The sequence below is a fragment of the Oncorhynchus clarkii genome, chromosome 20 (genome assembly GCF_045791955.1).
Source record: "Oncorhynchus clarkii lewisi isolate Uvic-CL-2024 chromosome 20, UVic_Ocla_1.0, whole genome shotgun sequence".
NCBI classification, from domain to species: domain Eukaryota; kingdom Metazoa; phylum Chordata; class Actinopteri; order Salmoniformes; family Salmonidae; genus Oncorhynchus; species Oncorhynchus clarkii.
In genome coordinates, this window is record NC_092166.1 from 85,477,591 (window position 1) to 85,529,947 (window position 52,357).

Genomic DNA, 52,357 nt, shown 5'->3' on the forward strand with positions numbered 1-52,357 from the left:
ACCGGTACAGAGTCAATGTGGAGGCTATATACAGGGGGTACCGGTACAGAGTCAATGTGGAGGCTATATACAGGGGGTACCGGTACAGAGTCAATGTGGAGGCTATATACAGGGGGTACCGGTACAGAGTCAATGTGGAGGCTATATACAGGGGGTACCGGTACAGAGTCAATGTGGAGTCTATTACAGGGGGTACCGGTACAGAGTCAATGTGGAGGCTATATACAGGGGGTACCGGTACAGAGTCAATGTGGAGGCTATATACAGGGGGTACCGGTACAGAGTCAATGTGGAGGCTATATACAGGGGGTACCGGTACAGAGTCAATGTGGAGGCTATATACAGGGTATTGTGGTACAGAGTCAATGTGGAGACTATATACAGGGGGTACCGGTACAGAGTCAATGTGGAGGCTATATACAGGGGGTACCGGTACAAAGTCAATGTGGAGGCTATATACAGGGGGTACCGGTACAGAGTCAATGTGGAGGCTATATACAGGGGGTACCGGTACAAAGTCAATGTGGAGGCTATATACAGGGGGTACCGGTACAGAGTCAATGTGGAGGCTATATACAGGGGGTACCGGTACAGAGTCAATGTGGAGACTATATACAGGGGGTACCGGTACAGAGTCAATGTGGAGGCTATATACAGGGGGTACCGGTACAGAGTCAATGTGGAGGCTATATACAGGGGATACCGGTACAGAGTCAATGTGGAGGCTATATACAGGGTGTTACGGTACAGAGTCAATGTGGAGGCTATATACAGGTTGTTACGGTACAGAGTCAATGTCAAAATCAAATCAAATTTTATTTGTCACATACACATGGTTAGCAGATGTTAATGCGAGTGTAGCGAAATGCTTGTGCTTCTAGTTCCGACAATGCAGTAATAACAAGTAATCTAACTAACAATTCCAAACTACTGTCTTGTACACAGTGTAAGGGGATAAAGAATATGTACATAAGGATATATGAATGAGTGATGGTACAGAGCAGCATAGGCAAGATACAGTAGATGGTATCGGGTACAGTATGTACAAATGAGATGAGTATGTAAACAAAGTGGCATAGTATAGTATAAAGTGGCTAGTGATACATGTATTACATAAGGATACCGTCGATGATATAGAGTACAGTATATACGTATGCGTATGAGATGAATAATGTAGGGTAAGTAACATTTATATAAGGTAGCATTGTTTAAAGTGGCTAGTGATATATTTACATCATTTCCCATCAATTCCCATTATTAAAGTGGCTGGAGTTGAGTCAGTGTCAGTGTGTTGGCAGCAGCCACTCAGTGTTAGTGGTGGCTGTTTAACAGTCTGATGGCCTTGAGATAGAAGCTGTTTTTCAGTCTCTCGGTCCCAGCTTTGATGCACCTGTACTGACCTCGCCTTCTGGATGATAGCGGGGTGAACAGGCAGTGGCTCGGGTGGTTGATGTCCTTGATGATCTTTATGGCCTTCCTGTGACATCGGGTGGTGTAGGTGTCCTGGAGGGCAGGTAGTTTGCCCCCGGTGATGCGTTGTGCAGACCTCACTACCCTCTGGAGAGCCTTACGGTTGAGGGCGGTGCAGTTGCCATACCAGGTGGTGATACAGCCCGCCAGGATGCTCTCGATTGTGCATCTGTAGAAGTTTGTGAGTGCTTTTGGTGACAAGCCGAATTTCTTCAGCCTCCTGAGGTTAAAGAGGCGCTGCTGCGCCTTCTTCACGATGCTGTCTGTGTGAGTGGACCAATTCAGTTTGTCTGTGATGTGTATGCCGAGGAACTTAAAACTTGCTACCCTCTCCACTACTGTTCCATCGATGTGGATAGGGGGGTGTTCCCTCTGCTGTTTCCTGAAGTCCACAATCATCTCCTTAGTTTTGTTGACGTTGAGTGTGAGGTTGTTTTCCTGACACATGTGGAGGCTATATACAGGGGGTACCGTTACAGAGTCAATGTGGAGGCTATATACAGGGGGTACCGGTAGAGAGTCAATGTGGAGGCTATATACAGGGGGTACCGGTACAGAGTCAATGTGGAGGCTATATACAGGGGGTACCGGTAGAGAGTCAATGTGGAGGCTATATACAGGGGGTACCGGTACAGAGTCAATGTGGAGGCTATATACAGGGGGTACCGGTACAGGGTCAATGTGGAGGCTATATACAGGGGGTACCGGTACAGGGTCAATGTGGAGGCTATATACAGGGGGTACCGGTACAGGGTCAATGTGGAGGCTATATACAGGGGGTACCGGTACAGAGTCAATGTGGAGGCTATATACAGGGGGTACCGGTACAGAGTCAATGTGGAGGCTATATACAGGGGGTACCGGTACAGAGTCAATGTGGAGGCTATATACAGGGGGTACCGGTACAGAGTCAATGTGGAGGCTATATACAGGGGGTACCGGTACAGAGTCAATGTGGAGGCTATATACAGGGGGTACCGGTAGAGAGTCAATGTGGAGGCTATATACAGGGGGTACCGGTACAGAGTCAATGTGGAGGCTATATACAGGGGGTACCGGTACAGAGTCAATGTGGAGGCTATATACAGGGGGTACCGGTACAGAGTCAATGTGGAGGCTATATACAAGGGATACCGGTACAGAGTCAATGTGGAGGCTATATACAGGGTGTTACGGTACAGAGTCAATGTGGAGGCTATATACAGGTTGTTACGGTACAGAGTCAATGTGGAGGCTATATATACAGGGTGTTACGGTACAGAGTCAATGTGGAGGCTATATATACAGGGTGTTACGGTACAGAGTCAATGTGGAGGCTATATACAGGGGGTACCGGTACAGAGTCAATGTGGAGGCTATATACAGGGGGTACCGGTACAGAGTCAATGTGGAGGCTATTACAGGGGGTACCGGTACAGAGTCAATGTGGAGGCTATATACAGGGGGTACCGGTACAGAGTCAATGTGGAGGCTATATACAGGGGGTACCTGTACAGAGTCAATGTGGAGGCTATATACAGGGGGTACCGGTACAGAGTCAATGTGGAGACTATATACAGGGGGTACCGGTACAGAGTCAATGTGGAGGCTATATACAGGGGGTACCGGTACAGAGTCAATGTGGAGGCTATATACAGGGTGTTACGGTACAGAGTCAATGTGGAGGCTATATACAGGGTGTTACGGTACAGAGTCAATGTGGAGGCTATATACAGGGGGTACCGGTACAGAGTCAATGTGGAGGCTATATACAGGGTATTACGGTACAGAGTCAATGTGGAGGCTATATACAGGGTATTACGGTACAGAGTCAATGTGGAGGCTATATACAGGGTATTACGGTACAAAGTCAATGTGGAGGCTATATACAGGGTATTACGGTACAGAGTCAATGTGGAGGCTATATACAGGGGGTACCGGTACAGAGTCAATGTGGAGGCTATATACAGGGGGTACCGGTACAGATTCAATGTGGAGGCTATATACAGGGGGTACCGGTACAGAGTCAATGTGGAGGCTATATACAGGGGGTACCGGTACAGAGTCAATGTGGAGGCTATATACAGGGGGTACCGGTACAGAGTCAATGTGGAGGCTATATACAGGGGGTACCGGTACAGAGTCAATGTGGAGGCTATATACAGGGGGTACCGGTACAGAGTCAATGTGGAGGCTATATACAGGGGGTACCGGTACAGAGTCAATGTGGAGGCTATATACAGGGTGTTACGGTACAGAGTCAATGTGGAGGCTATATACAGGGTGTTACGGTACAGAGTCAATGTGGAGGCTATATACAGGGTATTACGGTACAGAGTCAATGTGGAGGCTATATACAGGGGGTACCGGTACAGAGTCAATGTGGAGGCTATATACAGGGGGTACCGGTACAGAGTCAATGTGGAGGCTATATACAGGGTGTTACGGTACAGAGTCAATGTGGAGGCTATATACATGGTGTTACGGTACAGAGTCAATGTGGAGGCTATATACATGGTGTTACGGTACAGAGTCAATGTGGAGGCTATATACAGGGGGTACCGGTACAGAGTCAATGTGGAGGCTATATACAGGGGGTACCGGTACAGAGTCAATGTGGAGGCTATTACAGGGGGTACCGGTACAGAGTCAATGTGGAGGCTATATACAGGGGGTACCGGTACAGAGTCAATGTGGAGGCTATATACAGGGGGTACCGGTACAGAGTCAATGTGGAGGCTATATACAGGGGGTACCGGTACAGAGTCAATGTGGAGGCTATATACAGGGGGTACCGGTACAGAGTCAATGTGGAGGCTATATACAGGGTGTTACGGTACAGAGTCAATGTGGAGGCTATATACAGGGTATTACGGCAGAGTCAATGTGGAGGCTATATACAGGGGGTACCTGTACAGAGTCAATGTGGAGGCTATATACAGGGGGTACCGGTACAGAGTCAATGTGGAGGCTATATACAGGGTGTTACGGTACAGAGTCAATGTGGAGGCTATATACAGGGTGTTACGGTACAGAGTCAATGTGGAGGCTATATACAGGGGGTACCGGTACAGAGTCAATGTGGAGGCTATATACAGGGGGTACCGGTACAGAGTCAATGTGGAGGCTATTACAGGGGGTACCGGTACAGAGTCAATGTGGAGGCTATATACAGGGGGTACCGGTACAGAGTCAATGTGGAGGCTATATACAGGGGGTACCGGTACAGAGTCAATGTGGAGGCTATATACAGGGGGTACCGGTACAGAGTCAATGTGGAGGCTATATACAGGGGGTACCGGTACAGAGTCAATGTGGAGTCTATTACAGGGGGTACCGGTACAGAGTCAATGTGGAGGCTATATACAGGGGGTACCGGTACAGAGTCAATGTGGAGGCTATATACAGGGGGTACCGGTACAGAGTCAATGTGGAGGCTATATACAGGGGGTACCGGTACAGGGTCAATGTGGAGGCTATATACAGGGGGTACCGGTACAGAGTCAATGTGGAGGCTATATACAGGGGGTACCGGTACAGAGTCAATGTGGAGGCTATATACAGGGGGTACCGGTACAGAGTCAATGTGGAGGCTATATACAGGGGGTACCGGTACAGAGTCAATGTGGAGGCTATATACAGGGGGTACCGGTAGAGAGTCAATGTGGAGGCTATATACAGGGGGTACCGGTACAGAGTCAATGTGGAGGCTATATACAGGGGGTACCGGTACAGAGTCAATGTGGAGGCTATATACAAGGGATACCGGTACAGAGTCAATGTGGAGGCTATATACAGGGTGTTACGGTACAGAGTCAATGTGGAGGCTATATACAGGGTGTTACGGTACAGAGTCAATGTGGAGGCTATATATACAGGGTGTTACGGTACAGAGTCAATGTGGAGGCTATATATACAGGGTGTTACGGTACAGAGTCAATGTGGAGGCTATATACAGGGGGTACCGGTACAGAGTCAATGTGGAGGCTATATACAGGGGGTACCGGTACAGAGTCAATGTGGAGGCTATTATAGGGGGTACCGGTACAGAGTCAATGTGGAGGCTATATACAGGGGGTACCGGTACAGAGTCAATGTGGAGGCTATATACAGGGGGTACCGGTAGAGAGTCAATGTGGAGGCTATATACAGGGGGTACCGGTACAGAGTCAATGTGGAGGCTATATACAGGGGGTACCGGTACAGAGTCAATGTGGAGGCTATATACAGGGGGTACCGGTACAGAGTCAATGTGGAGGCTATATACAGGGGGTACCGGTACAGAGTCAATGTGGAGGCTATTACAGGGGGTACCGGTACAGAGTCAATGTGGAGGCTATATACAGGGGGTACCGGTACAGAGTCAATGTGGAGGCTATATACAGGGGGTACCGGTACAGAGTCAATGTGGAGGCTATATACAGGGGGTACCGGTACAGAGTCAATGTGGAGGCTATATACAGGGGGTACCGGTACAGAGTCAATGTGGAGGCTATATACAGGGGGTACCGGTACAGAGTCAATGTGGAGGCTATATACAGGGGGTACCGGTAGAGAGTCAATGTGGAGGCTATATACAGGGGGTACCGGTACAGAGTCAATGTGGAGGCTATATACAGGGGGTACCGGTACAGAGTCAATGTGGAGGCTATATACAAGGGATACCGGTACAGAGTCAATGTGGAGGCTATATACAGGGTGTTACGGTACAGAGTCAATGTGGAGGCTATATACAGGGGGTACCGTTACAGAGTCAATGTGGAGGCTATATACAGGGGGTACCGGTAGAGAGTCAATGTGGAGGCTATATACAGGGGGTACCGGTACAGAGTCAATGTGGAGGCTATATACAGGGGGTACCGGTACAGAGTCAATGTGGAGGCTATATACAGGGGGTACCGGTACAGAGTCAATGTGGAGGCTATATACCGGGGGTACCGGTACAGGGTCAATGTGGAGGCTATATACAGGGGGTACCAGTACAGGGTCAATGTGGAGGCTATATACAGGGGGTACCGGTACAGGGTCAATGTGGAGGCTATATACAGGGGGTACCGGTACAGAGTCAATGTGGAGGCTATATACAGGGGGTACCGGTACAGAGTCAATGTGGAGGCTATATACAGGGGGTACCGGTACAGAGTCAATGTGGAGGCTATATACAGGGGGTACCGGTACAGAGTCAATGTGGAGGCTATATACAGGGGGTACCGGTACAGAGTCAATGTGGAGGCTATATACAGGGGGTACCGGTACAGAGTCAATGTGGAGGCTATATACAGGGGGTACCGGTACAGAGTCAATGTGGAGGCTATATACAGGGGGTACCGGTACAGAGTCAATGTGGAGGCTATATACAGGGGGTACCGGTAGAGAGTCAATGTGGAGGCTATATACAGGGGGTACCGGTACAGAGTCAATGTGGAGGCTATATACAGGGGGTACCGGTACAGAGTCAATGTGGAGGCTATATACAAGGGATACCGGTACAGAGTCAATGTGGAGGCTATATACAGGGTGTTACGGTACAGAGTCAATGTGGAGGCTATATACAGGGTGTTACGGTACAGAGTCAATGTGGAGGCTATATATACAGGGTGTTACGGTACAGAGTCAATGTGGAGGCTATATATACAGGGTGTTACGGTACAGAGTCAATGTGGAGGCTATATACAGGGGGTACCGGTACAGAGTCAATGTGGAGGCTATATACAGGGGGTACCGGTACAGAGTCAATGTGGAGGCTATTACAGGGGGTACCGGTACAGAGTCAATGTGGAGGCTATATACAGGGGGTACCGGTACAGAGTCAATGTGGAGGCTATATACAGGGGGTACCGGTACAGAGTCAATGTGGAGGCTATATACAGGGGGTACCGGTACAGAGTCAATGTGGAGGCTATATACAGGGGGTACCGGTACAGAGTCAATGTGGAGGCTATATACAGGGGGTACCGGTACAGAGTCAATGTGGAGGCTATATACAGGGGGTACCGGTACAGAGTCAATGTGGAGGCTATATACAGGGGGTACCGGTAGAGAGTCAATGTGGAGGCTATATACAGGGGGTACCGGTACAGAGTCAATGTGGAGGCTATATACAGGGGGTACCGGTACAGAGTCAATGTGGAGGCTATATACAGGGGGTACCGGTACAGAGTCAATGTGGAGGCTATATACAAGGGATACCGGTACAGAGTCAATGTGGAGGCTATATACAGGGTGTTACGGTACAGAGTCAATGTGGAGGCTATATACAGGGTGTTACGGTACAGAGTCAATGTGGAGGCTATATATACAGGGTGTTACGGTACAGAGTCAATGTGGAGGCTATATATACAGGGTGTTACGGTACAGAGTCAATGTGGAGGCTATATATACAGGGTGTTACGGTACAGAGTCAATGTGGAGGCTATATACAGGGGGTACCGGTACAGAGTCAATGTGGAGGCTATTACAGGGGGTACCGGTACAGAGTCAATGTGGAGGCTATATACAGGGGGTACCGGTACAGAGTCAATGTGGAGGCTATATACAGGGGGTACCGGTACAAAGTCAATGTGGAGGCTATATATGTGATCGTATGAAACCATAGGTCTGATACCATGTGATCGTATGAAACCATAGGTCTGATACCATGTGATCGTACCTTTCAATGTGGAGGCTATATACAGGGTATTACGGTACAGAGTCAATGTGGAGGCTATATACAGAGGGGGTACCGGTACAGAGTCAATGTGGAGGCTATATACAGGGGGTACCGGTACAGAGTCAATGTGGAGACTATATACAGGGGGTACCGGTACAGAGTCAATGTGGAGACTATATACAGGGGGTACCGGTACAGAGTCAATGTGGAGACTATATACAGGGGGTACCGGTACAGAGTCAATGTGGAGGCTATATACAGGGGGTACCGGTACAGAGTCAATGTGGAGACTATATACAGGGGGTATCAGGTACAGAGTCAATGTGGAGACTATATACAGGGGGTATCAGGTACAGAGTCAATGTGGAGGCTATATACAGGGGGTACCGGTACAGAGTCAATGTGGAGGCTATATACAGGGGGTACTGGTACAGAGTCAATGTGGAGGCTATATACAGGGGGTACTGGTACAGAGTCAATGTGGAGGCTATATACAGGGGGTACCGGTACAGAGTCAATGTGGAGGCTATATACAGGGGGTACCAGTACAGAGTCAATGTGGAGGCTATATACAGGGGGTACCGGTACAGAGTCAATGTGGAGACTATATACAGGGGGTACCGGTACAGAGTCAATGTGGAGGCTATATACAGGGGGTACCGGTACAGAGTCAATGTGGAGACTATATACAGGGGGTATCAGGTACAGAGTCAATGTGGAGACTATATACAGGGGGTATCAGGTACAGAGTCAATGTGGAGGCTATATACAGGGGGTACCGGTACAGAGTCAATGTGGAGGCTATATACAGGGGGTACTGGTACAGAGTCAATGTGGAGGCTATATACAGGGGGTACTGGTACAGAGTCAATGTGGAGGCTATATACAGGGGGTACCGGTACAGAGTCAATGTGGAGGCTATATACAGGGGGTACCAGTACAGAGTCAATGTGGAGGCTATATACAGGGGGTACCGGTACAGAGTCAATGTGGAGACTATATACAGGGGGTACCGGTACAGAGTCAATGTGGAGGCTATATACAGGGTGTTACGGTACAGAGTCAATGTGGAGGCTATATACAGGGGGTACCGGTACAGAGTCAATGTGGAGGCTATATACAGGGGGTACCGGTACAAAGTCAATGTGGAGGCTATATATGTGATCGTATGAAACCATAGGTCTGATACCATGTGATCGTATGAAACCATAGGTCTGATACCATGTGATCGTACCTTTCAATGTGGAGGCTATATACAGGGTATTACGGTACAGAGTCAATGTGGAGGCTATATACAGAGGGGGTACCGGTACAGAGTCAATGTGGAGGCTATATACAGGGGGTACCGGTACAGAGTCAATGTGGAGACTATATACAGGGGGTACCGGTACAGAGTCAATGTGGAGACTATATACAGGGGGTACCGGTACAGAGTCAATGTGGAGGCTATATACAGGGGGTACCGGTACAGAGTCAATGTGGAGACCATATACAGGGGGTATCAGGTACAGAGTCAATGTGGAGACTATATACAGGGGGTATCAGGTACAGAGTCAATGTGGAGGCTATATACAGGGGGTACCGGTACAGAGTCAATGTGGAGGCTATATACAGGGGGTACCGGTACAGAGTCAATGTGGAGGCTATATACAGGGGGTACTGGTACAGAGTCAATGTGGAGGCTATATACAGGGGGTACCGGTACAGAGTCAATGTGGAGGCTATATACAGGGGGTACCAGTACAGAGTCAATGTGGAGGCTATATACAGGGGGTACCGGTACAGAGTCAATGTGGAGACTATATACAGGGGGTACCGGTACAGAGTCAATGTGGAGGCTATATACAGGGGGTACCGGTACAGAGTCAATGTGGAAACTATATACAGGGGGTATCAGGTACAGAGTCAATGTGGAGGCTATATATACAGGGTGTTACGGTACAGAGTCAATGTGGAGGCTATATAAAGGGGGTACCGGTACAGAGTCAATGTGGAGGCTATATACAGGGGGTACCGGTAGAGAGTCAATGTGGAGGCTATATACAGGGGGTACCGGTACAGAGTCAATGTGGAGGCTATATACAGGGGGTACCGGTACAGAGTCAATGTGGAGGCTATATACAGGGGGTACCGGTACAGGGTCAATGTGGAGGCTATATACAGGGGGTACCGGTACAGAGTCAATGTGGAGGCTATATACAGGGGGTACCGGTACAGAGTCAATGTGGAGGCTATATACAGGGGGTACCGGTACAGGGTCAATGTGGAGGCTATATACAGGGGGTACCGGTACAGAGTCAATGTGGAGGCTATATACAGGGGGTACCGGTACAGAGTCAATGTGGAGGCTATATACATTTGTACCGGTACAGAGTCAATGTGGAGGCTATATACAGGGGGTACCGGTACAGAGTCAATGTGGAGGCTATATACAGGGGGTACCGGTACAGAGTCAATGTGGAGGCTATATACAGGGGGTACCGGTACAGAGTCAATGTGGAGGCTATATACAGGGGGTACCGGTACAGAGTCAATGTGGAGGCTATATACAGGGGGTACCGGTAGAGAGTCAATGTGGAGGCTATATACAGGGGGTACCGGTACAGAGTCAATGTGGAGGCTATATACAAGGGATACCGGTACAGAGTCAATGTGGAGGCTATATACAGGGTGTTACGGTACAGAGTCAATGTGGAGGCTATATACAGGGGGTACCGGTACAGAGTCAATGTGGAGGCTATATACAGGGGGTAACGGTACAGAGTCAATGTGGAGGCTATATTCAGGGGGTACCGTTACAGAGTCAATGTGGAGGCTATATACAGGGGGTACCGGTAGAGAGTCAATGTGGAGGCTATATACAGGGGGTACCGGTACAGAGTCAATGTGGAGGCTATATACAGGGGGTACCGGTACAGAGTCAATGTGGAGGCTATATACAGGGGGTACCGGTAGAGAGTCAATGTGGAGGCTATATACAGGGGGTACCGGTACAGAGTCAATGTGGAGGCTATATACAGGGGGTACCGGTACAGAGTCAATGTGGAGGCTATATACAGGGTGTACCGGTACAGGGTCAATGTGGAGGCTATATACAGGGGGTACCGGTACAGAGTCAATGTGGAGGCTATATACAGGGGGTACCGGTACAGAGTCAATGTGGAGGCTATATACAGGGGGTACCGGTACAGGGTCAATGTGGAGGCTATATACAGGGGGTACCGGTACAGAGTCAATGTGGAGGCTATATACAGGGGGTACCGGTACAGAGTCAATGTGGAGGCTATATACAGGGGGTACCGGTACAGAGTCAATGTGGAGGCTATATACAGGGGGTACCGGTACAGAGTCAATGTGGAGGCTATATACAGGGGGTACCGGTACAGAGTCAATGTGGAGGCTATATACAGGGGGTACCGGTACAGAGTCAATGTGGAGGCTATATACAGGGGGTACCGGTACAGAGTCAATGTGGAGGCTATATACAGGGGGTACCGGTAGAGAGTCAATGTGGAGGCTATATACAGGGGGTACCGGTACAGAGTCAATGTGGAGGCTATATACAGGGGGTACCGGTACAGAGTCAATGTGGAGGCTATATACAGGGGGTACCGGTACAGAGTCAATGTGGAGGCTATATACAAGGGATACCGGTACAGAGTCAATGTGGAGGCTATATACAGGGTGTTACGGTACAGAGTCAATGTGGAGGCTATATATACAGGGTGTTACGGTACAGAGTCAATGTGGAGGCTATATATACAGGGTGTTACGGTACAGAGTCAATGTGGAGGCTATATATACAGGGTGTTACGGTACAGAGTCAATGTGGAGGCTATATACAGGGGGTACCGGTACAGAGTCAATGTGGAGGCTATTACAGGGGGTACTGGTACAGAGTCAATGTGGAGGCTATATACAGGGGGTACCGGTACAGAGTCAATGTGGAGGCTATTACAGGGGGTACCGGTACAGAGTCAATGTGGAGGCTATATACAGGGGGTACCGGTACAGAGTCAATGTGGAGGCTATATACAGGGGGTACCGGTACAGAGTCAATGTGGAGGCTATATACAGGGGGTACTGGTACAGAGTCAATGTGGAGGCTATATACAGGGGGTACTGGTACAGAGTCAATGTGGAGGCTATATACAGGGGGTATGCATTTGATAGTCTTCCATATTGGCATTACCAGAGAAGGTAAAAACATAGGATATGGTATTGAATGTGGCTTAATTAATTAGATTAATATTATGGTGTGTCTATTCCGATAAAAACGGGTTCAAGGACTGACCATCGATGATATCAACAATATTACAGTGTTTGTTTACATTTACTTTGTTTACAAACGTTGGAGTAAAACAAGCTTATATGTTGGGTTCTGCTGATGGGGAACAACAGTTGAACAAAGTTTTATTTTTCAAGAATCAATGGGCATATATAAATAATTTCTAAGTTAAAAAAAATGTATCTAGCAACTAAGGAGTCTAGCTTTAAAAAATGCCGCTATAAATTGAAGGTCCTGTACTTGTACACGTCAGAACGCTCCCGTGAATAAACATTTAACTTTGGTAGACTGGGCCTCTTGTCTGTTTTCGTTTCTATCAGTATCTTACAAATCCTGATATAACAGACTGAGGGTAACCTAATTTAATTGGTAAATGAACAGGAGTATAGAATTCTCCTGACACACACAGACCACCTTATAAGGATAATGTCGTTTCTAATGGCAGCTCGCAGGACCCCGGTCGGCCTTCAACTTGAGCTACCCAATGAGAGGGCAGCACCGAGCTAGCCTGCAGCGTCACGACACGCATAGACAGCACTTCCTGATCTTCGAGCCACTGGGACTTCACATAGGAAACAACAGGGGGGGGGGATGGCTTCATCCATATTTTTTTTTTTACAGGTTTATGATTTTAGCCCATCTTATCATTGCTCGATTTCAACAACTAGTTTGAATTGGCTGAAGGTAGATCCAATAATTCATTTTCACACACAATGTCTGTGCTCATGGTCACAGGTGTGCTTCACGTTGTGACAATGTGGTAGGAGCCACGGGACCAAGACAGCGGAGAAGTCGAGCGCTTCAACGCTCTTAGTGGAAATTGACCGCCTATGCTGTTTACTGTCTGCATCAGACTGCTGAGTCTAACTTTAATAAACCAATGCTAAGTTATCCTGATTTGCTTCCTTTGGCTAAAGGGCGAACGTGATTGTTGACTTAATAAGGACATCCCGCCTTACATTGACTCCTAGGACATCCCGCCTTACATTGACTCATAGGATATCCCGCCTTACATTGACTCCTAGGACTTAATATTGACATCCCACCTTACATTAACACCTAGGACTTAATATATGACACCCCACCTAACACAGACTCCTAGGACATCCCACCTTACATTGACTCCTAGAACATCCCACCATACATTGACTCCTAAGGACATTCCACCTTACATTAACACCTAGGACTTAATATTGACACCCCACCTAACACAGACTCCTAGGACATCCCACCTTACATTGACTCCTAGGACATCCCACCTTACATTGACTCCTAGGACATCCCACCTTACATTGACTCCTAGGACATCCCACCTTACATTGACTCCTAAGGACATCCCACCTTACATTAACACCTAGGACTTAATATTGACACCCCACCTAACACAGACTCCTAGGACATCCCACCTTACATTGACTCCTAGGACATCCCACCTTACATTGACTCCTAGGACTTAATATTGACAACCCACCTTACATTAACACCTAGGACTTAATATTGACACCCCACCTTACATTAACACCTAGGACATCCCACCTTACATTGACTACTAGGACTTAATATTGACATCCCACCTTACATTAACACCTAGGAGTTAATATGACACCCCACCTAACACAGACTCCGAGGACATCCCACCTTACATTGACTCCTAGGACATCCCACCTTACATTGACTCCTAGGACATCCCAACTTACATTGACTCCTAGGACATCCACCTTACATTGACTCCTAGGACATCCCACCTTACATTGACTCCTAGGACTTAATATTGACACCCCACCTAACACAGACTCCTAGGACATCCCACCTTACATTGACTCCTAAGGACATCCCACCTTACATTAACACCTAGGACTTAATATTGACACCCCACCTAACACAGACTCCTAGGACATCCCACCTTACATTGACTCCTAGGACATCCCACCTTACATTGACTCCTAGGACATCCCACCTTACATTGACTCCTAGGACATCCCACCTTACATTGACTCCTAGGACATCCCACCTTACATTGACTCCTAGGACATCCCACCTTACACAGACTCCTAGGACATCCTTCCCTTACATTAACTCCTAGTCAGTCGGGGCTGTCTTGTCTGTCTAAGCCTTGTAGTTGGAGGTACCAACCCATGACTTGGTCGGTGACCGTCTGAAAGTGTTCTGTTAAGAGCTACAATAGACTGGATTCACATAAGTTGTTTTCATTTAATTTCTTACACATCCAAGCAGGACTCAATATATTTTTTCTACCTAATCTAGTGATTGTCATGAATTTTTGGGTTGACAACTATAATTGGTTGCATTTTACTGTCAAAATAGGACTCTAGAATTTCCAGACGTTTTGTTTCGTTTTGTTCCAACAAATATTAATTACATGTTTATGTGCACTAACTAATATCATAGAACAATTAAATTTGGGGTTTAACAGGAAGTGGAAACTCAAAAACACATTAACTAGCAATACTACCCACGACTAGTAGAATTCATCCCACAAAAAACAAACATTGCATTTGAAGACGACTACCGGTGAAATCTACGGCGTCACAACGGCCGGCGTGCCGCGCGGTATCGCAAAGCCATATCAAATATCTTCGTAGTAAAATAGTTGCTATTGAGCTGAATATTGAGAAATAAAAACCCACTCCTCTTCAACGGCTGTGTGAAGTTGCTGGTTATTGGCGGGAACTGAAACACGCTGTCGTACACATCGATCCAGAGCATCCCAAACATGCTCAATTAGTGACAGGTCTGGTGAATATGCAGGTCATGGAAGAACTGGGACATGTTCAGCTTCCAGGAATTGTGTACAGATCCTTGTGACATGGGGCTGTTCATTATCATGCTGAAACATGAGGTGATGGCGGAGGATGAATGGCACGACAATGGACCTCAGGATCTCATCACGGTATCTTTGTGCATTCATATTCCCACTGATAAAATCCAATTGTGTTCGTTGTCCGTAGCTTATGCCTGCCCATAGCATAACCCCACCACCACCTTGGGGCTCCATGTTCACAACGTTGACATCAGCAAACCGTTCACCCACACGACGCCATACACGCGGTCTGCCATCTGCCAGGTACAGTTGAAACCAGGATTCATCCGTGAAGAGCAGACTTCTCCAGCGTGTCAGTGGCCATAGAAGGTGAGCGTTTGCCCACTGAAATCAGTTACGATGCCAAACTGCGGTCAGGTCAAGACCCTGATGAGGACGACGGGCACGCAGACGAGCTTCCCTCAGACGGTTTCTGAGTTTGTGCAGATATTCTTTGGTTGTGCAAACCCAGTTTCCTCAGCTGTCCGGGTATCTGGTCTCAGATGATCCCGCAGGTGAAGAAGCCAGATGTGGAGGTCCTGGGTTGGCGTGGTTACACTGGTTACCCGAGGGCTGCGGTTGTGACAAATTCTCAAACAACGTTGGAGGCAGCTGCAGGACATCCCTGCAGTCAGCTCCCTCAACTTGAAACATCTGTGATATTGTGTCGTTTGACAAAACTGCCCATTTTTAGAGAGGACTTGTCCCCAGCACAAGGTGCACCTGCGTAATGATCATGCTGTTTAATCAGCTTCTTGATGTGTTTTTTTTGCACGCTTCCTCAACTTGAAACATCTGTGTTGTTTGACAAAACTGCCCATTTTAGAGTGGACTTTTGTCCCCAAGTTATGGTCCTGGTCAAACGTTGAGGGTGGATTCACTGCCGCTACCTCGCTCTCCAACCAAGGTGCAGGGAACAGAGGCAGAGAACAGAGAACAGAGAATATAGAACAGAGGCAGAGAACAGAACAGAGAACAGAACAGAGAATATAGAACAGAACAGAGAATATAGAACAGAACAGAGAACAGAGAATATAGAACAGAGAACAGAGACAGAACAAAAGCAGAGAACAGAGAATATAGAACAGAACAGAACAGAGAATATAGAACAGAACAGAGAACAGAACATAGAACAGAACAGAGAACAGAGAATATAGAACAGAGGCAGAGAACAGAACAGAGGCAGAGAACAGACACAGAACAGAGGCAGAGAACAGAACAGAACAGAGACAGAGAACAGAACAGAGGCAGAGAACAGAACAGAACAGAGGCAGAGAACAGAACAGAGGCAGAGAACAGACACAGAACAGAACAGAGACAGCTCTCAGGGTTATTTACATGTTGGTTGTATTCTTAAACAAACCTTTTATTGAATTTCATTGAGCTCCAAAGAGTTGCTCAACTTCACAGGTCAAAAGGAAATGACAGCTAAATGTGCAGGGAGGAAGGAAATTGGGACACAAACGGACTTTATTCCAATAATAAACAAGACTCAATAAGAAAGGGGTTACATTCGAGTAGAAACAGGAAATTTAAATTCACAAAATTATAACCTCGAGGTTAGCTGTTCCGGCTGTCAATCAAGCTGCTGGGCCAAGAGAAGTACCTCAGCTGCCAATGATGAACCACCTACCAGACCGACGGGGGGCAGTCTACCAGACCGACAGGGGGCAGTCTACCAGACCGACAGGGGGCAGTCTACCAGACCGACAGGGGGCAGTCTACCAGACCGACAGGGGGCAGTCTACCAGACCGACAGGGGGCAGTCTCACATCAGCAGGAATTAACCCCAGGATGACGCCCGAAATGGCACCCTATTCCCTATATAGTGCACTACTTTAGACCAGAGCCCTATAGAACCCTATTCCCTATATAGTGCACTACTTTAGACCAGAGCCCTATGGTGCACTACTTTAGACCAGAGCCCTATGGAACCCTATTCCCTATATAGTGCACTACTTTAGACCAGAGCCCTATAGTGCACTACTTTAGACCAGAGCCCTATGGAACCCTATATAGTGCACTACTTTAGACCAGAGCCCTATAGAACCCTATTCCCTATATAGTGCACTACTTTAGACCAGAGCCCTATAGTGCACTACTATAGACCAGAGCCCTATGGAACCCTATTCCCTATATAGTGCACTACTATAGACCAGAGCCCTATTCCCTATATAGTGCACTACTTTAGGGTGCCATTTCAGATACACCCAGATCCTGTTCAGTAGAGGGGGGGGGGGGGATGTTTTATAATTGAGTGAGAAAGGTACTGCATGGACTTGTACAACAAGTGTGTTCTCCTGTTTCCAAACGTTTTGTATACTGAACATGACCCAGGGAGTTCCTTCAACACTATAGAGCTCGTAACAACAGTTGGATGATCCCCGGCTTACAACAAGTTAAACACGTACATAAAACCTTCATATCTAAACCGTGATGGGTCTCCGTGAGACTGCAGAGGATGTTAAAGGACGGACAAGTTCCAGACCGTTCACATGGCAGTGGCTGAACGCTTATCCAGGTGTTGTGAGATCTGGTAGGGGACGGCAACATCTGGTAGACGACGGCATCATTCAAAAGGCCTTGTCTGCATTAAAAATCAAGTAACCCTCCTCCTCCAAACCGCAAGAACAGAGCATTTCAAAATGTTGATACTGAAAAGACACTGGACAGAAGGGGGAAGATACCGCGCTGACAATACTACAACAAGCAACAGATTAATGGCTGAGAGAAAAAGCAAAAAAATAAAAAATTGAGAACAGTTTACACTTTTAAATGGATATTTAACAGAATTGGTGGCTTACTACCGCCACCCGGTGGCTATATGTTGTAAATGCAGCCTAAGGACATTAACCCTTTAGTAATCTGTACAACGTTTAAAGCACAGAGACAGACCACTCCCCCTGCAGCCTTGACCCACGAGACAGCATCCTAAATAGCACACTACTACCTATGTAGTGCACTGCTCTAGATCAGATCAACAGCACTATAAAGCAAATAAGGTGCCATTTCAGGACCACTTGTGTCGTCTTCTACCCCATAAAAAAGCCTTTAAAAAAAGGTTTAACACAGACTTATGAACTAAAATCACTAGGTAGCCAGCTGTCAGTGTGGCCGTCTTGTCAACACAGCTGTAGGTAGTTCAGTTGATGTTTCGGCTCAATCAGGTCGGAGGGGGGTGATGATGATGATGACTAGGTTCTCAGTCGCTGTCGAACCTGATGGAGTTGACGGACTGGGAGATGGCTCCTCCGCGGTAGCTTCCCCTCTTCTTCTTGGTCTTCTCGTGACGGAAGGACTTCCCCTTGGTGAAGCGGAGCACGTCATTGGCCCTCTGGCCCCAGTCTCCATCCGACCCGCGCTGAGGTGAACAGAGAGAGACGAGTCAAAACACGAAGAGCACCATGATGACATGATCACATCCCTGGATCAACACAATACCCATGATGACATGATGACATCCCTGGATCAATACAATACCCATAATGACATGATCACATCCCTGGATCAATACAATACCCATAATGACATGATCACATCCCTGGATCAACACAATACCCATGATGACATCCCTGGATCAATACAATACCCATAATGACATGATCACATCCCTGGATCAATACAATACCCATAATGACATGATCACATCCCTGGATCAATACAATACCCATAATGACATGATCACATCCCTGGATCAATACAATACCCATAATGACATGATCACATCCCTGGATCAATACAATACCCATAATGACATGATCACATCCCTGGATCAATACAATACTCAAGATGACATGATCACATCCCTGGATCAATACAATACCCATGATGACATGATGACATCCCTGGATCAACACAATACCCATGATGACATGATCACATCCCTGGATCAACACAATACCCATGATGACATGATCACATCCCTGGATCAATACAATACCCATAATGACATGATGACATCCCTGGATCAACACAATACCCATAATGACATGATCACATCCCTGGATCAATACAATACCCATGATGACATCCCTGGATCAACACAATACCCATGATGACATGATCACATCCCTGGATCAGTACAATACCCATAATGACATGATCACATCCCTGGATCAGTACAATACCCATAATGACATGATCACATCCCTGGATCAATACAATACCCATGATGACATCCCTGGATCAACACAATACCCATGATGACATGATCACATCCCTGGATCAGTACAATACCCATAATGACATGATCACATCCCTGGATCAATACAATACCCATGATGACATCCCTGGATCAATACAATACCCATAATGACATGATCACATCCCTGGATCAATACAATACCCATGATCACATCCCTGGATCAATACAATACCCATGATGACATCCCTGGATCAACACAATACCCATGATGACATGATCACATCCCTGGATCAATACAATACCCATGATGACATGATCACATCCCTGGATCAATACAATACCCATGATGACATGATCACATCCCTGGATCAATACAATACCCATGATGACATGATCACATCCCTGGATCAATACAATACCCATGATGACATGATCACATCCCTGGATCAATACAATACCCATGATGACATGATCACATCCCTGGATCAATACAATACCCATGATGACATGATCACATCCCTGGATCAATACAATACCCATGATGACATGATCACATCCCTGGATCAATACAATACCCATGATGACATGATCACATCCCTGGATCAATACAATACCCATGATGACATGATCACATCCCTGGATCAATACAATACCCATGATGACATGATCACATCCCTGGATCAATACAATACCCATGATGACATGATCACATCCCTGGATCAATACAATACCCATAATGACATGATGACATCCCTGGATCAATACAATACCCATAATGACATGATCACATCCCTGGATCAATACAATACCCATAATGACATGATCACATCCCTGGATCAATACAATACCCATAATGACATGATCACATCCCTGGATCAACACAATACCCATAATGACATGATGACATCCCTGGATCAATACAATACCCATGATGACATCCCTGGATCAACACAATACCCATAATGCCATGATCACATCCCTGGATCAATACAATACCCATGATGACATGATCACATCCCTGGATCAATACAATACCCATGATGACATGATCACATCCCTGGATCAATACAATACCCATGATGACATGATCACATCCCTGGATCAATACAATACCCATAATGACATGATCACATCCCTGGATCAATACAATACCCATAATGACATGATCACATCCCTGGATCAACACAATACCCATAATGACATGATCACATCCCTGGATCAATACAATACCCATAATGACATCCCTGGATCAATACAATACCCATAATGACATGATCACATCCCTGGATCAATACAATACCCATAATGACATGATCACATCCCTGGATCAACACAATACCCATAATGACATGATCACATCCCTGGATCAATACAATACCCATAATGACATCCCTGGATCAATACAATACCCATAATGACATGATCACATCCCTGGATCAATAAAATACCCATAATGACATCCCTGGATCAATACAATACCCATAATGACATGACATCCCTGGATCAACACAATACCCATGATGACATGATCACATCCCTGGATCAATACAATACCCATGATGACATCCCTGGATCAATACAATACCCATGATGACATGATGACATCCCTGGATCAATACAATACCCATAATGACATCCCTGGATCAATACAATACCCATAATGACATGATCACATCCCTGGATCAATACAATACCCATGATGACATGATCACATCCCTGGATCAATACAATACCCATGATGACATGATCACATCCCTGGATCAACACAATACCCATGATGACATGATCACATCCCTGGATCAATACAATACCCATAATGACATGATCACATCCCTGGATCAATACAATACCCATAATGACATGATCACATCCCTGGATCAATACAATACCCATAATGCCATGATCACATCCCTGGATCAATACAATACCCATAATGACATGATCACATCCCTGGATCAATACAATACCCATAATGACATCCCTGGATCAATACAATACCCATAATGACATGATCACATCCCTGGATCAATACAATACCCATGATGACATGATGACATCCCTGGATCAACACAATACCCATAATGACATGATCACATCCCTGGATCAATACAATACCCATAATGACATCCCTGGATCAATACAATACCCATAATGACATGATCACATCCCTGGATCAATACAATACCCATGATGACATGATGACATCCCTGGATCAATACAATACCCATAATGACATCCCTGGATCAATACAATACCCATAATGACATGATCACATCCCTGGATCAATACAATACCCATAATGACATGATCACATCCCTGGATCAATACAATACCCATAATGACATGATCACATCCCTGGATCAATACAATACCCAATGACATGATCACATCCCTGGATCAATACAATACCCATAATGACATGATCACATCCCTGGATCAACACAATACCCATAATGACATGATCACATCCCTGGATCAATACAATACCCATAATGACATCCCTGGATCAATACAATACCCATAATGACATGATCACATCCCTGGATCAATACAATACCCATAATGACATCCCTGGATCAATATAATACCCATAATGACATGATGACATCCCTGGATCAATACAATACCCATAATGACATGATCACATCCCTGGATCAATACAATACCCATAATGACATCCCTGGATCAATACAATACCCATAATGACATGATCACATCCCTGGATCAATACAATACCCATAATGACATCCCTGGATCAATACAATACCCATAATGACATGATGACATCCCTGGATCAATACAATACCCATAATGACATGATCACATCCCTGGATCAACACAATACCCATAATGACATGATGACATCCCTGGATCAATACAATACCCATGATGACATGATGACATCCCTGGATCAACACAATACCCATAATGACATGATGACATCCCTGGATCAATACAATACCCATAATGACATGATGACATCCCTGGATCAACACAATACCCATAATGACATGATGACATCCCTGGATCAATACAATACCCATAATGACATCCCTGGATCAATACAATACCCATGATGACATCCCTGGATCAACACAATACCCATAATGACATCCCTGGATCAATACAATACCCATGATGACATCCCTGGATCAACACAATACCCATAATGACATCCCTGGATCAACACAATACCCATGATGACATCCCTGGATCAACACAATACCCATGATGACATCCCTGGATCAACACAATACCCATAATGACATCCCTGGATCAATACAATACCCATGATGACATCCCTGGATCAACACAATACCCATAATGCCATGATCACATCCCTGGATCAATACAATACCCATAATGACATGATCACATCCCTGGATCAACACAATACCCATAATGACATGATGACATCCCTGGATCAATACAATACCCATAATGACATCCCTGGATCAATACAATACCCATGATGACATGATCACATCCCTGGATCAATACAATACCCATAATGACATGATCACATCCCTGGATCAATACAATACCCATGATGACATGATGACATCCCTGGATCAATACAATACCCATAATGACATGATCACATCCCTGGATCAATACAATACCCATAATGACATGATCACATCCCTGGATCAATACAATACCCATAATGACATGATCACATCCCTGGATCAATACAATACCCATAATGACATGATCACATCCCTGGATCAATACAATACCCATAATGACATGATCACATCCCTGGATCAATACAATACCGGGAAAAATGCGGGGAAAATGCAAATTCTCTAACTATCAGTAAGGTTGAGTGGGCGGGGAAAATGCAAATTCTCTAACTATCAGTAAGGTTGAGTGGGCGGGGAAAATGCAAATTCTCCATCAGAAAGGCGGTGTGGGAGGGAAAATGCAAATTCTCTAACTATCAGTAAGGCTGAGTGGGCAGGGAAAATGCAAATTCTCTAACTATCAGTAAGGCTGAGTGGGCGGGGAAAATGCTAATTCTCTAACTATCAGTAAGGCTGAGTGGGCAGGGAAAATGCTAATTCTCTAACTATCAGTAAGGCTGAGTGGGCAGGGAAAATGCTAATTCTCTAACTATCAGTAAGGCTGAGTGGGCAGAGAGACAAATATTCATAAGTGTTCCCTTTGACTGCCAGGTTTTCTGACCGACTCCCAGAACTGTGTGTCCGGTGGGACATCCTCGCGTAAAGATCAAGCAACACAAATATACTTTCTAGCCCTGAAACAACAAGAGATATGACATGTTGTTTCAGCCATTCAGTGATCCTCTGCATTATTAACATCCAACTTTAGAGCAGCTCCATCTAGCCCATCGTTCAAACAACCAAGATGGCGACAGTTACATAAAACTAACCCACAAGGCATCCCGACTGGAGCAGTGGTCTAAGACACTGCATCACAGTGTTAGCTGATTCTGGGTTCTAGAGGGGGGGGCGTAGACACACGTTTCAGCCGGCCGCGACCGGGAGACCCATGGGACGGCGCACTGGCGACTGTTGGCGGGCCGGGCACATGGTCACCGGGTGTATGGTGCGTTTCCTCTGACACATTGGTGCGGCTGGCTTCCGGGTTAAGCGGGCATTGTGTCAAGAAGCAGTGCGGCTTGGTGTGGGTCGTGTTTCGGGGGACGCACGGCTCTCGACCTTCGCCTCTCCAGAGTCTGTACGGGAGTTGCAGCGATGGGACAAGACTAACTACCCATTGGATATCACAAAAAAAAAAATGTGATATCCAATTTTTTAAACTAAACGCTTCTCATCTTGTATTATATTGAGATTTCTCCAGTACAGGTGTGGCTCTGATCCACATACCTGACCGTACAGAACGTAAACAGAAACAGATGGTTAACTCTCTAGGTTTCACCGCTTGGCAGAGCTGTAATGGGCGTTCAGATGAGGGGCTTAGCACACAGAGCAGCAACGTGTTACAACATCCTGTACAATAAAATAGCCTTACAAATTACAACTGAATCAAGTGAGTGCTGGATTCATGTACACACGGCAGAGGGGGGGCATGGACACGGCAGAGGGGCGTAGACACGCCAGAGGGGCGTGGACACGCCAGAGGGGCGTAGACACGCCAGAGGGGCGTAGACACGCCAGAGGGGCGTAGACACGCCAGAGGGGCGTAGACACGCCAGAGGGGCGTAGACACGCCAGAGGGGCGTAGACACGCCAGAGGGGCGTGGACACGGCAGAGGGGCGTGGACACGGCAGAGGGGCGTGGACACGGCAGAGGGACAGAGGAGTGTAGATAAACTCACCTTGGCATCGAAGGAGTTGTCGGCCAGACGGTTGTCCACTTCAATTTCCTCCTCTACTATTCTACGGAAAGGTACATTGATCTTTAGAGGAGGGACACACAGACGGGGGACACACAGACGGGGGACACACAGACGGGGGGGGGGACAAAGACGGGGGACACACACAGACGGGGCACACACACAGACGGGACACACACACAGACGGGACACACACACAGACGGGACACACACACAGACGGGACACACACACAGACGGGACACACACACAGACGGGACACACACACAGACGGGACACACACAGACGGGGGACACACACACAGACGGGGGACACACACACAGACGGGGGACACACACACAGACGGGGGACACACAGACGGGGGACACACACACAGACGGGGGACACACAGACGGGGGACACACAGACGGGGACACACAGACGGGGGACACACAGACGGGGGACACACAGACGGGGGACACACAGACGGGGGACACAGACGGGGGACACACAGACGGGGGACACACAGACGGGGGACACACAGACGGGGGACACACAGACGGGGGACACACAGACGGGGGACACACAGACGGGGGACACACAGACGGGGGACACACAGACGGGGGACACACAGACGGTGAGACACACAGACGGTGAGACACACAGACGGTGAGACAGATGGTCACAGAGAGAATGAGGGGTTTAGTTCAGTCCGCATCTGACAACGCCCCACACCGGTTAGTACCACAATGCACCTCTGTTCTACAGCCCAAAGCATTTATTTACAAACACACGTGTGAGTGTGAATATATATTCATTTAGAAATGGGCCCAAACATTGATTCTGCTGGCATGGTAGTTCTGGCATCAATAGATGTTGTTGGCTATATATATATATATATATATATATATATCCATCTCCAACATGTAGCGCTACAGAGCCATCAAGGTCAGGGCCCATTTCTGAATACTGAGACTACGCCATCATAACAAATACATTGAACCAAAAAACCCAGCAGTCAGTCAGCCAGTCAATCAGTCAGCCAGTCAGTCAGTCAGCCAAGTCAGCAGCCAAGTCAGTCAAGCAGCCAGCCAAGTCAGCAGCCAGCCAAGCAGCCAGCCAAGTCAGCAGCCAGTCAAGCAGCCATCCAAGTCAGCCATCCAAGTCAGCAGCCAGCCAGCCAAGTCAGCAGCCAGCCAGCCAAGTCAGCAGCCAGCCAGCCAAGTCAGCAGCCAGCCAGCCAAGTCAGCAGCCAGCCAGCCAAGTCAGCAGCCAGCCAGCCAAGTCAGCAGCCAGCCAGCCAAGTCAGCAGCCAGCCAGCCAGCCAAGTCAGCAGCCAGCCAGCCAGCCAAGTCAGCCGGCCAGCCAGCCAGCCAAGTCAGCCGGCCAGCCAGCCAGCCAAGTCAGCCGGCCAGTCAGCCAAGTCAGCCGGCCAGTCAGCCAAGTCAGCAGCCAGCCAGCCAGCCAAGTCAGCCGCCAGCCAGCCAGCCAAGTCAGCCGGCCAGTCAGCCAAGTCAGCCGCCAGCCAGCCAAGTCAGCCGCCAGCCAGCCAAGTCAGCCGGCCAGTCAGCCAAGTCAGCCGGCCAGTCAGCCAAGTCAGCCGGCCAGTCAGCCAAGTCAGCCGGCCAGTCAGCCAAGTCAGCCGGCCAGTCAGCCAAGTCAGCCGGCCAGTCAGCCAAGTCAGCCGGCCAGTCAGCCAAGTCAGCCGGCCAGTCAGCCAAGTCAGCCGGCCAGTCAGCCAAGTCAGCCGGCCAGTCAGCCAGTCAGCCAGCCAAACAATCCAAGCTCTGAACCCCCAGTCAGTGTGACGGGGTCTCACCTTCTTAGAGACTTTGGGGTAAGTCTGTGGTGCTGGTAATACTTTCTGGTTTTTAGGCGTCGTTACTTCCTCCTCCTCCTCGCTCTCAGAAGACGAGTCTTCTCCATCCCTCTTTCTCTTGCCTGGGGAGGGAGAGAAGACGGACGGACGGGGGGGGGACATTGAGGAAACTGTCCTTGTAAATAATCGACCTTTGTTTCTAAAATAATTCAAACCTTAGTGAGGATGACATGAGAAGGAATTCTGAAATGTTTACCGATTTCCCCCCCATTTAAAAATGAGAACTAAAAAGCCCAGCAGGATTCAACAGCCCAGACAAGACACTGGTGAGCTACTGCGACACAAAAACAGAAGAATCGGTCAATTTTACCCCTCTTGGTAAATGACTGTAAAATATATTTCCCTTGACCTTGTAAACTGACACTCAACACATTAGACAACTATACTAAAAACTCACAAGACATTGATAGTAGGGCTGGGACTTCACAATAGGACATCACCATCGTACTTGGGTGCTGATACGATACGTAGTGGGAGTCTCACAATTCTACAGTTGAAGTCGGAAGTTTACATACAACTTAGCCAAATACATTTAAACTCAGTTTCACAATTCCTGACATTTATTCCTAGTAAAAATGTCCTGTTTTAGGTCACCACTTTATTTTAAGAATGTGAAATGTCAGAATAATAGTAGAGAGAATTATTTATTTCAGCATCACAATCCCAGTGGGTCAGAAGTTTACATACTAATTGAGTGTATTTGGTAGCATTGCCTTTAACTTTTTATGGCTGCAGGGGGCAGTGTTGAGTAGCTTGGATGAAAAGGTGCCCATTGTAAACGGCCAGCTCCTCAGTCTCAGTTGCTAATAGATGCATATTATTATTAGTATTGGATAGAAAACACTCTAAAGTTTCCAAAACTGTCAAAATATTGTCTGAGTATAACAGAACTGATATTGCAGGCGAAACCCAGAGGAAAATCAAACCAGGAAGTGGCTTCTATTTTTAAAACTATTGTTGGAAAAAAGACTTGTGTCATGCACAAAGTAAATGTACTAACGGACTTGCCAAAACTATAGTTTGTAATCAAGAAATTTGTGGATTGGTTGAAAAACTGGTTTTAATGACTCCAACCTAAGTGAATGTAAACTTCCGACTTCGACTGTATGTGTACTGGGATTCGATACTGTGATTTTATTGTGTTTCGATGTTTTAAACATTTTGCTCACAATACATCTTCAAGAGAGAAAACAAAGTTTAGTCGTGGAAATTAGTGTTGGAAACAAATTGGCTCCCCATTTTTTTTTTTTAAATGAACGAAGGAGAAATAAACACGAGATTTGCTGCAGGCTAACTAGGACAAAAACAATATTGCAATGTCAAAACGATACATTAAAAATAATATCCCAGTATGTAACTATCGACCCCCTCATCACTAATTGATAAGTTATATTCTTTAAGAATCAGTGGGTAAATATCAGGAATTGAAATGACCATTGACCAGATTCCCAGGTTCCAGACCGAACCTTCTAGAGTTCAAAGCTCACCGTTAGTGATGGGAGTGGTGACTGCTGCCGGTGCTTTCGCCTCCTCTTCCTCAGAGCTACTGTCCTGGGACGATGACGACTCGGCAGCCTTAGCCGGTGTTGTTGCCTTGGCAGCAGGGGTGGAGGAGGCTTTAGGTGTAGCTGCCTTCTTAGTCGAGGCTGGGGTAGCTGCCTTCTTAGTCGAGGCTGGGGTAGCTGCCTTCTTAGTCGAGGCTGTTGCAAGGTTCAAGGTTCAATTGATGATACGTATACAAATGCAATGAAATGCTTACTAACAAATCAACCTCAAAATATAAAATAGCTATGATAGGCCTACACAGTACATATATTAAATACATGTAGGACTAAGTCACAGTGAAGAGGCACCATGAGAAAGAGTCTGCCTTCTGAAAGCATCAGCTTCAGTTCAGCCAGCGTCTAGCTGGCATACTCGCTTATAAGACCTTCGCTTGTCCATATCGCCGTAGCCAGTATACACTTCCTCAAAGTAGTCAGAATTAATAAGAACTCAAGAAATCGATCATTAAGTTTGACGTTTTTGAGAAAGGAGTAGTCTCTCGATGACAAACAGTTAAACGAAGAATTCCCTACTGTTGACTAATCAACGACGAAGGGGCGTAGACTAGAGATCTTCACGGAGCCACCTGTCCCCCAAAACCCAATCCGGGACCCGAGCAGATACAGATCCAGAAATCAAAATCCTATCACAAGTCTAAGTCAGATCTGATATGATTATCACGGGTGATGTCAATATGTAATTTCAACTGACTTGAGTAGCACGTGTTGCTTGTTGTAGTTGGCCAATCATATGGTCATCAAATCAGCAATAGGCTAGTCGTAGAGCCTCAAAAGCCTCTGTGTGGCAAAAGTTAGGCTACACAGTACGACCCCTGCTAGAGCGTCGCCTCTCTACCTCCACTCCCTCACAGTTTCTCAGCTCCGGTTAACCTCTTGAAACTAGGGGGCACTATTTTCATTTTTGGAAAAATAACGTTCCCAAAATAAACAGGCTATTTTGTCAGGACCAGATAATAGAATATGCATATAATTGACAGCTTAGACATAGTCTGTGAGTATAACAGAACTGATATTGCAGGTGAAAGCCTGAGAAAAACCCATTTAGGAAGGGACACTTAATTAGAAAGCTCTGCGTTCCTATGCATCCCTATTGAGCAGTGAATGAGATCTCAACCAGATTCCTTTTTCTATGGCTTCCCTAATGTGTTAATTTTGAACGACAACATTGCGTCAGTGGTCAGCTAGAGGCTCCCTCACGGTTTCTCATCTCCGGTTAATAAAGTAGCTTCGACTTTTCTGCGTCCATCTCTCGGATCAGACCGGTCCGACCAGGTCTATACGGAACGAATCTAGCTGTCCTCGGATCGGACTGGTCCGACCAGGTCTATACGGAACGGATCTAGCTGTCCTCGGATCGGACTGGTCCGACCAGGTCTATACGGAACGGATCTAGCTGTCCTCGGATCGGACTGGTCCAACCAGGTCTATACGGAACGGATCTAGCTGTCCTCGGATCGGACTGGTCCGACCAGGTCTATACGGAACGGATCTAGCTGTCCTCGGATCGGACTGGTCCGACCAGGTCTATACGGAACGGATCTAGCTGTCCTCGGATCGGACTGGTCCGACCAGGTCTATACGGAACGGATCTAGCTGTCCTCGGATCGGACTGGTCCGACCAGGTCTATACGGAACGGATCTAGCTGTCCTCGGATCGGACTGGTCCGACCAGGTCTATACGGAAAGGATCTAGCTGTCCTCGGATCGGACTGGTCCGACCAGGTCTATACGGAACGGATCTAGCTGTCCTCGGATCGGACTGGTCCGACCAGGTCTATACGGAACGGATCTAGCTGTCCTCGGATCGGACTGGTCCGACCAGGTCTATACGGAACGGATCTAGCTGTCCTCGGATCGGACTGGTCCGACCAGGTCTATACGGAACGGATCTAGCTGTCCTCGGGTCTGTTCGGAACAGGTCTGTATATCTTTTTTTTTTAATGTATTCATGCATATCAGGTACGGGTGGGGAAAGCCCCAGTTCCACGTTGGAACAACTTTTTGGATCCGTGAATGACTCTAGCGTAGAATTTGGCTACCCACTTCAGCTTGCCTAGATGTCGAGAAACATTTTAAAAAAACACTTGCCGAAGATAAAAACGTCACAAAATGTCATAATATATGAACAAACTGTTTTGAATGGGAAGTATGTAAACTCCTTTACCCTCTTCCTCATCACTAGAGCTGTCATCACTGCTGCTGGACTCTGCAGCTTTGACTGAAGCAGGAGTCTTGGCTGAAGCAGGAGTCTTGGCTGAAGCAGGAGTCTTGGCTGAAGCAGGAGTCTTGGCTGAAGCAGGAGTCTTGGCTGAAGCAGGAGTCTTGGCTGAAGCAGGAGTCTTGGCTGCGGCTGTAGGTTTGGTGGTCTTCTTGGCTGCAGCGACCTCGTCCTCCGAGCTGTCGCTGTCAGAATCGGAGCTGCTCTCGGCTACGGCCTTGGTTGGGGCTAGTTTGTTCACCACGGGGGTGGCTGGTTTGGAGGCTGGTTTGGAGGCTGGTTTAGAGGCTGGTTTAGAGGCTGGTTTAGAGGCTGGTTTAGAGGCTGGTTTAGAGGCTGGTTTAGTAACAGGGGCCGGGGTAGCCTTCTTAGCTGGAGCCTCATCTTCAGAAGAGTCGGAGTCCGAGCTGCTTTCTGCAGCAGCTGGTTTAACAACTGGGGAGGCTGGTTTGGAAGCTGGTTTAGAGGCTGGTTTAGAAACAGGGGCCGGGGTAGCCTTCTTAGCTGGAGCCTCATCTTCAGATGAAGAGTCGGAGTCCGAGCTGCTTTCTGCAGCAGCTGGTTTAACAACTGGGGAGGCTGGTTTGGAGGCTGGTTTGGAAGCTGGTTTAGAGGCTGGTTTAGAAACAGGGGCCGGGGTAGCCTTCTTAGCTGGAGCCTCATCTTCAGAAGAGTCGGAGTCCGAGCTGCTTTCTGCAGCAGCTGGTTTAACAACTGGGGAGGCTGGTTTGGAGGCTGGTTTAGTAACAGGGGCCGGGGTAGCCTTCTTAGCTGGAGCCTCATCTTCAGATGAAGAGTCGGAGTCCGAGCTGCTTTCTGCAGCAGCCTTGGCTGGGACCTTGGGGGTCGCTGCATGTTTCTTGGTAGCTGCAGCAGCCTTGGCTGGGACCTTGGGGGTCGCTGCAGGTTTCTTGGTAGCTGTGGCAGGTTTATTGGTAGCTGCTGCAGGTTTCTTGGTAGCTGTGACAGGTTTCTTGGTAGCTGTGGCAGGTTTGGCAGGGGCCTCGTCCTCAGAGCTGCTGTCAGAGTCTACAGGACCGAGGGGAACATGTCAGAATCAGTTAGTCCGTGGGTCTGCTATTACAATCCCAGACACTTTAATTATATAAAAGCTTCACTGTGTTTCTCTAAATATAGATGACAAAAGAACCAAGAACAGCCAACAAAACCGTGGTTAAAGAACTCAATGTTTTACATACAAGGTAAGTGAACTTCCAGCTTAGTTTACCATCTTAAAACAGGGTGAGAATAAAAGCAACACGGATGTCAGGTCTGACAGTTCTCGTGTTTGTGACGTCTATCTAGCCAACTACTAGCCCTGCGCAAGACCGCAGAGAAGCCCTGCGCAAGACCGCAGAGAAGCCCTGCGCAAGACCGCAGAGAAGCCCTGCGCAAGACCGCAGAGAAGCTGGAGATCCAGACGTCCAAAAGGTGAGTATGTTTAGCAACATACTGCATTGTTTAAATCCTGTTGATATTGAAATAAGCCAAGCATGTTCTTCCCCAGCTTGTGTTCCAGATCTTTCTGTGTTGTCTTACCACAACTCATTGGCGTGACAATGACACAGGAGTTAGAGTCTGGAACTCAGTCTTCTCTAGTAGTCAGTTCTAAAAATGACTCAGTCCTATTTAGTCTATTTTACCTGAGCTTGACGAGTCGGCTTTCTTAGCAGGGGCGGCTTTGGCAGGAGTGGCCTTGGCAGGAGTGGCCTTGGCAACAGGCTTCTTAGCTTCTTTCTCATCTTCTGAGCTTGAGTCAGAGGAGGATTCTGCAGCCTTGCCTGGGGTCCCCGTAGGAGTCACCTTAGCTGGTGCCACTTTCACTGTCACCTCTTCTTCATCCTCTGAGCTCGAGTCCGAGGAAGAATCTTCTGCCGGGGCAGCCTTAGCCGGGGCAGCCTTAGCCGGGGCCTTTTTTGCTTCTTCATCTTCAGAGCTAGAGTCTTAAGAGAGGAACAAGAGAAGAATTTAGACTGATGTTAACTTCAACTTTAAAATAAAACTCCAATGTTATGCAAACTCAGGGCTGTAATAGTCCAAACAGAACGTTTCGCAACTAGAACGAACATTTATATTGGACAAATTCAACTAGGTTCCTGCCGTTTCATTCCTTTTGCAAAACTTTTCTCAAATGGAAGCAAAAAAAACAAAAAAAATCAGTGTAATGAATACGCCCCAGGTATAACGAACTTGACGATTGTGTCTAGTTATTCAAACCAGATGTGGAAAACTTTTTTTAAACGATTTAAAAGTGTTTACCGTTGCTCACGAACAGTTTCCCCAGTAACCCCAACAGCAGACCAGCAGACATGCACACCTGACTCAACAAATAATCATCAAGCCCTCAATGGAGTTGCATCAGGTGCGTTTGTCCGGGACGACAACAAATGTGTGCTATTGAGGGTACCGAGGTGGCTCTCGGGGGTACTGGGTCAGTTGCATGAAACATCTTAAGTCAATATTCCACTTATCTTTCACCTCAACTTTAAGTCAGTTGAACAAAACATTTTATGGTGAATTAAGTGAAAAAGTTAAGGCCCATTAGGTCCCTTAAGTGCTTCATTTAGTATGAATATCACTGTAAATAGCATTTGTGGAGGTGAATGTTGCTTTCCTCTGGCCTGGATTCAAAAGGAAAACATTCATCAGCTAGCTAGCTATGTAGCTAAACAATGGCTACAGACCTACTCCGTCAGCTAGCTTGACGTGCTAGAAAGTAATACAGACACATTGGTTAACTATAGTAAACATGTCTTATGTTCTTCTGAATCAATGCGTTTCTCCTGGTATTCAATGTAGAAGTTGTCTCTGATGAGAGATGTTCAGTCAGTGAATCGGGTCGTCACGAATGAATGCGAATTGTTTTTAGTCTTTGCTGTAATAAAGACAAAAAAAACACATTACAGATTTCTGGTATGCTTATAATTTATTTTGGTGTTGTTTACATTGTTTCATACGGTCAGAAAGATTATATTGTAATCTATTATATGCACTCAGCACTTCTTATTTTACTTTCCACACAAACATTCCCTTTACCTCCTGAGCAACCTGTAAATATTCCCCGTTTCAAGTTCGTTTGTCACGTCCTCTGCATCTATTTTTGCTGTCGCATGTGTTCGTTTTTTTTTATAATGTTATGTGATTGTGTTATGCTATAGGTCAGGCCCTACTGATCCCTATTCGGACTGGATTTGTTTGGTCGAGTAATGTAATTATGCTCACGAGCACCAAACATCGCTAATTTTTGTTCCTTTTGAATCTGTCATGGCAGTAATTTTTTACATGGACAGTAACAATTCCAGCCAGAATAACCTCTCTGATAATACTAGTACTGTGCTAATCGACATCCCTGTTTTGAGAGAAATGTCTGAGATTGACAGGCGTTTGCAGTTTTCGTAAGAAAACCACCAACTCGATCAATTGAACCCAGGTAAAAATTGAACATAAGATATATATGAAGGGCCTACATTATCAACTAGGTTTGGCCTCGGCCCAAATTTTCCCTGGCCTAATAGTTGGTGGGCCAGAACATAATAAAAATATAATATTAGCACAATTAATTAGGTCTGCACTACAATTTGTTTAACACATACGATTAGTACATAAATTCAGTGACAACAATTTCGTTCTGATTACGCTCATAAAAAAAAAATCACCATGTCTCTATTCAAATTTGGTCTATTTCTCTGTGCGTTGATTGGTGGGAAACAGGTCTACGTAGGCTGGACTACTTTTTCACCGTCAACATTCGTTCAGAACGTTTTGCAACAGAAAAATGTTGCTCTCAAAAAAACAATTGACCAAAAGGAAAAAGTGTCAGGGAAGAAGAGAGATGTACCATCTTTTCCCAAGCCACGGTCTTATTTGCAAGGAAAATGTCGCAGTTTACAAGTAATTCCATGTCAGACGTCATTATAAACCATGGAACTTTCAAAATGGCTTCCAGCCCCGAAACAGAAGGCCGACGCAAAAACATTGGAGCGTTAACCACAGCTTATTGTCACTTAAAAACAGGTTAAATCTCTAGTTACAAGGAAGGGGGGAACAGTCGTGGACATTGTGGAATAAAAACTTGAGGCCTTTACTAGGAAGCTTGAGTAGTTCGATTTGGACTTGACCTCTGCCCCTTCAGCACAATGAAGAAATGACAGGCAGACAGGGATCAGGCCCGCAGCATTGTCACAGAGGCGATGGAAGATTTCAACTTCTCCACCAGATTTGAAGATTACACCAAGCCCAAGGATTTCATTGCGTTTGTACGTGATCCTCTCACAGTCCGACCCAGGTGGAGAATACTCCTCCCTCGCTAAGAAAACGATAACCTCGCTGGACGAGGCCGCAATTTAAACTGAGTTGATTGAATTCCAGACATCGAGACAAATCAGGAATGCGCTCAGGAGTGCCGAGTTCCTGGGTGACATGCTCAGAGGAATACAGTACAAAAAAAAATAGACTTTTATGTCCTAACAATGTTTTGCAAGTCCTCATTTTCGTCTATGAAGGCAATATAAACTCACGACAGCAACTGGCTTTCACGTAAGTCAGACTGCCTGCGCATCGAAATCAAACCAATCTCATCGACAAGATCGTGTCTGAGGGGAAATTAAACCTCCCGCATTGAGTAAGTCACTTAGTGACCTATACATAACATAAGAAATTCTCCCTAAGTTACATGAGAACCAGTATCTAAACACAGACCTCATCACAACATATAGGACAGACGTCCCTCTAAGTCCTCATGCTCAGAGATGTAGTCAGAAATAGAGAATTGGTCAGGAAAATCATTCATATTCCTATACGACTGTAGTTAGTAAATACTAACATAATTGTGAGTGTTTATCCAGGGATATTTAGGTCTCAAGGTCTCAAGCAGACAGTATTTTCTGTTTGTTCTGTTGATAACAGCAATAAACATTCAGACATCGCCCTTTTCCCCCCTTTAAATTAGTGTTTTATGTTGGATGCTACATTTTTAGCCAGTTAATTGTAAGTAGGTCTAATAAAAACATATCACTTCTATTAGGCCATATATTTGTATAGTGAAAGATGCTGTTAATCTTCATCGCCTACCTCAGCCAGTTATTCATTTATATAGGCCTTAAGACTCTGACGTGCTTCTACACCTGCATCTGATGGCATTTAGGATCTACTGTTGAGCTCCCATCTGATGGCATTTAGGATCTACTGTTGAGCTCCCATCTGATGGCATTTAGGATCTACTGTTGAGCTCCCATCGGACGGCATTTAGGATCTACTGTTGAGCTCCCATCGGACGGCATTTAGGATCTACTGTTGAGCTCCCATCGGACGGCATTTAGGATCTACTGTTGAGCTCCCATCGGACGGCATTTAGGATCTACTGTTGAGCTCCCATCGGACGGCATTTAGGATCTACTGTTGAGCTCCCATCGGACGGCATTTAGGATCTACTGTTGAGCTCCCATCGGACGGCATTTAGGATCTACTGTTGAGCTCCCATCGGACGGCATTTAGGATCTACTGCTGAGCTCCCATCGGACGGCATTTAGGATCTACTGCTGAGCTCCCATCGGACGGCATTTAGGATCTACTGTTGAGCTCCCATCGGACGGCATTTAGGATCTACTGTTGAGCTCCCATCTGACGGCATTTAGGATCTACTGTTGAGCTCCCATCTGATGGCATTTAGGATCTATTGCGGATCGCCAAAATATCCTAATGATTATGACCACACTTCATCAATTCAAATATTATGGAGACACTGAAGGAATTAAGGTTTAGTATGGTTTGGAAACTTGAGAACCAAGCTGGAGTTATCAGTGTGGCCCCATCACCTGGACATGTTGAAGTACTGCATCTTCACACCAAGAGTAAAAACCTTCAGGCTTCCTTTAAAACTGTACATGTACTGGGGTTAATAACTACAGGGGGCAGCTAGGGGAAAAAGTAATCCCGCCGGGAATCGTCCTCCGGAATAACAGACATTCTGGAGTAAATTACGTAACCAACGTTCTCTAGGAATACCGGTCCCGTGTGAGTAGGTCTTTGGTCAATTGTATGCAACGAACATGTGTCACGTAAAGAGAGCGAGGGTTGAGGGAATGTTTCTCCTAAACAAATGACGGATTTTGGTAAACAGACGTTTTCAGTATAGAACTTGTCTGTGATGATGTTGCAGAGTCGGCAACACGGAGGCTGTGCGATAAACACTCTGATGTTCTGTGGTGGTCGCTGCAGCAGTGAGGCGAGACAACGGGCACTAGTCGTGGTCAGCCGCTCTCCGGGAAACTTGTTTTTGTACGGTGCAGGAAGTCTGAGTCCGGCCCGGCACAAATCAGTTGCTGCTCGGACTCCCTCTAGAACATTTTTGTGTCTTAAGTAACCAAACAGTGTGCTTAAAGCATCAGACAAGCTCAGTGAATATAGTTGATTTGATTAGAATAAATAGGATGTGTCAATATATGGACAAATTTGCATTAAATTTTTTTTTTTTTTTTTTAGACAAAGATTTTATTTTTATCGGGGACTGCGTGGCAACCAGAGACTGTCTGCCGTACATTCCTTCAAACTACAATAAAACCCTTAAATGATCCTAAAGAAATTTCTGAGCAGCTCTATGCAACATCCTTAATTAAACAATTTCCTGAGGTAAGGGGAAATTATTCCTTAAGGTAAACCCTTAACAAAAGGCTAAGCTGTGTTCCACTATACTTCACTTGTGATTTCATGAATATTTTCTTGTAATATTTGTGTCCGTTGCGTTATGCTAATTAGTGTCAGTTGATGACAATTCTCCCGGATCCGGGAGGGGTAGTTCTAAGAGTTAAGGAATACACAGGATGTTTTACGCAACCAGGCCCTGGAGGACTGAAGGTGGGAAACCCTGCTCTTGAACCTTTAGAACCTAGGTCTAGAACAATTACTATCTACAGCCTTTAAAAACAAGGTCTAGAACCTTTAGAATCTACGTCCAGAACCTACCTGAGCTCTCAGAGCTGGACTCGGCCTTCTTAGCAGCAGCAGCAGGTTTAGGGGTCACAGTCTTTGCTGGGGTAGACTTCACAGGGACTGCTTTAACGGAGGAGAATAACGTAGTGTCAGAGATCGCTCATCGGGATGCTTTAGCTATTGATGATAAAAGCGGACATTAGACATTTAGAAGACACTAATCCAGAGAGACTAGCATTCGGTGCATTCAACTAAAGGAAAGTAGGTAGACAGTCATGTATCACATGTAAAGCTGTCTAATGTTACGTTCTGCTTTGCATTAGTAAAGACACAGAGCACTCAATGTTCAGACAGGATCACCACTTAGAAAAGCCTACTTATTGGTCACTACAACCGCCACCACCACTTACTAAACCTACTACTAATAGTACTACATAGAATGCACTGTTTACTAAAAACACAAGTAGTAAGCAACAAATATCAGCATACTACCCATGTGTAGATGACACCTTCTCGGTATAGAAGTATAGCTTCCCTTATCCTGATTATCAGCTGTTGTCATAAGGGAGAAAAGACGATTCTCTTCCTCAACAGTACGCCAGGAACTCTACTCGATGAAAAGTCAAAAATAATTTTCAAAACTCTAAAAACTATGTTCGTATACCCCCAAAATGCAAGTATGGGTATTCTGACACGTCCCAGGGGTTCAGTAGTTGTTACCTGACACTTCCTCCTCCCTGCTGTCTGAAGAGCGGTCCTTTTTGGCCTTGCTGGCCACTGTAGGGGCCAAGGCCTTCTTTACGGCAGCTCCAGGGGGTGGAACTGCACTGTATTCACCTACACACACACACGAGGCATCAGCATGAACAGAGCGCTAAGAACAAATAGTGTGTGTGCTGTTGGTAAATCATGTGGTTCAACTCTAATGCAGGAAATACTTGGTGTTATATAAATACAGTACCTTAAGTATGCAGACCACATGACTTAATCCACCTTGTTACATTACAGCCTTATTCTAAAATGGATTAAATCATTTCACTCCTCAATCTACACACAATACCCCATAATGACATCACAATACCCCATAATGACATCACAATACCCCATAATGACATCACAATACCCCATAATGACATCACAATACCCCATAATGACAAAGCAAAAACGGGTTTAGAAGTTTTAGGAAATATAAGCAAAAAAAATGAAATAGCGATTACAGCCTCGAGTCTTCTTGGGTATGACGCTACAAGCTTGGCACACCTGTATTTGGGGAGTTTCTCCCATTCTTCTCTGCAGATCCTCTCAAGTTCTGTCAGGTTGGATGGGGAGCGTTGCTGCACAGCTATTTTCAGGTCTCTTCAGAGATGTTTGATCGGGTTCAAGTCCGGGCTCTGGCTGGGCCACTCAAAGACTTGTCCAAAAGCTACTGCTGCATTGTCATGGCTGTGTGCTTAGGGTCGTTGTCCTGTTGGAAGGTGAACCTTCACCACAGTCTGAGGTCCTGAGAGCTCTGGAGCAGGTTTTCATCAAGGTTCTTTGATCCATTCATCTTTCCCCTCGATCCTGACTAGTCTCCCAGTCCCTGCCTCTGAAAAACATCCCCACAGCCTGATGCTGCCACCACCATGCTTCACCGTAGTGATGCTGCCACCACCATGCTTCACCGTAGTGATGCTGCCTCACCGTAGGGATGGTGCCAGATTTCCTCCTGATGTGACGCTTGTCAACCTTGGTATCATCAGACCAGAGAATCGTGTTTATGGTCTTTCGGTGCCTTTTGGCAAACTCCAAGCGGGCTGTCATGTGCATTTTACTGAGGAGTGGGTTCCGTCTGGCCACTCTACCATAAAGGCCTGATTGGGGGAGAGCTGCAGAGATGGTTGTCCTTCTGGAAGTTTCTCCCATCTCTACAAAGGAACTCTGTCAGAGTGACCATCAGGTTCTTGGTCACTTCCCTGACCAAGGCCCTTCTCCTCCGATTGCTCAGTTAGTCCAGGCGGCCAGCTCAAAGAAGAATCTTGGTGGTTCCAAACTTCTTCCATTTAAGAATGATGGAGGCCACTGTGTTCTTGGGGACCTTCAATGCTGCCTAAATGGTTTGGTACCCTTCCTCAGATCTGTGCCTCGACACAATCCTGTCTCTGAGCTCTATGGACAATTCCTTCGATCTCATGGCTTGGTTTTCGCTCTGACCTGCACTGTCAACTGTGGGACCATATAGACAGGTGTGTGTCTTTCCAAATCATGTCCAATCAATTGAATATACCACAGATGAACTCCAATCAAGTTGTAGAAACATCTCAATGATGATCAATGGAAACAGGATGGACCTGAGCTCAATGTTGAGTCTTATAGCAAAGTGTCTGAATACTTATGTAAATAAGGTATTTCTATTTATTAATACATTTGCAAAAAAATTTTTAAAAAACTGTTTTTGCTTTGCATTATGGGGTAGTGTGTGTAGATTAAATAAATAATTCTCAATCCATTTTAGAAAAACGTAAAAATGTGGGAAAAGCCGATGGGTCTGAATACTTTCTGAATGTGGTTCAACTGTAAAAAATACTGTTATAGGCGGGTACACGGCAGAACAAGGCGGGTACACGGCAGAACAAGGCGGCTTCACGGCAGAACAAGGCGGGTACACGGCAGAACAAGGCGGCTTCACGGCAGAACAAGGCGGGTACACGGCAGAACAAGGCGGCTTCACAGCAGAACAAGGCGGCTTCACAGCAGAACAAGGCGGGTAAATTGAGTTAGAATTGACCTTCCACTACATCACTGGTCATTAAGGCAGGGCGGTATACAGATCTCCATACCTTGAGTATGCGGTACCACCGGAATTGCACACAAACTATGCTAACAAACGCTAAAAAAAGTACAAGTAAAAGTCCATAGCGGACCCTAGCTAAATGCTAACAGGTGCAAGTAAGCAAACAAACTAAATGCAAGGAAAGACAACCCAAGCTCAATTTTATATAGGGCCCTATAAAATCTACGATGAAGATAACGCAGAAGGAATCACAGAATACAGACATTAAGAAAGAAATGTAACTTTGTAGAAAATCGACTAAATGTACTAAACTTATTAAAAAAAAAATGTTTTTTAAACACATTTGCACCAAGTTAGATCAATCATAAAGACATGAACAAAACGCATCAGTGATTTGATTCGTCTGCGTTGGGCGCGTACATTAACCTTCCCTTTGTGTAGCCGTTAGCGATGTCCTCTGGCAGAGAGAGAAAAGGCTCTCCCAAAAACCCACTCAACTAAAACGTTAACTACAAAGCAGCATATGCCGATCTGGCAGAATTATATCGATGATTGTAAGTTTGCATTTGTTTCGCAAACTCTGCAAATCACATGAGTGCTATCGAATCGTAGCTAGCCAAACAGTCTCTCTTGCATTAAGATATTTAGCTGGCTAACATTATAGCGAGTTTCAAGTTCAACTGTGGACGTCAGTTCTGTTTGCGCCGTACTCTTTGTAAACAAAGATGTGAACGTCTCAATTACATCATACTGTCGGTACGTCAAAATACCCCGGTATACCGCCCAAGCCTACTTATTGGTCATAAGCCTCGGTCTAATTACTCTCCTAATAACCTGTGATCAGGCATATAGAGATACAGATAGATAATTAACACAGTTTGATACTACTAGACATGAACACACACCTGGTTTGGCCTTCTTGCTGGGAGGAGTCTCCTCTTCATCTGAAGAAGAGTCATCGCTGCTAGACTCGGCTGCCTTAGCAGGGGTCTTAGCCGGAGGGGTCTTGACAGGACCAGGGGTCTTAGCTGGAGGGGTCTGTTAGGAGAGACTGGGTCAGTAGTGGAAGCAAAGCTTTCCCTTATCTGGTGACTTTGAAGACACTGAAGAAAGCATAGCAGCCGAAAGGCGTAAATGTGTGGATTTAATTGCCGTTGTGGACATGCCAAAATAATGAAGGAATTTTAACTCAAACCAAATATGAAGAGTGCAGTGGTAGTTTTTTTTTTGTAATTACACATCTTCATAAAATATCTACAATGTACATATTTTATGAATGAGTTTCACGGTTGAAGTCGGTTCTAGTTTTTTTTTCTTCCTTCTTCCATTTCCCCCAAAAATATTCAACATTCACTCCACAATATATAGTCCCTTTCTGCATCGAATGACCACGGCACACAAGGCTGGTTTGACAGATCAAGGAGATACTGAGCCACAAGAAGGGATGGAAACTGGCAACACAGCTCCCATGGTAACTTGAACACCTGTCATGGGGTGTATCCACTAGGATGCATAAGCAACCAAACAGAAAGCTGTCCTGGGGTGTATTCACTAGGATGCATACGCAACCAAACAGAAAGCTGTCCTGGGGTGTATCCACTAGGATGCATACGCAACCAAACAGAAAGCTGTCCTGGGGTGTATCCACTAGGAAGCATACGCAACCAAACAGAAAGCTGTGCTGGGATGTATCCACTAGGATGCAAACAGAAGACGAAATGAAACAGGGACCTACATCAATTTCTCCAACAGAGACTCCTGTTTCCGGTGCAAAATGTTTTGCAACGGTGTGTAACTAATGAATACACCTCAGGTGAGGTGGTGGTGTGTTGTGGATCAGTTTCAGTACCTTAGGGGGAGCTTCGTCTTCACTGGAGCTGTCCTCACTGCTGCTGGTCTCAGCCTTCTTCTGAGCTGCTGCTTTGGCGGTCGTCCCTGCCTTAGGGGTCGCGGCTGCCTTAGGGGTCGCGGCTGCCTTAGGGGTCGCGGCTGCAGCTTTTCCTTCTACAGAGCAAGAAGAACAGTCAGTAAGACAGTAAGAAGCTGAACTGATTGAAAAGATTAAAATTATAAAATTATGTGATCCTGTCGTAAAGCAGCATTTCTTAAAAAAGTATGGGTCACGGACCCAAGTAAGGTCGTGACAGTACAAGCATATCATTTTTTTTGCCATTGCAAAAATGAAAACAAAGCAGACCTAATTCTTCAGTCCTTTAAAAACCTGCTGTAAGTCAAATAGCGTGCTACAGCTAAGACAATAAATGGAACTCTGGATGACAACACCATTTTGCCACAACTTTGGAAGTATGCTTGGGGTCATTGTCCATGTGGTTGTCCACTTCCTGACTGATGTCTTGAGATGTTGCTTCAATATAGCCACATACTTTTCCTTCCTCGTGATGCCATCTGTTTTGTGAAGTGCACCAGTCCCTCCTGCAGCAAAACACCCCCACAACATGATGCTGCCACCCCCGTGCTTCACGGTTGGGATGGTGTTCTTCAGCTTGCAAGCTTCCCCCTTTTTCCTCCAAACATAACGATGGTCATTATGGCCAAACAGTCCAAAGGACATTTCTCCAAAAAGTACAATCTGTGTCCCCATGTGCAGTTGCAAACCGTAGTCTGGCTTTTTTATGGTGGTTTTGGAGCAGTGGCTTCTTCCTTGCTGAGCTGTCTTTCAGGTTGTCGATATAGGACTCGTTCTACTGTGGATATAGATACTTTTGTACCTGTTTCCTACAGCATCTTCACAAGGTCCTTTGCTCTTGTTCTGGGATTGATTTGCACTTTTCGCACCAAAGTACGTTCATCTCTAGGAGACAGAACACATCTCCTTCCTGAGCAGTATGACAGCTGCGTGGTCCCATGGTGTTTATACTTAGGTACTATTGTTTGTACAGATGAACGTGGTACCTTCAGGCATTTGGAAATTGTTCCCAAGGATGAATGAGACTTTTTCTGAGGTCTTGGCTGATTTCATTTGATTTTCCCATGATGTCAAGCAAAGTGGCACTGAGTTTGAAGGTAGGCCTTGAAATAGATCCACAGGTACACCTCCAATTGACTCAAATTATGTCAATTAGCCTATCAGAAGCTTCTAAAGCCATGTCATAATTTTGTCATAATTTTCTGGAATTTTCCAAGCTGTTTATTAAAGGCACAGTCAACGTAGCGCATGTAAACTTCTGACCCGCTGGAATTGGGATACAGTGAAATAATCTGTATGTAAATTGTTGGAAAAATTACTTGTGTCATGCACAAAGTAGATGTCCTAACTGACTTGCCAAAACTATAGTTTCTTAACAAGAAATTTGTGGAGTGGTTGAAAAATGAGTTTTAATGACTCCAACCTAAGTGTATGTAAACTTCCGACTTCAACTTTACATAGCGACACTGGCTTTACTCAAGGCCAGTGGCATGTCATTAGTAAAGATTGAGAAAAGTTAGGGGCCCAGGCAGCTGCCCTGAGGAATTCCTGATTCTGCCTGGATTATGTTGTAGAGGCTCCCATTAAAGAACACCCTCTGGTCTGTTAGACAGATAACTCTCTAGCCACAATATCGCAGCGGGTATAAAACCATTTTTTCCCAGCATCAAACTATGATTGATAATGTCAAAAGTCTAACAAAACAGCTCCCACGCTATTTCTCTCAGCCATTAAGCAGTCGTTTGTGTAAGTGCTGTGCTTGTTGAACGTCCTTCCCTATAAGCATGCTGAAAGTCTTTTTGATAACAGTAAAACAACATTGTATCTGGTCAAACAATTTCTTTCAAAAGTTTACTAAGAGTTGGTAACAGGCTGATTGATCGCATATTGGAGCCAGTAAAGGGAGCTTTACTATTCTTGGGTAGCGGAATGACCTTTGACCCTCCAAGCCTGAAGGCAAACACTTTCTAGTAGGCTTAAATTGGAAACATGCCAAAAAGGAGCAGCAATACAATCCACTATTGTCCTCAGTAATTTTCCATCCAAGTTTTAATGTCAATTGAAAAGTAGAAATCGTGCGCCACGCCGCTCCTCAGACTCCGTCTCTCGTAGTGGGGAAAGGGCCTCAATTTACTGTTGCTTTAGAATAGTAGAATAGACAAGCTGCAATTTCGAAATTTGGTTGTGTCCAGGGGCCCTGATCCTCTTGGGACCCCCGTTGATTTTGTTATTCACTCTCACTCAGATATCATTAACACGGCATAAGTTATCTGTAAAAAAAACTGCAGCGTTTGGGATGTGAGTCTTTCTTCAGCTAAGCCGTGGCAGAGAGAAAATCTCTCCGCTCCGTGGCAAAATGGGTAGAATTGTAGGAAATTAAACTGTTGGGATCTCTTGATTGGAATGTATCATGAAGCCTACCTGTGTGTTGTTGTGACATTGACTGCCACGGCCTAGCTCAGGAAGGACTCAAACCCCAAACGTTCGTGAGGCAATAAAAATATGTCAATTTAAGTTTATTTACCGGAGTGCTGTGCTACTTCTGTTCTTTGGATTATATACACCAGCACCCAATTTAAGTTTATGTTAGGTGGAGTCAAGCACGTTGTTTATCTTTTCAGGAAATTAACTTTAATAAAACTAAAAATGTCTATCCCCCCCGTCAAGAGGGGGTCTCACTAATGTCCCACTAAAGGGGGTTATGTTTTCATGAGCGTGGGTCCCAGGAAAACACTGAATTTCTCATTTTGGCTCCCAGGCCGAAGAAGTTTGAGAAACCCTGTCGTAAAGATGGTTAAACAAAGGTTTAATGTACTCACTAGCTAGGTTAAATGTACTCACTAGCCACAGGGGATTTAGCTGGAGCCTCATCTTCAGATGACTCACTGCTCGAGCTGGAGTCCTTTTTCCTGGCTGCTGCAGCGACAGGGGTCTTCACTGGGGCTTTGGCTGCTGCAGCGACAGGGGTCTTCACTGGGGCTTTGGCTGCTGCAGGCTTCTGTTAGCAGAGAAGAGGAGCAGATTTCAAACTAATGTTTCAACAACAAGATGCCTTCATCAGGGGGGCACACAAATATTTTGTTCCTTCGTCCTCCTACAGCTCTGTAAACAGCATCGGCCTTTAACGTGACGTTGTCGTTAAGACATCACAGCGCTCCTGTACCTTCGCTGCGGCCTCCTCGTCGCTGGACTCGTCGCTGCTGCTGGACTCGGCCGCCGTAGCTGGTAACGATACAAAACCGCATCATGGAACAGAACAAAAAAAGGCAACTCTGCCCCCCATCACTGACACGCTGCGTTCATGACAACATAGAAAAATCAAGAAAAGGTAGGATATTGGTTTAAAGGTCAATGTAAACCGGTTACTTCAGGATTTGAGGTCCTTTTATATACTTTCAGCTAGCAGACAGCCATAGACTTCCAGTCATTGCGCTAACGCAGGCTAGCAGACACCCATAGACTTCCAGTCATTGCGCTAACGCTAGTACCGCTAACTTCCTTTATCCTGACCACCGAGACATGACAATGGTACCCACGAGTGCATCTGACTCTGGGGAAGTAGATACGAGCCTCATTGCCAAAATCCTGCTAGATGGTGATCTGCTAAGTGGCTAAATCAACTTGTGGGCCAATAAAAAAAAAATTTAAAGGCCGTTATTTGAAAAATATGCCTTCAGAATTTTTTTTTAACTTATTCCACATTGTGTTACAGCCTGAACACAAAATGTAGTAAATGTATTTCCTCCTCTCCCATTTACACACAATAACCCTGAACGACAAAGTGAAAACACGTTTTTTTTTTAGAAAATGTTTGCAAATATATACAGAAATATCTCATTTCCATATCCACACCCCTTCGCTATAACACTCCACATTGAGCTCAGGTGTATTCAAGTTCTTTGATCACCCTTGAGGTGTAACACCAACTTGGAATCCACCTGTGGCTAATTCAATTGTTTGGACATGATTTAGAGAGAAACACCTGTGTATTATTCAAACCACTTGACTTTTTCTAAAACATTTGCTTGTTATAGTCGGAATTTAAAATCGATTCAATGTAGATTTTGTGTCACTGGCCCACACACACACACACACACAACACCCCATAATGTCAAAATGGAATTATGTTTTTTAGAAATGACTACAAATTCATTTTAAAAAATGAAAAGATTAAATATATATATGTTTTAATTGCCCTTTGTTATGGCAAGACTAAATACGTGGAGTACAAATGTGCTTATTAACAAGTCACATAATTTGCGTGTGCAATAGTGTTACGATTGTCACGACAAACCTGTGCCATGTTAACTCATTCAAAACTTGATAACCTGGCCAGATTGTTTCCGTGAAGCAAATCGAACAAACAAAACCACTCATTCCTTTAATCTACAGTGTTAAATAACACTAATATGTGAGAACAATGTTTTTTTTTGTGAACAAATGTTTCATTTTGCTGTTATAATAAGGTTGGTTAGCAACATGGATAATCTTTGTACAAATCTGTTGCAGCTCAAGACTACAAAACCCACAATGCAATGTTCTCTCAATGGGCTGGCTTCCTAACTAGCAAACGTCGCTACGGACAATAATACCAAAGACCGTATGTACTTTACACACGCACTACACTAAGTTGCTTTGGATAAAAGTGTCTGCTAAATGGGATATACTTAAAGGACGAGCGCAAACCTGTGGGTGTGGCCTTGGCAGGTGCCGCAGCTTCCTCCTCCTCCTCACTGCTCGACTCCTCACTGGAGCTCGCCGCAGTCTTTGCCTTCTTAGCAGACGGCCTGTCACTTGTTCCAGGACCGTTGGGCAGCGCCTTCCGTTTCTTAGATTCAGGAGACCTGAAAATGAGAACGGCACAAACAAGAGCAGTGAGTGGCATTCAAAACTAGCCACAAAGGGATTGCAAAGAAAACCTTCTGATCCATTTACACTAAATTACACAAAGGTACGTGAGGTTCACGGTTTAGCCCCTAGGAACTCTGGGAAAAATGGAGGATTGTAATATACAGGTTGTCATTCCTGCCAAGTGGGGGACAATACACTGAAGGAATGAAATCAGATGTACGAACTACTTACTTCACCCAGAAGTTGAATATGTCAAGCAGACCGGCATCTTGTTTCTCATTCTGGGGTGGCTGTTGTAAAAGGAAGAAAGGTTAACAAAATCAGTTGATTCTCTTTGCGGGTTTCTAGCCATCGTGTTGCATGATACGGGAAGAAACGCCGAACAATGTTTTAGCTACAAACAAGTTTCTCGTGCATGGAAGACACATCGACCGGCATAACGCAACTAGTCAAGTTTTCCATTAAGTCATGTTATCAATGTTCCAACTACAATCCAAATCTACCCATAAAACAAGCAATGACAGGGCCGACACGTTCAGTTCATCTGGATAGCAACAAACTAGTTGTGTGGGACATTTATTCACCCAGTCACTAATAACCCAACCGCCTGGCTATATGTGATGGGGAAAATCTCAAGCCCCCATCCGATCCTATTACCCGCTAACAACGCCACTTTAATAATGTTTACATATCATATGCTGTATTTTATACCATCTATTACATCTTGCCTATGCCGCTCGGCCATCGCTCATCCATATACTTATATGTAAATATTCTCATTCTCCCCTTTAGGTTTCCTGTGTATTAGGTAGTTGTTGGGGAAATGTTAGATTACTTGTTAGATACTACAGCACTGTCGGAACTAGAAGCACAAGCATTTCACTACACTCGCATTAACATCTGCTAACCATGTGTATGTGACCATTAACATTTGCTAACCATGTGTATGTGACCATTAACATCTGCTAACCATGTGTATGTGACCATTAACATCTGCTAACCATGTGTATGTGACCATTAACATCTGCTAACCATGTGTATGTGACCAGTAACATCTGCTAACCATGTGTATGTGACCAGTAACATCTGCTAACCATGTGTATGTGACCATTAACATCTGCTAACCATGTGTATGTGACCAGTAACATCTGCTAACCATGTGTATGTGACCAGTAACATCTGCTAACCATGTGTATGTGACCAATAAAATTGGATTTGATGTAGAAAATCCGCTGTAGGCTCCAGTCAGAGACGGCAGAAGGATTTTATGACACAGGGTGCAGGATTTGAGGGAGCCAATTTAGATACTTTTCTGCTTATAATTTCAGACATTTTTGATGCTATTGGATAGTCAACTAGTCAAAAACTAGATATGTTGCCCCAGAAGACTAAATCAACCTCTTTTCCTCACAATAATGTAAAAAATCTAATAGAACGAAACGAATGCTTCAATCTATTTGACATCGGTAAAGTTCTCTGTCATCTCTGCTTCTTTCAAGGAGCAAAGACATTCAGGGACTGGGGATAAAATGCAATAACTAAAAACAGTAAAGATTTTCTGTGCAAAATGCTTAAACAACATCAGTGTGAACGGTTGTTAGGAAATAGAAAGCTGTAAAAACGACCAGACATGTTTCTGATAAGATGTCAGTTTGGATTGGATGCATATTTTATGACGTTTAAATACTATCCGCTTTTATGATGCTGATAAAGAAAGCACGTTTACAGACGGTCCCTAACTGTGCATTCTCTTAAGATTAAATAAATAACACTTTTTCCACTCCTGTTTCTGAGTCAAAATGTTGCCTACATTTGGTGAATCGTTTTACTGCAAGAAATGTTTAATTCTACAGGCGTTAATATTAAGGAGAGAGGTTAAAGACCTACAGTCAGTGTCCAGATTTCCATTTATCACATCTGAACAGTAAACTAAAGTTCCCTGAACTTGCCATAGGCCGATTTTAAGTCCCTCTCTTGTGACTGTCGAAATACATAACATTCACGGCTATCGTCCTCATTTAGCACTTAACTAAATCTTTCCCAAACATTACTTCTCTGTCCCTCTTCAACTTTCCATGTCGCAGCTTTTCTGTTATAGAATTAAACTCGGACATTGTCCTTAATTGTTCTGCAAATTCCTCAAAGTATTTAGTGATTGGCGTGTAAGTTTACAGCACTAATGCCATACAGCCTAAAAATAAGGCAAGACTAATTCAAAATGTAGTGTATAGATATAAATTCCACAAGAAAGATACATTTGTGGATTTGTGTGTGTATCGTTAATCAGCACGCCCACCCTTAATCCACACACTATGTCATGACCCTAAACCCACACAGGTTATGAGTTAACCTGTACATCACTACAAACCATTTATTTGCTTCGTCCTGCAACGAGCCATTGTTTACAGACGACTGGTTTAGATTTGGTTGATCAAGGACGCCAGGCTATAGAAGTCGTCTGTAAACCAAGGCTCTTCGGGGCAGGAATCAACGCATTTCTTAGCCTGCGGGCTAGCCAGAGACATTTTATTTCAATATGTCAACGTTCGTTAACTAACTATGTAGTTGGTCCAATAATTCAACGAGGGCAATTGATAAAAAGCAAACATTTAAAGAAAAAAATGCACCCGTCACTATTCTAACATTAAAAATATATTAACAAGTGCATTCTCATTCAAACGTGGTGGGTTGGCATCACACGTGTTAGCGCCACGGCGTGTACCTCCTGCGTAGCTCGTTAGCTCACCTAGCTAGCTTAAACGGTAAACAAAACAACTGTTAAATAGAGATACAGAATATGGCGCCTACCACTTTAGCTTGTTTGATGAAGTGTTGAGCAGCCTTGGTAAACTTGTTCTCTAGTAGAAATGAATATACATGCTTGTAAAGATCACTCGGCACTGAATTTTGTTCTGCCATTTTTTTTACCACGCCTGTGTGCTGAACAGAAACGCGGAAGTCTTCTTCTTCTATGGTATGTTGGCGAGCGCACAATTCACTGTGCGTACTGCCACCTACAGTACGCAGGTTTGAACAAAATACCAAAAACATCTACCAAACTACCAAAAAGAAATAAAATAAACTTTTCTTTTTTTTAAATGATGTAAAAAATATAAAAATAAAACAGATCGGATCCGTAAACAAGCTCAAGGGGAACCCAGGAGGGCGGGTCTTCCGGCACCAATACCCCTTGCAAGTCATCAGATGTAAAATCCTTCAGTCCCAAAAACTTTTCTGCCGCAGCCACAATAATGTCCGGTTTCTTCGATTCCCCTTGAGACTTGTGTGGTACAGTTTATAACTGTGGAAATGAACGCCACAAAATCCACCTTTTTAACAAAACGGGGTATCTTTTGCCTGGCAGCAAACATTTACTGCAGGCTGTTGTGCGCCCACTACATATCTTCACTAGCATCACTTGTTTTCTCAATTATTTGAATCGCCTCCACATAGGAGAGTTGATTCATCGCTCTAACTTCTGCCACCTCAATCTCCTTTACTGTTACAGGGCACTCCAGGAACTCGGGATCATGATCCATACCAAAATTGCAACACTGTCGTCCTTCTACACACCGTTCTTCAATTATACTCCGTCTGTCTGAACACACTTGTTACATGGACAAATCCTTTACAATTCTTACACTGTAATAGTTTGGGGACGAAAGCTCTTACAGCGTATCTTACCTAACCAAGCTTCACATATGTAGGTATTTGCTATTTATCTTTTTTCTCCATTCACCAAGCGGGTCAGACGCCGGGCACTAATCACACCAGGAATTCTCGTCAGGGATTCAACCTGAACATCTGTCGTCACCCCTGAGATGACTCCTTTGCCTGGTGCTCTACTCCAAAGTTCAAAACAGAAAACTTCTGTTGTCCGGATTCTTTTGAGGCTCACTGCAATCTTTTCCTCTGTTCTTCAGAAATACAATGAATCAAAACAAGACCATTCCTGGTCAATATTAATTGCGTTTTGTTTGGAGCGCTCCTGTCAACGTTGAGTAAGGATGTGCACCTGATTACGCATAGAAGTAGGCTTACACTACCCAGTCTGCACAGATGTAGGATTACACTACCAGGTCTGCACAGATGTAGGCTTACACTACCAGGTCTGCACAGATGTAGGCTTACACTACCAGGTCTGCACAGATGTAGGCTTACACTACCAGGTCTGCACACAAATGTAGGCTTATAAATGTGCCCATTTGGGGATCTGATTGTATTACTGATTGTCTTAACTCATCACCAGCTGTGAAGCTTCTAAAAGTAACTTTTTCTTCACCTCAAACAGCAAATAAACAAAGGCTGTTTTTACATCCATTGAGAATGACAATAGTTCCTCCAATGAAAAATCTTTCCAGCTCTCTCCCTTTCCTTAACCATTCAGGGGGAGGGGGGGGATGTCATGCTCTGAAACATCACTGGCCCTGGAAACTCTGAGGGTCCAGGATATTAGTTTGTCAGTGCAAGCTTCAGGATAGACTAAGTTGACAGTTGATATAATGTTTCAAGTTCCTTGCAGACAAGCCATGTGTAGCCAATGTGCTTTATTGTTATTCAGGATATCTTTCACCTGCATGCTGCAATGTTTTTATTTGTTGGCTTTATGTAGGCTATTTTTACATAGTTGGCAATCGCAATAGAAGTTGCTTTTATAATGGTATAGTTTTCATTTAGATATACATTTTTACTAACGACATGACAATGATTTGAGATACGACGAATTCCTAATAAAATAAATGAAACTGTTCCACAAAAATATGCATATGAAAATCATAACTGGCATGCAGATCGGTCAAAATGGTAGGATAAATGGTAGGATAAATGGTAGAATACATCGGCACTTCAAATGGAAAAGGTTTCCAACACCTGGTTCAGCCTATTACTGCAACTTCAGGAGCTTAATGGCAGAATCTGCCAAGGCCAGCAGGCAGCGGCAAGAGGTGGTTCGGGATTAGGGTTTTTTCTTATTTTGATCTCTGGCTCCCTCTTAAGTCATTATTTAATCACAGCTTAAAGCATCAGACAAGCTCAGTACATGTAGTTGATTTTATTAAAACACATAAGGGTGTGCTTATGTATGGAAAAATACACGTTTTAAAATTTAGACCAGTTGGTTGATTGGTCGAAAGAACAGACTCTTGGTTTGACCAATATTTTTTAGTCTTTGATAGCCCATGTCACAGTATTCTTATGCAAAACGGTTTAAGCTCCCTACCTCACCCTCCATTTTTGGTAAAAGTCTGGCGTATGTATTTTCCGTAATCTATAATGTTCTGATCCCCCTCATTTCTCAACATAGCATCTTGACACTCAGAGAATGTTGTTAATGTCTGGACGTTTAAACTGTATTATTGTCTGTACTTGTCATGCCTCGGTATGAGCTTTCCCTTATCGTGAAAGCCACACAAAGACCACGGAAGACCGTGGAAGCTCTGTGACACACAGTGGAGCTGTTGATGGAGCGGGGTGCTGTAGTGAGAGGCTTGGAGAACCTTGGAGAGAAACTATACAAGATACCGCTCCTTGTATCATCACGGGCTTGCTGATTCATCTGGAACGGGAC

The 52,357-nt window shown here is 45.1% G+C and overlaps 1 protein-coding gene across 1 annotated transcript; it reads right to left on the reverse strand.

The window, feature by feature from the left end:
• Nucleotides 1–16,566: 16,566 nt before the first annotated feature.
• Nucleotides 16,567–49,736, reverse strand: LOC139377186 (nucleolar and coiled-body phosphoprotein 1-like). Its single transcript, XM_071120187.1, has 17 exons — nucleotides 49,600–49,736; nucleotides 47,023–47,081; nucleotides 46,617–46,784; nucleotides 45,116–45,173; nucleotides 44,782–44,938; nucleotides 41,989–42,017; nucleotides 41,820–41,952; nucleotides 41,578–41,708; nucleotides 40,919–41,051; nucleotides 37,961–38,077; nucleotides 37,274–37,363; nucleotides 31,957–32,256; nucleotides 30,260–31,342; nucleotides 28,018–28,230; nucleotides 26,471–26,592; nucleotides 24,657–24,737; nucleotides 16,567–18,568 (listed from the first exon to the last, which is right to left on the reverse strand). The coding sequence occupies exons 1-17, from the start codon at nucleotides 49,708–49,710 to the stop codon at nucleotides 18,410–18,412; spliced, it is 3,144 nt and encodes a 1,047-aa protein (XP_070976288.1). The 5' UTR covers nucleotides 49,711–49,736; the 3' UTR covers nucleotides 16,567–18,409.
• Nucleotides 49,737–52,357: the final 2,621 nt, after the last annotated feature.

What these genes read in the sequence shown, in the direction of transcription:
- LOC139377186 (XM_071120187.1), bottom strand. Translation starts at nt 49,710, where the DNA reads ATGGCAGAACAAAATTCAGTGCCGAGTGATCTTTACAAGCATGTATAT. An exon ending in ACCCCAAAGTCTCTAAGAAG is followed by an intron (nt 24,738 to 26,470) that starts GTGAGACCCCGT and finishes CCTCCTCTAAAG; the next exon opens with ATCAATGTACCTTTCCGTAG. An exon ending in ACAACTCCTTCGATGCCAAG is followed by an intron (nt 18,569 to 24,656) that starts GTGAGTTTATCT and finishes TGTTCACCTCAG; the next exon opens with CGCGGGTCGGATGGAGACTG.